The sequence below is a fragment of the Macaca mulatta genome, chromosome 17 (assembly GCF_049350105.2).
Source record: "Macaca mulatta isolate MMU2019108-1 chromosome 17, T2T-MMU8v2.0, whole genome shotgun sequence".
Lineage (NCBI taxonomy): Eukaryota > Metazoa > Chordata > Mammalia > Primates > Cercopithecidae > Macaca > Macaca mulatta.
Window position 1 is genome coordinate 17,675,995 of NC_133422.1, and position 72,089 is coordinate 17,748,083.

At 36.3% G+C, this 72,089-nt stretch overlaps 1 long non-coding RNA gene across 1 annotated transcript; it reads right to left on the reverse strand.

Moving 5' to 3' along the window:
• Positions 1–7,052: 7,052 nt before the first annotated feature.
• On the reverse strand, positions 7,053–38,191 carry LOC106994236 (uncharacterized). Its single transcript, XR_003724115.2, has 4 exons — positions 37,667–38,191; positions 35,088–35,189; positions 25,738–25,852; positions 7,053–7,222 (listed from the first exon to the last, which is right to left on the reverse strand). It is a non-coding gene; the product is annotated as an uncharacterized LOC106994236 (long non-coding RNA).
• Between the last annotated feature and the right edge of the window lie 33,898 nt (positions 38,192–72,089).

Below are 72,089 nucleotides of genomic sequence, written 5' to 3' on the forward strand. Positions count from 1 at the left end.
ACTGATGATGTAAATAGAGAAATAATGAGTGAGTATTGAATAGTTAAGGCCAAGGTAAGTATACTGTATCAGTTTGGGTTTGGTCAGGAGAAGGAACTACCTTAGATAATAGAAGTAGGAAAATAGAGGCTTACATACCACTGAAAGGAATGTTACAACATTCAGGAGAGAAGAAAATGGTAGGAGACAAATGCAGATCATCTCAACTGCCAGCCATTCAGAGAATAATGCCTAGAAGCTATTGGCAATCCTTTCATTGCCAAAGCCCACATATATGCCTGTAGCCTATAACAGGTTCTCTTTGTCTGCCTCTGAAAATTTTCATCACTCACATTGATGGAATTTAAATGGGACCCTGTTGGCAAAGGACAGATAGTAAATATTTAAGATAAAAATATACAACAATAAGTTATGATTTGACACAAAGATAAATGATATCTAGATAAATATTATTAATCCATTTGTTATCAAATGCCTACATCAGGAATTGGATGGCATCCATGATAAACTATCATAATTTCTAAATTCAAAACTTTACTCATATGAAAACTTGAGTGATATTTTATGCCAGACTATAAAATTTATACCGGGAAATATAAAATATGATTAATTAGAATATATATCCAGAAACCTAGAAATAGGAGTGCATTTTTTTTACTTAACTATAGTTACAAATAATTTTAACCAAGACAAAGTTTTATACACAATATACATAATTTTTCTCTAGAACAAACATGGCAACCAGATTCTAGTTGATACATTTACTGATTATTATATATAGTCAACGTTCTCATACATTCCCTGACTTAATAGGTCAATGAGTGACAGAGTGACAGCCATGTGGTACAGTATTTTAAACAGTCTTGTGGAAACTATGTAATTTTTGTCCTTTAGAAGGTGGCTTTTTAGTTCAACTGAATCAGGAACACTATAAACAAAAAAACCTGACAATCTGCTTCACCCCCAAGATAGAGACAGGATGGCACAAACAGCAATGCTACTCCCTGTGGAAGCCCAAAAGCCAGCAAAGGATTCCAAGTAATCACCTTCTCACAGTCCCTGAGATCCCTGAACTCCAGTTGAGAGTGGTTTCTCTCTGCCCCCAAGCGTGCAGATGTGTAACAAAGCTCCTTCAAGGGTAACCACCTGCACACAGAAAGCTCTCATGCAAGACTATTCATTAATACAAAAGCTGGAGTCTCCTGGAGGAAGTCACACAGCACATTGAATGGAAAAGAACTTTCAGTCCAATATAACCTATTTGACATTGCTACTCTTCCACCTTTACACTTTAATACTTGGGATCCTCTTTTGGTCTCTTTTTTTTTTTTTTGATGTGGAGTCTCCCTCTGTTACCCAGGCTGAAGTGCCGTTGTGATTGGCTCACTGCAACCTCCGCCTCCTGGGTTCAAGCAGTTCTCCTGCCTCAGCCTCCTGAGTAGCTGGGACTACAGGCACGCGCCACCACACCAGGCTAAGTATTGTATTTTTAGTAGAGACGGGGTTTCACCATATTGGCCAGGCTGGTCTCGAACTCCTGACCTCTAGTGATTGGCCCACCAAGGCCTCCCAAAGTGTTGGGTTTACAGGCAAGAGCCACCGCATCCAGGTTCTTTTGGTCTTTACATCAAACAGAAATAGACTCCAACAAACTTGCTGGCTCGTCTCTTCACTCTGACATAGCCCATGAAATTGCACCTTTTTCTCTCTACTTTGTAAAACAATGTAGTCCTCCTCTACTCTCATTCCCAAACTTGAAGAATGAACCTGTCCTATCAAGTTCCCCTAGTAGATCAAGAAATTTATTCAGCCTTTTTATAAAAGAATTATCATAATAAATAGTAAAATTCAATTTTCTGCATGATCTACTCTTTTGGCAACCTCATGCAACAACCAAAGGCAGTGTTCCTGAACTAATTACATAATCTAGAGTTTGTGAAAGAAAATTAAATCTTAGGACCCCAAATTCATTAAGTGAAAGGGAAAAGTCAAGCTGGGAACTGGCTCACACAAACCTAACTCCCCCTTTTTTTGTTTCTAAATAAGATGGCTACAAGATGAAAAGCTCCATGCCTCCCGCATGTTTTGTCCACAAGGAAATTTTTAGCGAGCTGCAAGATCTTTACTCTAAAGTATTTCTATTAAAATTTCACCATGGCAATGTAAATTTCTAGTTTATCTTTACGGGAGCAGTCACCCCTCTGCCCACCAGACACAAACGCATATCCGATTGTTTCCCTGCCCCATTTTGTCTATGTTGTCTTACGTAAAATACACATTCCCCACATTTTTCTACTGCCTCATTTGTCTATGTCATCTCTGATGGTTAATACTGAGTTTCAACTTGATTGGATTGAAGGATGCGAAATATTGATCCTAGGTGCGTCTGTGAGGGTGTTGCCAAAGGAGATTAACCTTTCCATCAGCAGGCTGGCGAAGGCAGACCCATCCTTAATCTGGGTGGGCACAATCTAATCAGCTGCCAGGGTGGCCAGAATAGAAAACAGGCAGAAAAACGTGAAAAGGCTAGTCTGTCTTAGCCTCCCAGCCTACATTTTTCTCTCGTGCTGGATGCTTCCTGCCCTTGAACATTGGACTCCCAAGTTCTTCAGCTTTGGGACTCGGACTGGCATCCTTGCTCCTCAGCTTGCAGATGGCCTATGGTGGAACTTTGTGATCTTGTGAGTTAATACTACTTAATAAACTCCCATATATATATAACTTAAACTCCATACATATGTTAATTTATTAAGATTTTATATATGTGTGTGTGTATACATATATATACACATATATATTTGTTCTGTCCCTCTAAAAAACCTTAATACATCATTTTATGTAAAAAGTTTCAGATTTACTGAGCCAGACAAAGGCACGAATGACTATTTTTTTTTCTACCCCCATCTTACATGAAAATTGTGTACTTCTCAATATCTTGCCCTTTCCCCTTTAAATTTGGAGCCCTCAAAATCATCTTCGGAGAAAGGCATAGATCTGTCTAGAGGGAATGCATCCTTAACTTTGGCAAACAAACCTCCTAAAATGATTAAGACTTGTCATTTTTCTCGATTGACAAGTTCCACTTTTAACCCTCAATGGACCCCTCTTAAAATTATATATATTAATTTTTTATAAATCTGGTGCTTTTTAATTTTTTTATGAGAAACTAAGAAAGATATATCAGGTAAAGAATACAAAACACATATCAGTTGCAGAAGAGTTATAGAATATAGAATAGTCATAGAAACATATATCAGTTATAGAATAGTTATAAGGTATATCAGTTCTAGAATAGAAAACCACTCTGGCTTAATAAGATGTGCTTTTGGTGAACTTTCTATGACTTTAAACCTAGGTTAAAATCTTAATGGTCTCACTCGCCAGTTAGAAGACCGTGAAAAAAATCTCTTTATATCTCCAGGATGCTGTTTTTCTTCTCACTTGCAAAATGAGAATAATAGTAGGACCTATTTTATAATGTTATTACATAAATTATAGCATAAATATTTATGAAGGGCCTAGAACAATGACAGACACACAAATGTGTCTATTTTAAAAAATAAAGATAATTTTTATACAATACTATTTAAAAAAATAAAAAATATAAAGATAAGAAAATAAAAAAAAACAGAATTTTTGAGGAATGAAATCAACGCATTAGTTCTTAGAAAACATGAGTGGAGGCAGCCATGGTCAAAAACATGTTGAAAACACTACTGTGGAAATGAGAACTCCTTAGGAAAGCTCCAAGTTCAGAGTCTGTTGTTGACGTAATATTACTCGTATTGTTACTGCTATATTATTAATTGTAGTAGTGGTTGCTGTAGTCTTTATTTATATTTTGGAGGAAGACAGAAACTCCTGTCTCAGTCTGCACTAGGCTGATTTTGTGTTGCTATTAAGAAATACTTGAGACTGAATACTTTTAAAAGAAAGAGGTTTAATTGGTTCTTCAGGCTGTACAGGAAGCATGCTTTTGGTGTCTGCTTCTGCTGAGGTCTCAGGAAGCTTACAATCACGGTGGAAGGCAAAGACGGAGCCAGTACAGTATGTGGTGAAAGCTGGAGCAAGAGAGAGAGCAGGGAGATGCCATGCACTTTTAAACAACCAGAACTTGCCTGAACTAACTGAGCAAGAACTCACTTATCACCATGGGAATGATGCTAAACCATTCACGAGGCATCCATTCCCATGATCTAATCACATCCCCACTTCCAACATTGGTGATTGCATTTCAACATGGGATCTGGAGGGGACAAATACCCAAACCATATCACAGTCTTTCACAGTATTTACCAGTGACAAATATTTAGGTTTGCTGTAAATCTTACTGATTAATCAACTAGGGAGACACATTTGAGGTAAGGCAGATAACTGTGTTAGTTTCCTACCATACCAGCCTTACTACTTGAGCCAAATCTACTCTCCAGTCACATTTATGTCAACTCTCTCCAGTTTGTCCAAACCCAGTGACTTGTCAATGTGGCTTCCTAATTTTGATATTGTCCTCCTTTCCCTTGGTTGAGAAATACGCAAAGCAGTCCAGGAAACCTTTGGTTAAACTTGGCCTCATTGATTCATAATCTATACTCCAGCCTTACAGTGATATCCTCATTGAGGCATGGTTCAGCACCAAAGGTCACAGTAACTTTTACTTTAATTTTATCCTATTTTTACTCATAATTTAAAAACAAAACAAAAAAAAATAGAACATATTAGAACTAAAAATTATACAGATACTTCTATTTTCCTTAATATGCATTATATAATACATATTATATATATTTAATGAAGGAAATACATATAATGAAAAAAGGTCTGATTTTTATTATAGTCCCATCCCTAACAGAAAAATCTTTGTAACTTCAGGCAAATAATACACTTCTCCAGACATTTTCCTCATCTGAAAAAACAGTAGTCACAAAGAAAGGAGGATATTAGATTAGATAATCTCCAATTTCTTTTCAGTAATGAAATGTAACAATCTATTAAAAAGTTATCTAAAGTACTGTCTCAAATTGCCCCAGTGCTCTGTTTAATGAAAACATAAATCACATTGTTCTTAATTCACTTCACTTCATTTACTCCTATAACAATGAAGAGTTTAGATGTGATTACGTTTTATGATTTGTTACAGTTTGACTTGATAGCTAGATCCCAGGTCAGAGACCTTGATTTAATTTATGCTTGTTAACACTGAAGTTTATTTATGGCACTGAATAAATGATAGTGTAACAACACATTTGAAAATATCTTCCTAAGAGACAAGAGTTATTGCATTAATTTGCATTTTTTCTTTCTAGAATTTAGATAAATGTAAGTATTTATGGAAATAACAAATGTTGCCTGTTGGCTCTAAGATCTCTCTTCTGTATGTAATACTCTGGTGTTAATCTTCATGTTATCTTTTTGCTGAGTTCTCTTCAAAAAGTTGTAGTGTAGTTAATGTGGCAGACATAAAAGCAATGTTGATTCAATTTGATTTTCTGTATTTTTTCCTGGTGATTTGCAAAAAGAAGAGCAAAACGAGTGAAAATCAAGCCAGATTCTAAAATTATGACAGTCTGTAAAGAAAATTAGTTATTAATTATGATGCAGGTTTACAGCAATATTTGTTTTGAATGAAATATATTTTCATGAAAATGTAAACCAGGAACGACACAAAAATAAAAATGTTACCAGTGGAAGAATTGGGTATGTGTTTGGTAAAGTTTATATTTTAACAAATCTTTGAGTAGGAAATATAAAGTGAAAAAAAGTCTGAAAGTGGTATTTATAACTACAAACAAACCCCAAAGCTTAATTTTTAATTCTCTCTCTTCCAAAAGTCTCAATTATATTCTCTCAGTTAGAATACAAATTAAAATATTTCTCTTTGTGAGATACACAGTGTTTTGAAAGGAAATGAGCATTTTTAGTCTAACTACATGACAGTGGGTGCAATTCCTGGCTCTGCCAGCTACAAGCAGCCTGACTCTGTCCAAAACACTTGGCCACTTGTACTCACAGCTTCATGTATAAAATGTGAGCAACAGTGTTCACTGAGTGGGATTGTAGCAATGATATAACTGGTATCCTATCTGTAAAACACCTATAATAGAAACTGGCATATCAAATGTATATTCAGTGCTGATTCCTTACACCCTTTGCTTCTTTTTACCATCAGTTCTCCTCTGATTCTAGCCTTTTGGGATATTGACTTGAAGATTCTAGAAACTTGTTATTTCCATTGTTTATTTCCATTGCTTCCATTTTGTGTTGCTATAAAAGAATACCTGAGGCTGGGTAATTTACAAAGAAAAGAGGTTTATTTGGCTCACAGTTCTGTGGACTGTACAAGGAGCATGGTGCCAGTTCTGCTTCTAGTGGGGCCTCAGGAAACTTTTACCCATGGTGGAAGGCAGAGAGGAGCCATTGTATTATATGTTGAGAGAGGGAGCAAGAGAGAGTGACAGAGGTCCCAGACTCTTTTTAACAACCAGATCTTGAGTGAACTCATTACTATGAACTTACTACCACTGAGAGAGCACTAGGCCATTCATGAGGAATTGCCCCCATGATCCAATTACCTCCCACTAGGCTGCACTTTCAACATTGGGGATTACATTTCAATATGAGATCTGGAGGATACAAACATCCAAACTATACTGATGCATCTGTTAAATATCATTTTACAAATTCAGACTATTTAACAGCAGGTCAAAGTACTCAAGTGAGTAAAAGAGAGTGGATAGCTGTATCTCTGATGTTCATATAGATGGCACACAGAATCAGAGAAATGGTAACAGTAGTTGTTTAGGCTGTTAGGGTACTGTGAGTTATTGCTCTTTTCTATTTTAGTATCTCATTATTAAAGGAAACACAAGTTTTAATCCCTATCATACAGTGGGAAAGCCAGAAAAAGAAACCTATATGTAAGTACAAAGTGACTAAGATATATAAAAGTAGACAATTCAGTGCTAAAGTGAAATAAGTTTTGTCATAAAGATGAAAAATCTGAGAGATTATGGAATCATTTATAAAAGCCTTCAGAAAATAAAGAGGTTTGAGACAAATTTTAAAAAAAGGGAAGGATCTTACCATGTGGTCAAGAGTAGTGACAAAGTCATTCATAAGACTTCCTTGTTCTTAGGTTTCGAAATGTCCAGTGTTGTGGCAAGAAAATCCTTAGTGTGTCAGAGAACATTTGGTGCTGGGCTGCTGTCACATAAGCTAAACCTCACTATAAAATGGGAAAATAGGAAAAATTCACAGTATAATCATTTTATCAGATATACTCTGGAGGAAAAAAAAAAAAACCCTCTACTTTCTCTTCATTGATTTTAGTTCACTATTGAGTCATAGTCTTGTTCAAAAATTGTTTCATTTCCTTTTGATTTCACTTATGTCATTTCTCATATTTAACGTTACCTTATATAAATAGCAGTTGCTGGCTATCAAATTAATGTGACAGTGTCCTCAGACATAACTGATTTTTCCGTGGCTATGATTAATATTGAATGATTCACTGATATTGAAAGTGGTAACCATTTATTAGCATTTTTCCTTTGAGATCAACTCCAAGGAGGTAAAAGCAAAGTAGCAGTTATCCTTCAACAGCTTTGCCCCGGAACCAACAGGCTAAATTGTAGTTTAAATTGTGATACAAATGGTATTTTTCTTGGCTACTGTCTATTCCATTCCTGCATTCTTTCAGTGGAGAGTTCCCTGTTCTAGCAGCCAATAGAATCAACACCATCGTTTCACCCTCTCTTCTTCTTCATCAAAATCTATTACTCTACATCCACTTCCTCTGTGGGTCTACTCCATAAACGGCCAAGATTCAAGCTAAGGTGTCAAATCTAGGAATAAGATTCTTTCTTATTTTATTGAAGGACATTTCATTTACTCCAGAACTGCTGTGTGTTTCCTATTTTATTTCCATTTAGGAAACATTGATTGAACATGTAGAATGCATTGGAAACAAAACTGACTCAGGAGACATACAATAAATTTTACATTTTTCCTGGTTTCAAGAAGCATATAATACTGTAGGAGGAAGTATCTACAATAAATTTTACATTTTTCCTGGTTTCAAGAAGCATATAATACTGTAGGAGGAAGTATCTGTAACTTGATAAACTATATTATAAGAAGAATGATAATAGTTATAAACAAAATATCATGGGGAAAGGGCTTTAAAAATGAATACAATATTTAAATATTTACAACATATATTTTCACAATCTGTAATATGTATTTGTAATTTAAAAATATAAAACTAGTATTTGCAATAGTAATGATTTCTAACTATAATTTGCATTGCTAGATTCTATTATTAATTCTGATAGATTAAAAATCTCATTATATTTTTGAGACAATTCTCTAAAGGATGAATTACTCTATTTTGTTCCATCATTATAGTAAATTATATCAAACATTTTAAAAAGTCAAGTCATCTTTACATTTTTGTATTTTGGGAGATAATCATATGTGGTCAGAATGTATCACATATAAACACACACATTTTTACTGAAGTCAACTTACTAGTATTTTTTGTAAGAAATTTGAAGTTGTGTTAATTAAATCTTAGATATGTCTATTTTAGGAGTTCTTAAGGAACTGACTTTGGATTTTCTTAATCTTTATTGTACCTATGTCACCTGTTTACATTTGTGTATTACTACCATTCTTATGCTTCAGGCTTAATCTGCTAGGCTTTTTCTACTTTTTTGAATTGGACATTTTTATAATTTTGCTAGTGCATACATGAGGTCATAGCAGTTGTCAAAATATACATTTATATTCATGTACATCAAAGGCCACTATCGTAAGCTGCTACCCTTCAGTGATCCTGCAAGTCACTAGCCGTCCAGATCTCTTTCCTGGAACTTCTACTTGTCCAAACTTTCAGACACAGCCAGGATTTAGGTGAGACATGTCACATAATCCAACAAAATCAGTGATAAAGAACAAAATAATATTTCATGAAATATTTTTTAAAATAGAAATTAATACTGGGACAAGAGCCAAGATGGCTGACTGCATGCTGCTAAGAATAGCTTCTCCAACCTATTGAGAGACCAGACCATGAAGAAGACTGGCACACTCCAAGCAGATTTTCAGAAGGATGGCATTGGGAATAAATAGAGGAAGGCCACAGATCCTGCCCTGAAAGGGGAGGAGGCTGGGAACTCTGCACAAGATTGCTGAGTGCCAGGATGTGCTTTGTGCCCTGGGCAGCTCCTAGGGAAAGTATGAGTCAAATAGGCGTGAGTGGCCAAATATCACCACAGACCTCTGGAATCCTAGCTGAAGGGGAACTGATGACCCACATGAACATTTGAGTTGGCAGAGAGAGCTGCTTAGAGAGTTGACAGGGACAGGACTCTAAGTGGTGTAGAGCCTACAGGGTTTGGCATGGAAATGGCAGCAGTGGCACATGGTTGGGGACACCCATACCCCAAGGCTCACCATGCTCCTCTAGGTGGCTTGGGCCTTTGTTGCCTATAAGACATGGGTGGAACAGGACTGTCTGCTCATGGGATGGGGACAGTCTGATCTGACAGCCCCCTGTCTGCTGGTCTCTCCCAGTAGTGCAGTCTGAGATCTCCAACTGTGGCATTTCCCAGTGGCCACTGCCATAATATCTTCACCGGCAGATACCACCAAATCATCAGAGAGCTTCTGCAGATGAGCCACTCCCAGCATGCACCTGCTGACAGCACCCCACACTGCTTCACCAGTGTGCTTTTGCTCACAGCCTTCTTGTACCACTTCATTGGTGATTGAAAGCATAGGCCTCACTGCCACTTCCCCAGTGAAGTACTTTTGCCGGCATGACCCATTAAGAGGGTTGTTACCAGTGGACTGGGAATACTTCAGCCCCTCTGGTGAAACAGGATCCCTGAGGAGTCAAAGAACAAAGCTGTGGGCCCGGTCCCAGTCCCCAGGGTTAGAGCATGCAGCCCAAGAGTGCTGATCTGAGCCTTGGCCCCCTGTGAAACTGTCCAGAAATGAATCCAGTCAACTGAATCCAATTTATACCACAATCAAATGCACAAGGGCATCACAGAATATAAAACCAATAAGCCCCATCCAAAGTATAGCAACTAGAAAGATTACAGGATCATTAGCCCACACAGATGATAAAGAACCAATGCAAGAACTCTGGCAACTTGAAAAACCAGAGTGTGTTCTTACCTCCAAATGATTGCACTACTTCCCCAGAAATAGTTCTCAAACACACTGAAATGACAGACAGAACATTCAGAATCTGGATGGAAATGAAAATCATCAAGATTCAAGAGAAACTTAAAACCCAATCCAAGAAATCTAAGGAAGCTAGGAAAACAATATAAGAGCTGAAAGACAAAATAGCCATTTTTAAGAAAGAACCTAAACTGATCTGATAGAGCTGAAAACTCACTACAAGAATTTCATAATACAATCATAAGTATAAAATCATAATAGACCAAGCTGAGGAAAGAATCTCAGAACTCAAACATCAGTTCTTTGAGTAAACTCAGTCAGACCAAAATAAAGAAAAAAGTTAAAAAGCATTAACAAAACCTTCAAGAAATATGAGATTATGTAAAGAAACAAAACCTACAACTCAGTGGCATCCCTGAAAGAGGAAAGAGAGCAATCAACTTGGAAAAAATATTTGAGGATATTGTCCAAGAAAGCTTCCCCAAACTCGCTAGAGAGGTCAACATTCAAATTGAAGAAGATCAGCCAAGCTCTGGGAGATACTACACAAAAATGACCATTCCCAAGACAAATAGTCATCAGATTCTTAAAGGTCAGTGAGTAAGAAAAAATATTTAAGGTAGCTAGAGAGAAGGGGAAAGGTTATCTACAAAGGGAACCCCATCAGGCTAACAGTGGGCCTTTCAGCAGTCTACAAGCCAGAAGAGAATGAGTGCCTATGTTCAACATCCTGAAAGAAAATACATTTCAACCAAGAATTTCATATCCAGCCAAAATAAGCTTCATAAGTGAAAGAGAAATAAAATTGTTTTCAGAGAAGCAAATGCTAACAGAATTTGTTACCACCAGACCTGCTTCAGAAGAGGTCCTTAAGGGAATGGTAAACATGGAAACAAGAGACTGTAGCCAGGCATGACAAAAATGCGATTTAGTACATAGACCATTGACATAGAGATAGTACATAGACCATCTCTTCTACTTTGTAGAATAGATAAAACTGGTGTTAATTTCACACAGCTCTTTATGAAACCATCTGGGCCCAAAGATTATGAAGCAACCACATAAACAAGTCTACATAACAACTGGCTAACAAGATAATGACAAGGTTAAATCTGCACACATCAGTATAAACCTTGAACATAAATGAGACAAATGCCCCATTTGAAAGACACAGACTGACACATTGGATAAAGAAGCAAAACGCAATGGTAAGCTATCTTCAAGACACCCATCTCACATGCAATGATACTCATAGGCTCAAAGCAAAGGCCAAAAAAAGCAGGGTTGCTATCCTTATTTCAGACAAAACATGCTTTAAATCAACAATGCTTTCCTTTTTGAATAAAGGGTTAAATTTAACAAGAAGACTTAACTATTCTAAATGTATGTGTACCCATCACTGGAACACCCATATTCATAAAACAAGTTTCTAGAGACCTATGCATACACTTAGATAACTGCTTAATAATAGTGGAAGACTTAAATACCCTACTAACAGTGTTAGATAGATCAATGAGGCAGATAACTAACCAAGATATTTGGGATCTAAACTCAACATTTGACCAAAATGATTAGACAAACATGTACAGAATTATCCAAACAAAACCAGAATATCCATTATTCTCATCTGCACATGGCACATACTCTAAAACTCACCACATGCTTGACCATAAAGCAATTCTCAGCAAATTCACCAAATCAAAATCTTACCAACCACACTCTCAGATCACAGTGTAATTAAAATAGAAATCAATACAAATAAGATCTCTCAAAACCATACAATTACATATAAATTAAACAATACACCTCTGAATGGCTTTTGGGTAAACAATGAAATTAAGGCAGAAATCAAGAAGTTCTTTAAAACTAATGAAAACAAAGATACAACATACCAGAATCTCTGGAGCATACCTAAAGCAGTATAAGAGGAAAATTTATAGCATTAAAAATTCACATCAAAAAGTTAGAAAGATCACAAATTAACAACTTAACATCACACCTAGGAGAACTATGAAAACAAGAGCAAACCAACCACTAAGGTAGCAGAAGAAAAGAAATAACCAAAATCAGAGCTGAACTGAACAAAATGGAGGCATGAAAAGACTTACAACAGATAAACAAAACCAAAAGTGTGTTCGTCAAAAGAATAAAGAAGATTGCTATACAACTATCTAGACTAATAAAGAAAAAAAGAGAGAAAACTAAAACGAACACAATCAGAAATGACAAAGTGGACATCATCTCTGACTCCTCAGAAAATTAAAAAAAAAAAAACTCTCAGACTATTATAAATACCTCTATGCACACAAAACTAGAAAACCAGGAATAAATAAATGAATTCCTGGAAATATACAATTTCTCAAGATTGGACCAGGAAGAAATTGAATCCCTAAACAGACTCATAATGACTTCCAAAATTCAATCAGTAATAAAAATCTGTCAACCAGAAAATGCCCTGAACCAGACGGATTTGCAGCTGAAATCCACTAGATGTATAAAAAAGAGCTGGTAACAATACTACTAAAACTACTGCCATAAATAGAGGAAGAAGGACTCATCCTTAACTAATTCTATGAGGTCAGCATCACTGTGATACCAAAACCTGGCACAGACACAATAAAGAAAAACTTAGACCAATATTCCTGAAGAACATAGATGTAAAAATCCTCAACAAAATATTAGCAAACTGGATCTGACAGCACATCAAAATGCTATTCCCATGATGAAGTAGGCTTTATTTCTAGTTGGAAAGGTTGGTTCTATATACACAAATCAATCAATGTGGCTCATGACACAAACAGAACTATAACAAAAAACCACATGCTTATCTCAATAGACAGAAAAGTCTTCTGATAAAATTCAATATCCCCTCATATTAGAAACCCTCAACAAACTAAATATCAAAGGCACATACCTCAAAATAAGAAGAGCTATTTATGATGAACCCACAGCAAACCTCATACTGAATGGACAAAAGTGGGAAGCATTCCCCTTGAGAACCAGAATAAGTCTAGAATGCCCATTCTCACGACTCCTGTTAAATATCATTTTGGAAGTCCTAGCCAGAGCAATCAGACAAGAGAAGAAATACAAGGAAACCAAATAGAAAGACAGGAAGTCAACTATCTGCCTTCTCAGAAGATACAATTCTATACCTAAAGAACCTCGTAGTCTCTGCTGAAAGGCTCCTCCACCTAATAAAAATACTTCAGCAACGTTTCAGAACACAAAATAAATGTATTAAAATCAGTAACATTTCTATAAACCAGTAACACTCCAACTGAGAAAAAAAAAATCAAGTACACAGTCTCATTGACAAGAGCCACAAAAAAGAATCAAATACCTGGAAATACAAGTAACTAGGGAGGTAAAAGATCTCTACAATGAGAATTACAAAGCACTACTGAAAGAAATCAGACACAACACAAATAGAAAAACATTTCATGCTCGTGGATTAGAAGAATCAGTATTGTTAAATTGGCCATACTGCCCAAAGCAATTTACAGATTCAATGCTATTTCTATCATACTATCACATTTTCACAGATTTAGAAAACTTTATTCTAAAATTCATGGGGAACCAAAAATGAGCCTGCATAGCCAAAGAATTCCCAAGTAAAAAGAACAAAGCGAGAGGTATGACACTACTTGTATGAATCCATTCTCACATTGCTATAAGGAAATACCTGAGACTGGGTAATTTATAAAGAAAAGAGGTTTAATTGGCTCATGGTTCCACTGGCTGTACAGGACGCGTGATGCTGGCATTTGCTCAGCTTCTGAAGTGGCCTCAGGAAACTTACAATGAAGGCATAAGGCAAAGGGGGAGCAGACACATCACATGGCTGGAGCAGGAGCAAGAGGGTGAGGAAAGAGGTGCTACACACTTTTAAACAACCAGATCTCACAAGAACTTACTCACTGTCATGAGAACAACACCAAAAGGATGATGCTAAACCATTCATGAAAAAAAAAAAATGCCCCCATGATTCAATCACCTCCCACCAGGCTCCACTTTCAACACTGGGGGCTACATTCAGCAAGAGATTTTGGCAGGGACACAGATCTAAATGATATTACTACCTGACTTCAAACTGTACTACAAAGCTTTAGTAATCAAAACAGCACGGTATTGGTAGAAAAAAAAAACAAACACATAGACCATTGGAACTGGTTAGCGAACTTATAAATAAAGGCCACCTATAACCATCTGACCTTCAGCAAAGTTGATAATAACAAGCAATGGTGAAAGGACTCCCTATTCAATACCTGGAATAACTGGCTAGACATATGCAGGAGATTGAAAGTGGACCCCTTCTTTCACCATATACAAAAATCAACTCAAGACAGATTAAAGACTTAAATGTAAAATCTAAAACTATAAACGTTCTAGAAGAAAACCTATGAATACTATGATGGACATAGGCTCTGGCAAATATTTCATGAAAAAGACTCCAAAAGCAACAAAAACAAAAATTTACAAGGGAGACCTAATTGAACTAAAGCGCTTCTGCATAGCAAAAGAAACTATCAACAGAGTAAACAGAAAACCTACAGAATGGAGAAAATATTTGCAAAGTATTTGAATTGAAAATATTTGCATTTAAAAAATGTCTAATATCCATAATCTATAACAAACTTAAACACATTTACAAGCAAAAAAAGAAACCTCGTTAAAAAATGGATAAAGGACATGAGCAGACACTTCTCAAAAGAAGATAGATATACAAGCGACCAACAAACCTATGAAAAAAGTTCAGTATCACTAATCATTACATAAATGCAAATTAAAACCACAATGAAATACCACCTAACAACTGTCAGAATGACTATAAGTAATAAAATAGCAGATGCTGGCAAGATTGTGGAGAAAAGGCAGTGCTTATACATTGTTAGTGGCAATGTAAATTAGTTCAGCCACTGTGGAAGGTTTGGATTTCTCAAACAACTTAACACAGAATTACCATTCAACCCAGCGATTTCATTACTGGGTATATACCCAAAGCAATATAAATCATTCTATCATAAAGACACATGAGCATGTACGTTCATTGCAGCACTATTAACAATACCAAATACATATAATCAACGTAGATGCCCATCATGCTGAACTAGAAAATAAAAAAAAAAAGTAGTACATATACAGCCTGGCATACTACACAGCCATAAAGAAGAACAAGATCATGTTATTTACAATGACATGGATGCAGTTGGAGACTATTATCCTAAGGAAGTCAACACAGGAGCAGAAAACCAAATACCACATGTTCCCACTTACAAGTGGGAGCTAAACACTGAGTACATATGTACACAAAGAACAGGGCAATAGACAGTAGGGCCTACTTGAGGGTGAAGAGTGGGAGAAGGGTGAGGACTGAGAAACTACCTCTTGGGTACTATGCTCATTACCCAACTGATGAAATAACCTGTATATTAAATCTCCACAACACGTTATTTACTCATGTTACAAATCTGCACTTGTACTCCCTTAACCTAAAGTGAAGTTAGAAGGAAAAACATGAATGCAAATAATTCCTATCAACAATGTAACAAAATATTGAATTAAACGTCGACTTTTGCTTTGCTTGTTTTAAGATACTGCAGCAAGAACCGTCATATGCAATCAACCTAAAGTTCTCAGTTCACCAATCACCTGTCAGGTGAGTTTATGAGGTTGGACAATGGCATGCAAAACAGATTATGCAACACAAGGCATAATATATAGTCATCTGTTTTCATTATAGAGCTTTATTTTATTAGCTCTTTTCCACTTGGTTTAAAATATAGAGGATAGTTTGAGAAGAGTCGGTAGCAGCCAGAATTTTTCTTTTGGCTCAGCATTGCACTGCTTTCAGGTCTATTTCCTTCCAAGCCAATTCATTCTGATTGTTCAGTGCCTTTGCAGTCAGCACCTTGAAATTCTTGCTTCTGAGACGTTACCATTTTAATTCCCCAAGCACGGGACACATCTGGTCCCCAAAAGCCAGGGTTATGTCCCAGCACCAGCCACTTCACCAGTGATCCTGCACCTCCCACGTTAATAAGTCTACATAGTCAGAGTGAGCCCAGTCAGGACAAGACAAGGCACAATGGCAGCAGAGCTGGCACCGCTGGGGAACAAACGCCTATCTGGCTCCTCAACTTGTCTGGTTCTGAGAGATTCTGGGAGAGACCAAGAAAGCCCATGGCTGATATTAAAGAGCCACTGCTGTCTCTGGTCAGGCACTATAGTGTCCACTGGCATAGTGAGCATGCCAGCAACAAGAGGAACCACAGGAACCAAAGGACAATTGTGGTGGCTAGGGGCCTCAATCAGGAAAGATGTAGCTTCCTGTTGTATTTTACCTCCATTTAATTGCACTGGTTCATGAAAAACCCTGAAATACTCATCCATCATGAATATTAACCTAATTTCTATTACTACAAATAGAACTAATGTTTGTATGACACTTGTCCTGTGTGAGGCATAATTGTTAATGCGTACTAACTTGTTAGAATGATATAATTTTCATCATCATCTCCATTTTCAAGTGAAAAAACTGAAACAGTTTGGGGTCATTTCACATTTCCATGGTAGAGGTGTAATTAGCAGCCCAGACAATGTGCCCATTTTCTTAATTATCCACCTATACCACGTGTCATCTGGTCTGCAAAACTAAATGGAAACCCAACTCATGATTTTCATGACTTGGTCAAAAATGGAGATATGATTATATAAAGTTATCTGACAGTATTACAAGTGTTATAAAACTGATGAAGACTTCCATCTGTTGAATTGTGTTATAGATAATGTCTTGTTCCTTTCTGAGTTTGTTTAGGACTTTATTTTTCTTTGTAGTTTGCCAAAAGCAGAGAGAGGAGAAAACACCATTAACAATGTCATTGATTTTAAGATAATTTTTTTGCTTAAAACTATTACGTAATAACTACCAATGTAATTGGTGGGAGGTAAGAGGTCACTGTTGTTACTTAAAAGTCATGGCACAAATGGAAGCAATATTCAGCAAGCAAAATATTCTTCAAAGAAGTCATAGCAAAACTTTCTAAGATTTAGCAAATGATTTGGAAATTTTTTGAATTATTAAAAGATTTGCATTATAAATTATATCACTTGGTAAACAGATTTGAATAATGTATTTGTTACAGAATGGAAAGTAATATATATTTTAAATTTCAATTTATATTTTAACTTTAAATTAGTTTAAAATTTCAAGCTCGTTATTAAATAATATGAATATCACACCAGTATTTAATATTAAAAATTATCTTATTATCAATTACGTTATTTTCCTGTACTGGCCAGTTTTCAATGCTCCTCAAATTAGCATGTATATATATAGCAAATATATATACATATATAATATATATATAACATATATAGCATATAACAAATTAGCATATATATAGCATATATACACATATACACACACATATAAAACAATAGTATTCATATATATATAAACTATTGTTTAAACACTAATTTCTATATATGCATGTGTGTATGTATATATGTGTGTGTGTATATATATATATAACATAGATAGAAAATTTTTATTGTATCTTGTTGTTCTCTGAGTTCAACTTTCTTCTCTTCTTCCTGAAGTATATACTTGAAACTTCCTTCACAGAATAACATATACTTTCTTTTTTAATCTTTGATTCATTCATCAAAATTTTCTGTATTTCACTCCCATTCAATGATAGTTTAGTTACTCTCTATCACAACATTGAAAATATTACTTTATGTTTTTCTTGCCTCTTCTGCTACAATTAAGAAGATTTTCATCAGTCTAATTACTGTTGTTTTGTACATAATCTCATTCCTTTCTGGGGGTTTTTAAGGTTACTTCATTTGTCTTTAGTGTTTTACAGTTTTATTTTAATATAATTAATTATGGCATTTTTTGATCTGCTCAAAACATGAAACATGGAATGCTTTTAAATTTTAAGATTCATGGTTCTATTATTTTCTTTTCTGAAAATTCTTTTATAGGTAAGTTGGACATTTCCCTTTAATTATTTGTGTTTTCCCCCATCTCCTCATCTCTCTGTGTTGGATGTTGGGTAATTTTCCAAAGGTTATCCAACTACTCCAAAGAAATTCTGTAGCTTTTGAGTGATTTTTATCTCTTTTTTTTTCATTGCTTTGTTATATATTTAGGGGATTGTATTAGTCCATTCTTGCACTGCTAAGAACTACCTAAAACTGCATAATTTATAAAGAAAAGAGGTTTAATTGCCTCAGGGTTCCATAGGCTGTACAAGAAGCATGGCTGGGGAGGTCTTAGGAAACTTAAAATTTTGGCAGAAGGCAAAGGGGAAGCAGGCACGTCTTACATGGCTGGAACAGGAGGAAGTGGGGATAGATGCTACACATGTTTAAACAACTATATCTTGTGAGAACTGTATCATGAGAACAGCACCAAAGGGAAGGTGCTAAACCATTCATGAAGGATCCACTTCCATGATCCAATCTCCCAACAGGCCCCACCTCCAATATTGAGGATTACAATTGAACATGAGATGTGGGTGGAGACACAGATCCAAACCAAATCAGGGATTTATCTGTTGTGTTTCTCAGTTTTGATTTTCCTACATTGTACAGTTAGTGTAAATCTGATCTCAAATTTAGAATTAGATTGTAGATTAAGAGTTATGTTTTTCTTAGAAAAACATAATTCTTGGCTAGGACTGGAAGGAGGCAAATTTATTGCTATGTCACTGAACAAACAGGTGGAATTTGTTAGTCTCCTCTCCCTGGGGTTGCAGCCTTCGCATTTCCAGGTTTGTGATGATTTCCTCTTCCAGTTCCCCTTCTCACGGTGGCCTGATGATCCTCCAGGCCTGTCATGACCATCATCAGCTCCTGTTCCTACTGCTGTGAATCACAATATTCCTTTTCATTTTTAGACCCTACAGGTTTCCTTTTCTTTATTAGAAGCTTGTATAATTATTGAAAATGATACAATTATTTTTTCCCAGAATCTTTTATTGTTTAGATGGATAAGGATTCTGGCCAACCGAGTCTAACATTTTGCCAGAATTAGACAGATTTCTTTTTATATTGTTATTTCGAAGCAGGTTTTCTTCTATATTTGGGTAGAAGCCATCCGTAATTATGGAATAATTTGCAACGAGGCTTATTTCTGCACATGGGCCTGGAACTCTCTTTACATAAAAAAACACAATAACATACACATACAAAAGAGAGTCAGATGGTGAGATGAGATGCAACGTTGTATATTTGTAACTTGCTCCATACTAATGGGGACAGAATTATGTTAGCGAGGCCTGTGGAGAATACCAAGACTGAAGCTGCTCCAGGAGTTAGCACTCTTACAGGGAAGTCTGCAGTGAAGGCTGTTGTCCTTCAGAAGCTGGTGTGAGGGAAGCGCATTGACAGGATACAGTGCTTCCAGAACAGAAAGTATATTAGAATCACTTAGCCTCTTAAAAATAACCATTTATGGAGCCTGCAATTCTCTTTCATGTGCTTAACTGGGCCTAGGGATCTACACTGTGACACATAGTTTGAGTGATTCCATGTAGGTGGTTTATGGCATATTGAGCTGCTTTGTTGAATGTCTGGGAAAAGGCATAGTTAAGAAATTAACAGTGGGGAAAGTGAAACTGGTTAACCAAGTGCTTTGAAGCCACCAATAAGGGGTCTGTGCTTTATCTAGATGAATAATAGGGAGACTGTGAAAATTTCAAAAAGGCAATGTGATGTGAAAACACTACAATATATGATGTATTTATAAATAGTACAAATGAAATAAATGTTAAATTTGCTTAAAGTCTATGATAAAGCATGAGTTAGGTCAGGGATTTTCAACCTACGACCCAAGGGCTAAATGAATGTTGTTTTCATGTTTCTTGTTTCTGTACAGCCAATGAACTAAGAATGATTTTTGAATGATTTTTAAAGGATTATGGACCCAAAATAATTATATATGTGTGTACCTGTGTCTGTGTATCTATCTATCATCTATCTATCTATCTATCTATCTATCTATCTATCTATCCATCCATCCATCCATTCATCCATCCATCCATTCATCCATCCATCCATCCATCCATCCATCCATCCATCCATCCATCCATCCATCCATCCACCCACCCACTTGACCAATTGACCTTTGAACAACTCAGGTTTTAACTGCATGGGTCCACTTATATGTTCTGCCTCTGCCACCCCTGAGACAGTGAAACCAGCACCTCCTTTCCCACTCCTTTTCAGCCTTGTCAACATGAAGACAACAAGATGAAGACCTTTGTAATAATCCACTTCCACTTAGTGAATAGTAAATATTTTTCTTCCTTATGATTTTTAATAACATTTTATTTTCTCTAGCTTATTTCATTATAAGAATATGGTGCATATATATATATGTATGTATGTGTGTGTGTATATATATATAAAATAAACAAAATACATGTTAGTTGTTACTGTTTATGTTATCAGTAAGCTTCCTGGTAAACAGTAAGCTATTAGTAGTTAAGTGGGGAATCAAAAGTTATACACGAATTTTTGACTGCCTGGGAGATCAGTACCCCTAACCCCCACATTGTTAAGGAGTCAACTGTACACACACATACACATACGCACACACACAACAAAGATGTTTACTGTCCGGCCCTTCAGAGAATAAGTTTGCTGAGTCCCTGGATTTAGGCAGACTGAAGGTTTCCCAGTATTTGTGCAAGTTAGCAGCAAGGCTTCAGCTCTAGTGTGACTGGGTGGGTATCTGGGGAGGTAACTGCGTCAGAATGAGGCAAGAGCAAATAGGACTGGACTAGAAGGTAAACAGTCCAAATAGCTATCAAAACAAGGTCCTTACAGCCTTAGATGGAAAAAGTGAACAAAGTATTTTCCATGGGATGACACACAGACCTTTTTAAAATGCACATTTAATTATGGTTTACATTGAAATTATTCAGTAATTTCAAATCCCCCTTAAGATGATAAGGCCAAAACTCAAGCTCCCACTCATTCTTCAACTTCTCTTGCAACATAACCTTGAGTAACTCACCAGAATTTACTGAGCAGAAACTTCTTGCAATCTCAGGAAAATACAAAATTCTTTCACTTTGTCTTTATTTTATTTACTTATTATTTGTTTTCAAATTAATCATGTATATTGGTTAAAAAGCAAATCGTACATGTTTTATAATGAATATTAACTGTTCTAAACTCCACTCCAGATTCCCCCCAAAAAAGATCTTTCTATGTTTTCATTTTTTGCCCTGAATTTACCTCCCTAAGTGTAAATAATATGCTTATATCCCTGTTTCCCAATTTTCTATCTTAAACATTATCTACTCAGTTCTAACATTGAAATAAAAATTTAGGACTTTATTGCTTCTTGGCCTTATGGCTAAGACCAAGTGTGAAATTTAGCACTTTATGCTACTCAGTCTCATCCACAAAAAGCTTTCCCTTCTCTCCCAATATTATGTCACAATTTTGATACTCTATGTGTGCATATATACATGTATATGTATATGTATATATATGTGTGTGTGTGTGTGTGTGTGTGTGTGTATATATATATATATATATTCCCTTAGTATCCATGGGGAATTTGTTCTACAACCCCAATGGATACCTAAGTCTGTGGATGCTCAAGTCACTTATATAAAATGGTACAGTATTTGCATATAATCTATGCATATCCTCCTGTATACTTTAAATCAGCTCTAGATTATTCATAATACCTAACAAAATGTAAATACTATGTCAACAGTTGTACTGTATTTTTTATTTTTATTTTTTTGGTGTTGTTATTCTTTATTCAAGTAATTTTGGTCTACAGTTGGTTGAATTTGCAGATACAGAGCCTGCGAATACAAAGAGTTGAGTGTACATAGTTTACAGTCAAACGTATAGTCCACATATGCTTCCTTTTACAAAAGTTTTATTATTTTCTGCTGTTTCTAATTGCTCTATTTCTTATTGCTGGATTTTCTGCATTTGTAACAAAAACTATTCCTATGCAAAATTGTAAAATACTGCTAAGATCTCCATATATCAGATAATCTACAAAATTCTTTTCATTTTCTTTGAGATGTACCTCCTGGAGCCTTTTATCATCTTGTGCTAACCTTTGCAAATGTCTAAGTGCCTCCTATACAGCTGATTTCCTGGAACCATTTGCCCCTCACCATTTTTCAAGGAATTTACTCTTGTGTTGGATATTCTGTTTTACAAATATGTCTCTTCATATATATTTTTCTCCTTTTTCACTTATTTTTTTGTGGTGAATGTCATACAGAAGCTGCTGGAGAAAGAGAGCATGGAGGGCATATTTTTAAGAATATGCATCCCAAAATACTTTACTACAAGTCTCATAGTGTGGCTGGATATAGAATTCTACATCTTCCGTCAAGAACTTGAAAGTCTTACTATTTTCTAATGTCCAATGCTGTTCTTGAAAAGTTCACTGGCATTCAAATACCTCTGTATAGGAGTAATTCCTTTGACCCTTCTGAAATTTATAGGATTTGCCATTTATCTTGAACATGTTGACATTTTATAACTTATGGCTTGGTGATTTTTTTTAATTTGCTATGTTGGAAACTGTGTAAGCTTTTCTGTTTGGAAATCTATATTCTGCCTTTTGAAAGATATTCATAAGATTTTAAAAACTGATGTCACCATGTACATTTTGCCTATTCTAGCCTATAAGTGCTGTTTTCTTTTCAGATGTTGGACATCTTAGATTGAACCTTTGATTTTTACAACTCTTACTTTTCATCTCTTTGTCATTTGAATTTGCTTTCCAGGACTTAGATTATATTACCATTTAACCCTTTTGTCCATTTTGCTTGTTGGTTTTTAATGTCAGAATTTCAGATGTATCTTTTAAATCTTTTTTTTTTTTTTTTTTTTTTTTTTTTGAGACAAGGTCTTGCTCTGTCACCCAGGCTGGTGTGCAGTGGTGAGACCATAGCTCACTGTAACCCTGAACTCCAAGACTCAAGTGATCCTCCCCACTCAGCTTCCTAATCAGTTAGGACTTACAAGCACCTGCCACCATGCCTGGCTAATTTTTAACTTTTCTTTATAAAGATGGGGGTCTTGCTATATTGCCCAGGCTGGTCTCAAATTCCAGGCCTCAAGCAATTCTTCTGCCTTTGCCTTCCAAAGCACTGAGATTATAGGAATGAGCCACTGTACCTGAACTCTCTCTTTTTTTCTTTTCTTTTTAATTTAATTTTATATTAAGTTCTGGGATACATGTGCAAGATGTGCAGGTTTGTTACATAGCTAAACTTGTGCCATGGTGGTTGGTTGCACCTATCAATCCATCACCTAGGTATTAAGCCCCATATACTTTAGCTATTTATCCTGATGCTCTCCCTCCCTCAAGAGGCCCCAGTGTGTGATGTTCCCCTCCCTGTGTCCTTATTATTCAGTTCCCACTTATAAATGAGAACATGTGACGTTTGGTTTTCTGTTCCTGTGTTAGTTTGCTGAAGATAATGGCTTCCAGCTCCATCCATGTCCCTGCAAAGGACGTGATCTCATTCCTTTTTTATGACTGCATAGTATTCTGTGGTGTATATGTACCACATTTTTCTTATTCAGCTCTTTTCTTTCTTTTCTTTTCTTTCCCTTTCTTCTCTTTTCTTTTTCTCCTTCCTTTCTTCCTTCCTTTGTTGTTGTCAGTTTGACTTTTAAGTTTTTCATAAATTATAGTTTTATTTTTCCCTCTGTTTCCTCCATTAGCTTTATTTCCTTGCCCTCCTTCTTGGTTTGTTGTTATTTGTTTGTTCTTTATCTTCAATGTTGGAATATTTCCTCATATATCTTTGATTTCTTGGCTACCCATTTATTCTTAAGAGTAAGACCTTAAAAATTTCTGTGTAGATTACCATGTGTGGGTTCCTAGTGGATTGTACCACAGGATAATTAGCCAGGAGCCTCTGAAAAACTATGACTTCTGTCAGTATTTACCCATTATTCTCTTCCTTTGGTCACTATCTAGGGAAGAATCCTCTAATACCATGCCTGAGGGAATATGACATATATCTAGAAGTGATTTGGGGAGGGCATTGTGGGCATGAAGGGGAGTCTCTCATCATTCAGCCTGGACACTCTCACGTACTTCTTCAGCATTAAGTTTTGCCAGTCCTTCTCATCCTCCATTGTACCTGGTGCTCCAGAGCAAGGACTTGATCTATTTTAAATTATACAAAAACAAAAGACAAAACTACTGTCTTTTTCTGAGATGCCTGTTACAAAGTAAGTTTTGATAAAATATAATGGGATACATGATTATGAAAAACAATTAGCAAGAACCAGTATAAGAATGTAGACAGTTGTATTATGATTATGGATATGAATTATGTAAAACAACAGCAACGAACAGGGGCAAGGCTAAGAACAGGATCATAGATCTGATGGAACACTGTGGACTCTGGGCCTTGAGCAAGTGTCAGACTGAGACATGGAAAGTTTGGCTCTGCCGGATTGGTCAATAAAGACTCCTCAGTTCACTAAATTTGTTCCAGTTGGCGGTAGAAAGTGTTGAAATAGGAACCAAGGTGAAACCTGATTTCTCCTACAACACGTGGCCTTTGGGGTTTGTTGTCTCAATCACAACCCACCCGTGGTCATGAGAGTTGCCAAGATCTGTCATGAGCTAATTTTGTAATCAGTAAAATGTCAGCTGAAGTAATGAATTAACACTAGCAGGAGTCGGAACCAGAAATTGGAGAGTAAGACCAGTTTTATATGCTGACAGGTGGGAATTTATTGCTGGATGAGGCAAGGTGATCATCAATTATTCAATTAAATAATCAATCTAGTTCGTGTATCTTATTTCTAAGCTCTTAAGTACACAGCTCTCTCTTAAAACTTAATGGTGGCTACTGTAGGGTGATCTGGAACAACTGCTACAGGGGCTGCCCTTTAAATCTGATATTTGTTCTGAGTGACTTTATTCAACCGAGAATTTTTATTAGCCCTTGACATTCAAGGCCATTTTAAAATCCATCTTTTACTTACTTGAGGTAAACATAATCTATTTTTCAAAATCTGCAAAACCTTGGGTTTCTGGGCTCTCTTCATTCCCTTTCATTTCTTATTTCAACCAGCTGATTCTTTACCAAATCAATTTTCTCTTTCTTGCAATACATTGCCAAACACAGCCAATGGTAAGCAATCCATACTATTATGGTACCATTTTCCCAAATTATTCCCCTAGAGCTATAAATATAATAAGCACATTATCTACATTTCAAGTTACAGGAGATGAAAACTATTCAATGTTTTGCCAGTATATAACCTGGATATTCATCTATCTTTCCTGCTATATCTCTTTGTTGCTGCCTCCAAGTAACTCAGCTATATATTTTATCCTATATATTATCTGTAGCGAGTGCTACATATTTCACTCTTTTTATTTTCCTATAGTAGTGTCACAAGGTAGCAATTACCGCATAGATCATGATAGCACAGTCTATACTATGGCAGCTATTACATACTGAAAATATTGAAATTTCAGCAGTTTATCTCAGTAATGGTTTATATCTGACTCACATTTCAGATTGGAGCAGTTTGAACAGTTCTTTAGGCGAGATATCCAGCTGATAATACAGGAATTTGGAATCCCATCATCATGTGTTCCGAAAATACTGAAATCCTTTACATCCAACTGTATTGATGAAAGAGAAAATGTACCAAAAGTTACTTAGGGGTCTTCAGAGGACAAGTGTACATGTAACATACAATAATTACACACACATTCTATTGACAAGTACTAGTCAAATAACCTCCCTTGACTGCAGCCAGATTAGATATATGATTTAAATGTGTATACAAAAGGAAAGTAAAAACATTTTGGTGAACATACTACATAGGTTACACAGCCAATAAATTGTACTTCAGAGGAATATAATGGACTTGGAAATTTGTAATAGATGTGAGGAGGAATTTAATGGTCTTGGAAGTTTGTAATAGATGTGAAAAATCATTTTTAAAATCTATAATTGGGGACTGGATAAATGGTTTATTGATCATTATGAGTCTCTTGAATTTCCTACTAGTTGAAAGACAGTAATTTCTTATAGATACAATTATTTGACAATTTAATTGCCTTTTCATCTTTAAATAAGTTTTATCTTTTACCTGATGTAACTTTTACAAATAAAGATTTCAATCACTTTTTGAGAAATATTGACATACTGTCAATTATATAACAATAGAGACACAACATTTTTTGATACACGGTTATTCTGATACATGCCGTAGACTTTAGATATTTCTAAAAATAGAATAGTGGTTTTGTTTTAAATCTATAAACAAAAAAATTGTTACTATAGTTAATGAAAGAATTATTTATAAAAAGAACAAGATAAAAATATGTATATACATTATAAATATACCTATGCTATATGTATTACATTAGATGAATATATAATGAAAATGCAAAAAGAAACTGTTCCAAGATTTGAACAATGACTGATTTAACATGGGAGATTAATGTTTTTCTTTATTAATTAGAAAATGTTTTGTAATACAGAAACACCCTGCTTCTAGGAAGAGGGAAATTAGGTCTTGCAGATGTAGTTAAATTATGTTATATTGAGATGGGCCCTAATACAATGACTGCTGTCCTTATAAGAATAGATAATTTGGACACACTTATGGACCCACACAGTGGGGGGAAGGCCTTGTGAAGATACAGGAAGATATTCAAGTGACACATTTTTAAGCCAAAGAGTGCCAGTAGTGCCTACACCCACCAGAACATGTAAGAGACAAGGGAGAATTCTTCCAAAAACCCTTCAGAGGGACCATGACCCTACTGACACCTTGAACTCAGCATTCGACTCCAGCCTCCAGAACTGTGAGAGGATACATGTATGCTTTTGTTTTAAGCCACCCACTTTATTGTGGAACTCTAAGAAACTAATATAATCTGTATCAGAAAATAAAATAACAAAGGCTGACAAAGAAGCAGCTAAGTATCCACCTAAAAAAGAGGAGGAAAAACTTCAAAGTTAGGCATCTGAGAAGATTAATAAAGCTGACAAATCTTTTATTGACTAATGAGGAGGGGGCAGAAAATGCCAAACAAATTATAATAGGAATAACAAGGGAGCACATAAATACAAGTAATATTACGATGAGATAATAAATAGTTTTATATTCCAAAATATTTTAAGAAAAATATTAGAAAATGCCTAGAAAAAAATAGAACTTACTAAAAATGACTCAAGCAATGGAATACTCAAATAATCCTATATTCACAAAAGAAATTAAAGCAGTAGTCAAAGATCTGCCCACAAAGAAATCTCCATACACCAATCAGCTGGAAGAATAATTACAAACATAAACAAATGCAAAGATTAGAAAAACTATTAATGGTTTTCAATTTATTTTTGGAAACTCTTATATCCTCTTTTTTTTCCCCCAACTTTTATTTTAGATGCAGGGGGTACATGTGCAGGCTTGTTACATGGGTAAATTATGTTTTGTGAGGGTTTGCTGTGCAGATTATTTCCTCACCCAGGTAATAAGCATAGGACCTGATGAGTAGTTTTTCCATCCTCACCCTCCTCCCACACTCCACTCTCGAGTAGACTCTGGCATCTATTGTTCTCTACTTTGTGTCCATGTGCATTCAGTTTTTAGCTTTTATTTCTAAGTGAGAATATGCAGTATTTGGTTTCCCGTTTCTGCATTAACTCACATAGGATAATGGCCTCCAGATCCATCAGTGTTGCTATGCTGAATATAGCACCCTACTGCCAATTCCGTCCTGGATTGTAGGGTTTCTGCTGAAAGGTTTCCTATTAGCCTGATGGGGTTCTCTACGTAGGTGATCCACCCTTATTTCTATCTGTCTTTCTTTAATATTTTTTCTTTCACATTGACCTTGGAGAATGTGATGATTATGTGTCTTGGGGATGGTCATCTTGTATTATCTCACTGGGATTCTCTGAATGTCTTGAATTTGAAGGTTGAACTGGCCGGGCGCGGTGGCTCAAGCCTGTAATCCCAGCACTTTGGGAGGCCGAGACGGGCGGATCACGAGGTCAGGAGATCGAGACCATCCTGGCTAACACGGTGAAACCCCGTCTCTATTAAGAAATACAAAAAACTAGCTGGGCGAGGTGGCGGGCGCCTGTAGTCCCAGCTACTCGGGAGGCTGAGGCCGGAGAATGGCGTAAACCCGGGAGGCGGAGCTTGCAGTGAGCTGAGATCCGGCCACTGCACTCCAGCCTGGGTGACAGAGCGAGACTCCGTCTCAAAAAAAAAAAAAAAAAAAAAAAAAGGTTGACCTGTGTAGTGAGGTTGGAGAAGTTTTCCTGGACAATATTCTTAAGTATGTTTTCCAAGTTGCTTGCCCTCTCTCCTCCTCTTTCAGGGATATCAATATATCATATGTTTGGTCTCTTTACATAATCCAGTATTTCTCAGAGGTTTTGTTCATTTTTTAAAATTCTTTTTTTCATTATTTTTGTCTCACTGAGTTGATTCAAAGAGCTGGTATTTGAGCTCTGAGATTCTTTCCTCAGCTTGGTCTATTCTGCTGTTGATACTTCTGATTGTATTATGAAATTCTTACAGTGAGTTTTTCAACTCCATCAAATCAGTTCAGTTCATAAATCATTACAGTGTTTTTTTATATATTTATAGTAACAAATAAAGTTTAGCATTACCAACAATATAGGCAAATATCTAACGAAATGGAATAGCAGGCCCCAAACAAATTGATTCATATTTTGATATTTAATATGAAAAGTTGGGCAACATACACCAAACAAGTGGTATTAAGAAAACTGAAGATCCATATCTGATTCTATATTAAAAAAATTCCTGTGGCTTGAAGACTGAAATCTAGAAGGCAAAACTATAAAGATTTATAAAAATTAAATATAATAAAATAGATTTGTGATTTCAAAATAGGGAAAGTTTTCTTAAGCAACATAGAACAAATGCTAATATAAAAGAAAAATAATAATAAATTCAACTACATCAAAAGGAGAGATTTATGATCATCACTCGTACCCTGAAGAAAGTGAAAAGACAAGATAACTAAACTAACATGACTATTTGGCTTACGAAAGAATATTCAGATGCTCAAACCTCCAAAGAAAACACCATCAACATGCCTAATTTTTTATGGATATGAGAATTTAAAACACATCTGATAGGTTGGTAAAAATTTAAAAGTCCAATTATTAGCAAAATTCGCAAGCATGGGAATAAATACAAGAACACTAATAGTGGGAGTGTAAATTTTTATAAACACTCTGAAGAATAGATTGTCATTATTTAGTAAAGCTAAGGACATACATATACTATAAACTAACAATTTAATTCCTGGATCTATATTGCACCTTCATACATGTATAGAATGCTTATAACAGCATTGTTTTTAGTCACTAAACGAAAACAGAAAAATGACCCACAAATCTATAAATAATAGAATAAATGCATTAGCTTTTACATTTTCATATAATAGAAAATTATATTGCAATAAAATAAATACATCATAATCACCTGTAGCACCTTGTGTCAATCTCACAAATATAACGTTGAATAAACAAAAACAAATAATAAAATCCTACATACGAGCAGTGTTATCCCATTCATATAAAGTTTTAAAATGGGCAAATTAAACTGTATAATTTGGAAATCCATATACATTTGTTAAAATTATGAAGAAAAATGAGAAAATAATTTTTGCAAGTTTTGGATAGCAGTTACATTAAAGATAGAAACATTTGGAGGGAACTTGGGGTACATCATAAATGCTAATCATATTCTCTTTCTTGCCTTGACTAGGGCAAAAATAGATATTAGTTTCATAGTTGTCTGTTTAAACTACATACATAAGTTTTGGTTACATTTTGATAGGTGCAATGTTTAAAAATGTAAAATTTTAAAAACTAAATAAAGATAAAAGTTTTTAAAATACTATGTTAATTAACAATCTAATTGCAAATGAACAAAGCAATCTAATTGCAAATGAGAATGGGAAAAAAGATTGACTTTTTTTTCCTTTGCTTTATTCAACTGTTCTTTGTTTTGCTTGATATTTTGTGTATAGGTGTTTATACTCTTCTTTCAAAGAACGAACTGTTCTAAAACAAATGTCAAGTTGATCTGTTTTTATAGGTTAGTGTTTCTTAAATTTTATTATACATGTGAATCACCTGGGAATCTTGTTAAAATGCAGATTCTGACTCAGTAAATCTGGAGTGAGGCCTGCGATTCTAATGGGCTATCATGGAATGCACAGGGTGTTAGATTAGTCTAAGCACTACTCTTTGAGGAGTGGAGCTCTGAGCTACAGATTGGTTGGTAATAGCTTAATTAAAACCCAACTGGTAATCTGTAAATGGGATGACCATAGATTTTCATTCAGTTGGGACACAGTTGGAAGTGAAATACAGTTGTTATTAATAATTGTGCTTGGATACAAGGTATAAACCACAATTTCCTGACAAACTTGGGATATCTGTTCTCCCTAGCTGTGAGTTACAGTGACTTTTTTTACGCATTTTAAACTTTAGGACCAGACATTCTGGGAAACTGACCACCGTAAATCCTCCTGAGTAACACACCTAACATTGCCCCCAAAAAGAAACAACCTGAAATGCTTATCAAAGCGTTTGAGGTAGCAAATAAAGGTTTATATTTTGCAAAATGCACAGCAGGGAAAAAGTTATGCCCAGGTTGAAGTGGGTGTAAGTCTCCCATCTGCTGCTAGCTAGACAGTCTGGACCCCAGATTCTTCTTGCTCCTGAAATACTTGTAAGGCATGGTCTTATTACATTTCAATGATATCATCTTTACTTTTGGTATGAGATACTGCTTTGTTTTATCTCTTTTGCATTTTTAATTTTTTGAACTTAAAATAATGTTGCTCTTTTCTATCTACTGTTTCTTTTTTCTGATTTTAAAATTACTTACAAATCTACTTTTCAAAGCAAAACAAGAATTGTCTTTTTTTTTTTTTTTACAATTTTGATTTTTATTTTAGATTTGGAGGTACATGTGCAGATTTGTTACATGGGTATGTTGTGTGGGACTGAGGTTTGGGAGACAAATGATCCCATCACCCAGGTAGTGAGCATAATATCCAATAGTTAGTTTTTCAACCTTTGACCCCCTCTAGTACTTCCTAGTGTTTATTGTTGCCATCTTTATGTAATGAGTACCCAATGTTTAGCTCCCACTTACAAGTGAGAACATGTGGTATTTGGTTTTCTGTTCCTGCATTAATTTGCTTAGGATAATGGGCTCCAGCTGCACCCATGTTGCTGCAATGAGCAGCATTTGATTCCCTTTTATGACTGCATAGTATCCCATGGTGTATTATGTACCACATTTTATTTATTGAATCCACTGTTGATGGGAACCTAGGTTAATTCCATGTCTACACTATTTTGAATAGTGCTGCAATGAACATACGTGTGCATGTGTCGTTTGGTAGAACAATTTCTTTTCTTTTGGATCTATACCTAGTAATGACATTGCTAGGTTGAATGGTAGTTTAAATTTCTTTGAGAAATCTCCAACATGCTTTTCACAGTAGCTGAACTAATTTAAATACGCACCAGTAATACATAAGTGTTCCCTTTTCTCCACAGCCTCACCAACATTTGTTCTTTTTTGGCTTTTTAATAATAGCCATTCTAATTGGTGTAATTGGTGAGAGATACTATCTCATTTTTTTAAATATGAATTTATCTGATGATTAGCGATGTTGACCATTTCTTCATATAGTTGTTGGCCACATGAATGTCTTCTTTTGAGAAGTATCTATTTATATCCTTTGCCCATTTCTAATGAGGATATTTGTGTTTTGGTTGTTCAATTGTTTAAGTTCCTTATAGAGTCTAGATATTAGACATTTGTTAGGTGCATAGTTTTGCAAATATTTTCTCCAAATCTGTAGGTTGCTCGCTTATTCTCTTGATAACTTCTTTCACTGTGCAGAAGTGCTTTTGTTTAATTAGGTGTCATTGGTCAATTTTTGTTTTTGTTGCAATTGCTTTTGAGGATTTAGTCATACGTTCTTTCCCAAGGTTGGTATCCAAAATGGTGTTTCCTAGGTTTTCTTCTAGGATTCTTATGGTTTGAAATTTTATGTTTAATTATTTATTCCACCTTGAATTAATTTTTGCATATGGTGAAGGGCATGGGTGCAGTTTCATTTTGCTGCACATGGCTAACCAGCTATCCCAGCACCATTTTATTGAATAGAAGTTCCTTTCTCCATCGCATATTTTTGCCAACTTTGTTGAAGATTAGATAGCTGTAGAGGTGCGGCTTTATTTCTGCATTCTCTATTCTGTTCCATTGTTTTATCAGTATCATACTGTTTTGACTACTGTAACCTTAAGGTATAGTTTGTATTCACGTAATGTTGTGCCTCCAGCTTTGTTCTTTTTGCTTAGGACTCCTTTGGCTATTTGAGCTCTTTTTTGGTTCCATATGAATTTTAGAATGATTGTTTTTTCTAATTCTGTGAAAAATGTTATTGGTACTTTGATAGGAATAGCATTGAATCTGCAGATTACTTTGGGCAGTAAGGCCATTTTAACAACAGTAATTCTTCCAGTCCATAAGCATGGAATGTTTTTTCATTTGTTTTGTCTCTGATTTCTTTCAACAGTGTTTCATAATTCTTCCTGTAGAAATCTTTCACTTCCTTGATTAGCTGTATTCCTAGGTTTATTTTCATGTGTGTGACTATTGTGAATGAGACTGCATTCTTGAATTGGCTCTTGGCTTGAACATTATTGGTATAGAGAAATGCTATTGATTTTTGTACACTGATTTTGTATCCTGAAACTTTACCAAAGTCATTCATCAGCTTTAGGAGTCTTTGGGTGGAGTCTTTAGGCTTTTCTAGGTATAGAATCCTATCATTAGTGACGAGAGATAGTTTCATCCTTCATTTCCTATTTGAATGCCTTTTCTTTCTTTCTCTGGCCTGATTGCTCTGGCTAGGACTTCCAATTGTCTTTGTTTAAAAAATCTCAATATCTTTAGATTCCATAATAAATTCCTTTGCTTTTGTAAGTAAGTCATATTGTATTTTTGAAATGATTTTCATTTGAGGTTTTTTGTTTTACTATGTGGGAACAATTGGTGTTGATGTTATCAATTACTTGAATAATTTATTCATAAGATATCTTTGTTGAAAATGTAAATATTTAAAACAGTGACCCAAACCTCTAAGAGAAAAACACAAACCGTGACAAAAAAAAACAGAAAAGAACACTTAAATAAAATAATAGAAGTAACATGCATGTAATCTGAAATTATACCAATGAAAACTAATGCATAATTTTCAATATATAGAGAATCCATTTATACATTTCAGAAAACTGACATTAGAAAATAAAAGGGGTTAGAATATGCCAGCCAGAATTAAAGTGAAAAAGCTAAAGATTCCTTTTGTCTCTTGAATCACAAGCTCTTATCTGCAAAATGTCACACTGAAAACTTCTGCCAGTATTAAACAGGATCTTGGTGAGCCTCATTGAATATCTCTATTCACACTCAAACAAAATGTTTTTAAGTAATGGAGATGAATATTATGGTTTTAAATCACAAAAAGTTAAAAATAATGAATCATATTCAGTACTGAAAACACCTTAAACTTGAAGTATGATTCTTTTCATTATGACATATGGTTTTCAGAAAAATAGCAGAAACTGACATTCTAGAAAAACAAAATGAGTGATTCACAGCCCAGCAAAATCTAATATCACTTCCAGGATATTAAATACTTCATGTGCCAAATTAGTCATAGATTCTGGCCTTACTTCAAGAGGTACTATGGATATTCTTAGTTGTTTTGCTTTTTGTTTTTGGTGCGTGTGCATTTTTTTTTAATTCTAATGAATCCATAAAAATTTATCCACATATGAAGAATTCATAATGAAACAAATTTATTGCAGCTGATTCATGATTCTTCATGGAATTGAAATAAAGACTTGGCTTTAGAGATCTTCCAGAACTCCCGACTAAAACAGAAATAAATTACTTCTAAATTATCTATATTATTTGCCTTCATAGTTGTGTGATGATTGCAGGATCTCGGGGCAGTCTCCTTGCAAATGCGTCTAGTCATGTTCTTGGATGCCTTTATTTATTAAATAATCTATTATACTCAATTTAACACACATCTCTCAAGTATGTGTACCTGGCTCTGTGATAATTGTGAAGGATTAACAAGACAACAAAATATAGTTGACTCTTCAACATGAGTTTGAACTGTGTGGATACACTTATGGTCAGATTTTGTTCAATAAAAGTTACACCTAGTGTGCCTATCTCTCCTGCCTCTTCTTCTACCTCTTCTTCCCCTGAGACAGCAAGACCAACCCCTCCTCTTTCTCCTCCTCCTCAGCCTACTCAATGTGAAGAGGATAAGAATAAAGAGATTTTGTGATAATCCTTTTCCACTTAATGAATAGTAAATATATTTCCTCTTTCTTATGATTTTCTTAACAACACTTCTTTTCTCTAGCCTACTTCACTGTGAGAATACAGTTATACTACACACAATACACTAAGTAAATATATGTTAATTGATGGTTTATATTATTGATCAGACTTCCAGTCAACAGTAGTCAATTAGTTAAGCCTGGGGGGAGTCAAAAGTTATACACAAATTTTCAACTGTGTGGGGTGTCAGTGCCCCTGACTCCTGAGTTGTTCAAGGTTCAACACTATGGTCTCAAGTAGCTCACACTCAGGTTGACAGATAGTAAAGTCCACATTACAACAGAATTTGGCAAGTGCCCTAAAATCAGAAGAAATGGGATTCTAGGAGAGAAGCAAAAGGAAGTTCAATTTCTGCTACATGTAGCTAAAATCACCTTCCCCCAAACGTACATACTTTAGATAAGTCATACCTTTCAGTCCAGAGGAAATAAGCATCTCTTCCATGCAAGGGGTTCTTAAATTTTGTTATTACTGTTATTTGTTTGCTTTCTTGCTTGCTTTTATCTTTTGGCCTAAAAGATAACACATCAATGTCACCATCTTCTACTAAATATCATCAACTGTTTCTCAACTTAAAGATACCTGCATCTTATTTATTCTCTTTTGAATATACATTTTGTTTCAAGATCCTCCTTTACTGGGTATATACACAAAGGATTATAAATCATGCTGCTATAAAGACACATGCATGCGTATGTTTATTGCGGCACTATTCACAATAGCAAAGACTTGGAATCAACCCAAATGTCCATCAATGATAGACTGGATTAAGAAAATGTGGTACATATGCACCATGGAATACTATGCAGTCATAAAAAAGGATGAATTCTTGTCCTTTGTAGGGACATGGATGAAGCTGGAAACCATCATTCTGAGTAAACTGTCGCAAGGACGGAAAACCAAACACCACATGTTCTCACTCATAGGTGGGAATTGAACAATGAGATCACTTGGACACAGGGTGGGGAACATCACACACCGGAGCCTGTCGTGGGGTTGTGGGAGGGGGGAGGTATAGCATTAGGAGATATACCTAATGTAAATGACGAGTTAACAGGTGCAACACATCAACATGGCACATGTATACATATGTAACAAACCTGCATGTTGTACACATGTACCCTAGAACTTAAAGTATAATTTTAAAAAAATACAAAAAAAAATAAATAAAATAAATAAAATACTTTAAAGTTTTTGGAAAAAAAGATCCTCCTTAAAACATGATTAACAAAAGTAAACACAATACTACGTTAAAATATGAATAATATAATGCTATAAACACAGTTATAGATAATACTTTTTTCTGTAGTTAGGGTTGTAATGCTATACTCAACCAAATTTTTTCTTTGCAATTATTTGTTAGGTGTAGTAAGACCATGTAAGTCCAGTGAATTTTTGTTTGTTTGCTTGCTTTAAAAAATAATTATTTATTTCTATTAGATTATGGTGTATTTTAATCTGTTCAAATATTTTACAACTAAATTCTGACACCAAACATTAACTCTCCTATCAGATTTAGAGATTTCATTAAGGTTACTTCTATTTTCATTCAGACAATAATAAAAATGCCGATTCATATAAAGTTAAGTACAGGATCTTCTGGAATTCTGGGGTAGCATAAAATAAATGTCTCCAGAGAAATACTTACCAACTGTTTGCTGTTGAAGAAACCACTCCAATTTAAGGCAGTGAATACTAAAGGGGTCCCTGAGACTCAAATTGAACTTTTTAAGACTCTCATCTTTTTAATTCTCTTACAGGTATTTTCATTTCATCTTTAGTACAAACCTGCGAGATAGATCTATTATTAAGCTATTTCACCAAAAAGGAAAATGAGATCCGCGTAACTTGGCTAACTTGCATGGTCATGCAGTTGGTTGACGGACTAAGAGACTCAAAGGTGATCCATTGATTTTAATTCCCAGGAAACAATTATTCAGTCATTTATCATCCACCAGATTGTTCTATGACTATATGTCGGTGATGTTTGAAGAAATTTTAATATGGATTTTTCCAATCAATACTAACACTACACAACCTGAATGGCTAAAACTTTAAAAAATTGGAAAAACCAAACACTAGCAAGAACATGGGGTCAGGGAAACTCTAATGCATGGTGTGGTGGAATGTAACATAGAATATTTTCCTTCACTTTGAAGAAGGGGCCTGGGATTTTACATTTGATACATAAAATCATGTATACTGGCTGGGTGCGGTGGCCCAAGCCTGTAATCCCAGCACTTTGGGAGGCCGAGACGGGCGGATCACGAGGTCAGGAAATCGAAACCATCCTGGCTAACACGGTGAAACCCCATCTCTACTAAAAATACAAAAAACTAGCGTGGCGAGGTGGCGGGCGCCTGTAGTCCCAGCTACTCTGGAAGCTGAGGCAGGAGAATGGCGTGAACCCGGGAGGCGGAGCTTGCAGTGAGCTGAGATCCGGCCACTGCACTCCAGCCTGGGCGCCAGAGCGAGACTCCGTCTCAAAAAAAAAAAATAATATTAATAATAAAATCATGTATACCAAATATTTTCACTGTAACCAAGGAGTTTCCTGCCTAGGAATTACTCAAGAAAATTGGAAAACAACGCACAAAAAAAAGTTTGTAATGAGAATATTCGTGAAAGCTTTATTCTTTGTAATGAAAAACTGAAAATTGTCCAAGTGCCTACACAGAGAGCAATAAACTGTGGCGTATTCATACTGAAATATGACTCAGTAATAAAAAGGAAAGAGCTACTGATAAGCGAAAAACAAGGATGAATCTCATAAATATGCAGAGTGAAAGATGCTTTCCCAGAAGGTAATGTATAGTTAAAAAAAAAATTGCATTCCTCTATTTTATTGAGAAAAAGGAAGTTATACTCTATACCATAGTTTGCTATTAATAAATTCATACTGGCACCTAGCATGTGTTTTACTCTTTTCCAAGGACTACTCTGAAACAATCTAAGTAGCTGACATCAAGTTCTCACACATATGTTTTACCTTTTTTTGAAAACTGAATTATTTCCCTGGATCCTAGTCACCTATCTCATTCTTCACGGTTTTCAGCCATTGCCAAACCGGGTTCTAGCCATTCTTTCCTTCTGTGCTCGGGTATTTGGCCTGGAGGTCTCTGAGGTGGAGGTTCTGGCATTGAGATCTCTCTCGTTACTTCCTCAGCTCCATGGGTCTTAAACACCATCTTATCTTCCTTTAACAGTTTCAGTGAGACGAACTCCCTGCATGAACAGGACAAAAGCAAAACAGCAGTTAAGTTGTTCTGTTAACATTATACCATCTGTTGCAAGGAATGGAACTCTCTCTTCCTTGTTCCTCTTCCTGTTTTGAACCTAGTAAAAGTGTTCTTTTTATTGTTCCTAGCATATTTTCCAAGGCTCAGATTATTTTTTATTAGCCTTCTTGGCACTGTTACAGTTTCATGCAACTCTTAAATTTGTATTTATGTGTGAGCGCCTTCTCCTTTTTTTTTCTTCTTTCTAAATGTATATTCATCAAAGAATCCCCCAAAGTCACAGAGCTTTCTTCAGATAATATCCGATTTTCTTCTCTTGAGACTTTTAATACAGACTCTAACAATGCAATTCCTCACTATTTCTCTACATTTTTTTTTCCTGAAAAACAAACAAAGACCAACTGTGATTGGAAACTTGAATGGGTATATGCAGTCAGAATTGGAGTGAACTATGATAAATAGAACACTTTCATAACTATACTTCCCACCACTACTCACCATTCAAACTAATGATGTGACATTTTCTCTCTCAAATGATAACATAGTCTGTTAGTTTTGTGATTTCTTGGTGAATTATTTCTTTCTCTGACAATAACTAGGGAATTTTCCACATAACAAGACAGGAGTTAACTATGTGTTCCTATGAAAATAGTCTATGGAGTGTTCCAAGAAAATAAATGCACACGATGTTAACATAATTTAAACAACAAAAATAGAATAATGATGTTAAATTCCTGTTTTGTGTACCTGAAGGTCATAATTGTTCTAAATACTGTGTACCAGGGTCATGGTATTATTTTCAATGACATGACATGTGTTGGATTATGTTCAGGATTAAATATTAACATTATAGAGATTGTGCAGAATTACATGAAACAGAAAGTTAAATAATGAACAAATAGGCAGTATAGGGCAAGGAGTGGTAAGACTCCTTTTTACTCATGCTAAACAGAGACTCAGGTAAAATCCGTGGGCAGGATTTAAACTTTTCAGTTAATGTGTGACGTGGTTTGGGACATAGCAATTTCATTAAAATTTAGATGAACGAAGTCCCTCCTACCTCCTACCTCCACAGTGACATATCCAGTTGTATGTGTCTCAAATACACCACCACTTCCTCCATGTAGGTGATTGCAATTGCTACCATAGCCTGCTGCTAACTGGCATCTCAAGCATCAGTGTCTCCATGTTCTGTCTCTCCACAGTACTTGAGAGAATAAATATGAACAGAATTCCCAAGTGGGCATCTTTTCACAACCTTTAAGCAATTTCTTATCCTCTATCAACAATTACATTCCATGTAGCCTGCTCCGTAGACACTCTGAGCTTTTTCCTTTAACACAGTTAAACATACACATAGTTAAACATATACATAGTCAAACATTGCTATCGTTTGACATTACAGGGGTAGTCTCGCAATAAGAAAAGACAAATTCATGTTGTTCTTAGAAAAGGGTGAAACACCTATCACAAATGCTTCTGAAATTTCCATTATTTTGAGCAGTACCATTATTGTCATCAATATAAAGGCACTGAGTTTTCTTCAGCATTTCTTCTCCCCTAGAGATGGACTGAGAACTTATAAGGAGAAACTTATATGCGTAGACGTTTGGGTCTGATCGCTCATGGGAGCTGGGGTGTACTGAAAAGAGTACACTCTCTGCCCTGCTCCTTTTAAGCCATTTGTAAAGACAGGTTGTCATATAGTGGTCCAGTTCTACCAATGATTTGGAGAATAGGTCCATACGCTTTTCGGTTTCTATATTAGGAAATCTATTTGCCTGCAAATAAAAGAACTGCCTTAATTTGGCACTTCCTCTATAATGAAAATGTAATTATATTTCCATATATCTTCTATTTTATTTATATTCATTAATTGGCTCAGAAATTAAATGAATAACATGGTTATTTAATGGATTCTCTTTCAATCCCCATTTCTCACTTGTTTTCCATAAATGTTGCAGATAGTGCAGATAGTATATATTCCCTCATATATTATTATATGTTCTTTACAGTTTTCCTGCAATTTTGGTCTTTCTAAATCTCTCTCTGTCTCTCTGTCTCTCTGATCTCCCTCCCTCCCTGCCTCCTCTCCCTCTTTCTCTCTCTCCCTCTTTCTCTCTCTCTCCCTCTCTCCTTTCTCTTTCCTTTTCTCATGATTATTTAACAATTTGTACTGGATGCACCACCGTGGCAAAGTCTGACACTGTAAAATAATGTATCTTGGTTCTTCCTGTGTGAAACTCACACTATTTTTGGATTTATAATTATATAAAAGTCTGAAAGAAGTGAATATTATCTCTTTTTTATTTCTAAAATGTTTGTTTCTGAAAGTGTAAAAGAGGATTGATGCTATTTAACTTATCTCAAGTTAATATCAATTTTAAAAATGTGCAAAAATTGAGGTCAAAATAAAAGGTTGTATGCCTGTAAAGAAATTGACAAACAGATTGCTCCTTCAGCATTGAAAGTATCTCAAAACAAATAGATGGGATTTCCATTACGACCTGTGAAAGGTTACATGAGAGTTCACTCCCACTATAAACATCAAAAACATGGACAAGATATATGTGAAAAGAAATATTTTCAGATGTTGGAAAACATACCATGCAGTGCTGTAAACTCTGAAGGAAGAAAAACAAGAAAAATGAGTTCTGCGAGTTCAGTTTTTAGGTTTCAATATAGGAAAGCAGAACGCAAACAAAGACTGGTTGCACTGAGTTGAAGGGACAACAATGGCAGTCCAGGTAGAATGTGGCAGCTAGAATTTGTGACAGTGCCACCCAAGAGGAGAGAGCCATTCCACAGGAAGATAGAGCTCTAGCTTTCTGCAGTTATTCATTCCAAAAATTCTTTGGTTGAATGCTGAGATGCACATATGTGGGATAAAATTTCACAGGATATAGGAAATAATCAATAAAAAGCAGAAAACTGGATAATTAATTAGAGCTCAAATAAGACTGAAGTAAGCTGAACTCCTACCAGCCAGAGTAGACAGACCACATTATGCAAGGAGCCCTGGCTAGAATGCTCAGAAAAGCATTGCTTTAATGGAAAATTCATAGACTGAGGGGAAAATATGCATATATCTGATAAAGAACATGTATCAAAAATATACAAAGAACTCCTGAAACTCAACAGTAAACAAGCAAGCAACACAATTAAAAGATAGACAAAAGATCTGAACAGACACCTCACCAAAGAAGATACACTGGTGACAAATAAACATATTAAAAAGATACTCAATATTATATATCATTAGGGAATTACAAATTAAAACAACAATGAGATACCAGTAAACACCTATTAAAATGGCTAAAACTCAAAACCCTGTGTGTTAGTTTGCTAGGGCTGCCATAACCAAGTATGGATGGCTCAAAAACCAGAAATCTATTTTCTCATACTTCTGAAGACTAGACGTCCAAGATAAGGTGTCAGCAGGGTTAGTTTCTTTTGAGGCTTCTCTCTTTGGCTTATAGATGTTCACCTTCTCCCTGTGCCTTCTCACAGTATTCCTTCTGTGTATTTGGATCTTCTCTCCTTATAAGGATACCTCATTGAATTAGAGCCCACTCTAATTACCTCATTTTGTTCTAACTACCTTTTTAAAGACCCTATCTCCAAAAACAGTCAGATTCTGATATACTGGTTGGTAGAACTTCAACACATGAATTTTAGGGGAGCACAATTCAGTCAACAGCACCCAGACAACACCAAATGCTGGTAAAGATGTGGGGCAACGGGAACTCTCACTCATTGCTGGTGGGAATGCAAAATGGTACAGCTGCTGTGGAAGACAGTTTGGCAGTTTATGACAAAACAAAACATATTTTTATGTGATCTAGCAATCATGCTTCTTGGTATTTATCAAAATGTGTTGGAAATTTATGTACACATGAAAATCTGCACACGGATGTTTATAGCAACTTTATTCATAGTTACCAAACTTGGAAGCAACCAAGAAGTCCTTGGTGAATAGATGAATAAACTGTAGTACATCCAGACAGGGATGTACACAGCACTAAAAGGAAATGAGCTATAAAGGCATGAAAAGATGTAAGAAACCTTAAATGCATACTGCTAAGTGAAAGAAACCAATCTGAAAAGGCTACACACCATATCATTCCAACTATATGACATTTTGGAAAAGGCAAAACCATAGAGTAAAAAGATTAGTGATTGCCAGTGGTTGATGAGAGAGAAGGAGGAATGAATAGGGGAGCAGGGAAATTTTAGGAAAGTGAAACTATTCTGCATGATAATATTGTCATGCGTGAAAAACCCATAGAACTACATAACACAAAGAAACTGTGCCATAAACTGTGGAATTGAGTTAATGATAATGTTTCAGTATTGGTTCAACAATGGAAATGAAAGTACTGCAGCAATGCAAGATTGAAATACTAGAAGAAATTGTGTGTATGTGTTAAGGGAAAAGGGATAAATGGGGACTGTACTTTCTCTACAATTTTTCAGTAAACCTGAAAGTGCTTTAAAAAATAAAGTCTAGGCCGGGCGCGGTGGCTCAAGCCTGTAATCCCAGCACTTTGGGAGGCCGAGACGGGTGGATCATGAGGTCAGGAGATCGAGACCATCCTGGCTAACACGGTGAAACCCCGTCTCTACTAAAAAATACAAAAAACTAGCTGGGCGAGGTGGCAGGCGCCTGTAGTCCCAGCTACTAGGGAGGCTGAGGCAAGAGAATGGCATAAACCTGGGAGGCGGAGCTTGCAGTGAGCTGAGATCCGGCCACTGCACTCCAGCCTGGGTGACAGAGCGAGACTCCGTCTCAAAAAAATAAATAAATAAAATAAAAAATAAAAATAAATAAATAAATAAAGTCTATTTTTAAAATACTAAAACATTAAAATGAAAACAAACTGCTAATTTTGATATATGAACTTAGAAAAGTGGTAGGATACAATGGATTTTTTAAATTACTGTATTCCTATATACCAGCAATCAATATTTTGAAACTGAAGTTTTTTCATCAGTGTGACCTGGATGTGAGACATGGAGTCAAAGGATATCATTTTGGAGCTTTAAAATTTGATTGCCCTGTTGGATTTTGGACTTGCATGGGGCCTGTAGCCACATTATTAAAATCATAACACAGGAATAAAGATCATAACACAGGAAAATTTTCATTAAAATCATAACACAGGAATAATTGTCAAACAGTATATTCAAGATCTGTACAGAAAAAAAAAATAACTATAAAATTTCACTTAGACAACGTATTATCTGTCTTCATGTTACTGATAAAGACATACCCAAGGCCACGTGTGGTGGCTCATGCCTATAATCCCAGCACTTTGGGAGGCCAAGGTGGGTCTATCTCCTGAAGTCAGGAGTTCAAGACCACCCTGACCAACATGGTGAAATCTCATCTCTACTAAAAATACAAAAATTAGCCAGGTGTGGTGGTGGGCACCTGTGGTCCCAGCTACTTGGGAGGCAGAGGCAGAATTGCTTGAAGCTGGGAGGCTGCAATGAGCCAAGATCAGGCCATTGCTCTCCAGCCCAGGCTACAAGAGTAAAGCTCTGTCTCAAAATAAATAAATAAAAATAAATAAAAAATAAAGACATACCTGAGACTGGGATATTTATACAGGAAAAAGGATTTAGTGGACTTACAGTTCCACATGTCTGGGGAGACCTCACAATCATGGTGGAAGGCAAGGAGGAGCAAAGGCACGTCTTACATGGATGGCAGCAGACAAATAGAGAACTTATGCAGGGAAACTCCCCCTTATAAAACCATTAGATCCCATGAGACTTATTCACTATCATGAGAACAGCATTGGAAAGACCAACCCCCATGATTCAATTACCTCCCATCAGGTTCCTCCCACAACACATGGGAATTCAAGATGAGATATGGGTGGAGACATAGCCAAACCATATCATTCTGCCCCAGCCCCTCCCAAATCTCATGTTCTCACATTTCAAAACCAATCATGCCTTCCCAACAGTCCCCCAAATTCTTAGCTCATTTAAGCATTAACTAAAAAGTCCCCCGTCCCAAATCTGAGACAAGGCAAGTCCCTTCTGCCTATGAGCCTGTAAAATGAAAAGGAAGTTAGTTACTTCCTAGATACAATGGGGGTACTTGCATTGGGTAAATATAGACTTTCCAAATGGGAGAAATTGGCCCAAACAAAGTGGCTACAGGCCCCATGCAAGTCCAAAATCGAGCAGGGCAGTTAAAGCTTAAAGCTCCAAAATGATAGCCTTTGACTCCATGTCTCACATCCAGGTAATGCTGATGCAAGAGGTGGGTTCCCGTGGTCTTGAGCAGCTCCCACCCTGTGGCTTTGTAGGGCACAGCCTCCCTCCTGGCTGCTTTTATGGGCTGGCATTGAATGTCTGCGGCTTTTCCAGGTACATGGTGCAAACTGTCATTGGATCTACCATCTGGGGTCTGGAGGACGGTGGCCTTCTTCTCACATCTCCTCTTGGTGGTGCCCCAGTAGGGATTCTGTGTGGGGGCTTCCATCCCACATTTCCCTTCTACACTGCCCTAGCAGATATTTTCCATGGAGGACCCCACCCCTATGGCAAACTTCTGCCTGGACATCAAGGCATTTCCACACATCCTCTGAAATCTAGGCAGGGGTTCCCAAACTTCAATTCTTGACTTCTGTGCACTCACAGGTTCAACACCATGTGGAAGCTGCCAAGGCTTGAGGCTTGCATCCTCTGAAGGAACAGCCTGATCTGTACCATCCCCTACTTTTAGTCATGGGTGGAGTAGCTGGGATGCAGGGCACTAAGTCCCTAAACTACACACAGCAGAGGGACCCTGGGCCCAGCACATGAAATCATTTTTTCCTCCTAAACCTCCAGGCCTGTGATGGGAGGGCTGCTATAAAAGTCTCTGACATTCCCTGGAGATATTTTCCTCAATGTTTTTGTGATTAACGTTTGGCTCCTCATTACATATGCAAATTTCTGCAGCCAGCTTGAATTTCTCCTCAGAAAATGGGATTTCCCTTTCTATCACATTGTCACGCTGCACATTTTCCAAACTTTTATGCTCTGTTTTTCTTTTAAAACTGAATGCCTTTAATGACACTCAAGTCACCTCTTGAATGCTTTGCTGCTTAGAAATTTCTTCCACCAGATATCCTAAATCATCTCTCTCAAGTTCAATGTTCCACAAATCTTTAGGTCAGGGGAAAAATGCTTCCAGTTTATTTGCTAAAATGTAACAAGAGTCAATTTTGCTCCAATTCCCAACAAGTTTCTCATTTCTATCTGAGACCACCTCAACCTGAATGTTATCTATATCACTATCAAGATTTTGTGCAAAGCCATTCAACAAGTGTCTAGGAAGTTACAAACTTTTCCACATTTTCATGTCTTCTGAGCCCTCCAAACTGTTCTAACCTCTACGTGTTACCCAGTTCCAAAGTCGCTTCCACATTTTTGGGTATCTTTTCAGCAGTGCCCCACTCTTCTGGTACCAATTTATTGTATTAGTCTGTTTTCATGCTGCTGATAAAGACATACCCCAGACTGGGTAATTTATATAGAAAAAGGGTTTAATGGATTACAGTTCCACACAGCTCAGGAGGCCTCACAATCATGGCAGAAGGCAAGGAGGAGCAAGTCATGTCTTACATGGATGGAAGCAGGCAAAGAGAAAGCTTGCACAGGGAAGCTCCCATTTTTAACATCATCGGATCTTGTAAGACTTATCCACTATCATGAGAACAGCCTGTGAAATACCTGCCCCCATGATTCAATTACCTCCCACCAGGTTCCTCACACAATATGTGGGAATTCAAGATGAGATTTGGGTGGGGACACAGACTATATGAGACAAATAAAATATAAACTAAATATATGCTATGTTCATTGGTAGAAGACTCAATACTATCAACATGTCAATTTGTCCAGAGTAATCTGTGGATTTATGAAATTTAAATAAAAACTGCAGAGATACTTTTGAAGAAATTAACAATCTTGCTTTAAAACTTATGTAAAAATGGGAATGACATAGAGTTGCCAAAATAAAATAAAATAAAAAGGTAAAAACAAAAATTGAAGCATTAATTGTACTTTAGATGAAGTTTTGCTGTGTCGCCCAGTACAGTGGTGTGATGTCAGTTCACTGCATGTCTGCCTCCTGTGTTCAAGTGATTCTTGTGCCTCACCCTCCCAAGTGTCTGGGACTACAGGCATGTGCCACCACACCTAGAAAATTTTTGTATTTTGCCATGCATGGTGGCTCATGCCTGTAATCCCCACACTTTGTGAGGCTGAGGCGGGTGGATCACAAGGTCAGGAGATCGAGACCATCCTGGCTAACACGGTGAAACCCTGTCTCTACGAAAAATACAGAACATTAGCTGGGCAGGTGGAGCATGCCTGTGATCCCAGCTACTCAGGAGGCTGAGGCAGAAGAATGGCATGAACCCAGGACATGGAGCTTGTAGTGAGCAGAGATTGTGCCACTGCACTCCAGCCTGGAGCGAGACTCTGTCCCCCACCAAAAAAAAAAAAAAAAAAAAAAAAATTTATTTTTAGTAGAGATGGGGTTTCACCTTGTTGGCCAGGCTGATCTTGAACTCCTGACCTCCTGACCTCAAGTGATCCACCCACCTTGGCCTCCCTAAGTGCTGGGATTACAGAAACAAGCCACCACGCCTGGCCAGTTTACTGTACCTTTAAGACTAATTATGAAACTATATTAAGCAACATGATGTGGTATTGGCATACAGATTAACTTTAGGTAAATAGAATAAAACAGAGTTTGGAAAGAGATTTTTTACTTACATAGTCAACTGATTTTCACTAAGTTGTCCAGGTAATTAAATGAAGACAGAATAGTCTTTCACAAATTCTGTGGGAAAATTTTTGCATACGAAAAAATAAATACTGTCACTTATTTCACAACATAAACAAAAATCTGTGCTAAAAGAATCATAGATCTACAACTAAAAATTAAAACTATGAATTAGTTTTAGGCTCCTACCTACATGGAGTGGGAGACCTGGGTCTGCAGCTGCAGTTTGGGTAGCTGCAACTGCTCCTGGGGAGCTTCTACCCCAACACGATAGGGGTGGGGCTCCCACTGGCTCCACGGAGTATGCAGCCCCAACTGTGCCTCCCTGCTGCATGCAGCCAGCATGATGGCTGCGACGATCTCTCTGGAGCAGCCACTTCCGTCTTAAGGATGGTTGCAGCAGATTGACCACAAATGGACATAAGGGAGCTTTTCAGGGTGATGGAAATATTCGATGATTTATTTGTGGTTATGTTTACACTGTCACAATATATTTGTCAAAACTCACCAAATTGGACTCTTCAATTAAGTGAATTTTATTGTACAAAATGTATAACTGCCAATATAATTAAATAATATAGATTATAAAAAACAATAAAAAGTTCTGGTACTACCTGTGAGCCAGCTGTGTTTTGAAATTATTCATTCTCCTATATTTCATCTATAAAATGGCAATAAGATTGCCTTCTTCATCTGCTCTATCTTTAAAAATTTTGTTTCAATTTTTACATAATGAACCTTTCATGAATGTGCCTTATAAACTAAAATACTCCTTTAAACGTGTTTTGATTATTGTGTAATACGAGTAGTCAGATGTTACATGAGTAGTTGAATAAGATACTTTGGGCTATGTTTGTGCTAATGGGAAAAGATGGCTATGTGGCAATCATTCATTTTCCATTTATTTCTCACATTCATAAAACTGTTCTATTACAGCCACAGTCATTATTTTCAAACACCTTCATCTCTGAATGCCTGTCATCATTTCCTTTCCAATTGATTTGAGTTAGGTCCTTGTTTTAAAAAGTTATTCCATTCGTGATCCCATTGGTTGAGAGTATCTGCTGCTTTTCCTAGGTCACCAATAACTCATCCACGGATTTCCTTTCGTTTAGTGAGCAAATGTTGAACCCCTACAGACAGGTAGGCACTGTGCTAGATTCAGGGGATACATAGGAGGATAAAACTTTTTCATGCAGTTTTTTTCCACAGAATTGCTTTTACTACACTCCAATTACTTTCCTATTTCACTGCTATAAGCTTTGTTCAAACTTCTGTAGAGAGAGAGGTGGCAGCTACAAGCAGCAATACCAAACACAATTTAAGAAAAATGAGTTGTGAAATCATTATCTTCCTATCTTGAAGTTTTTTATGATTTTGCTCATGGTGGATTAATTCAATTCACATTTAAATTAAAATTTGATTTTGTGAAGTAGCAGAACACTTTAGTTTTACATTTATGTTGTCACATTACCACATCATTTTGGAGTATGAATCCAGTATTTTTTAGGGTTAAAATTTTTATTTTATTCATTAAATTTTAGACTCAGGTGTACATGTGCAGGTTTGTCAAATGGATGTAATGTATAATGCTGAAATTTGGGATTTCATCAAACCCATCACCCAAGTAGCAAACACAGTACCCAACGGATAGTTTTTCAACCCTTGCTTCCAGTTTCCCCTTCCTTGGAGTCCTCAGTGTCTACTGTTTCCATCCTTATGTATGTGTACTCATTGTTTAGCTTCCACTAATAAGTGAGAACATGTGGTATTTGATTTTCTGTTTCTGTGTTAATTCACTTAGGATAATGACCTGCAGCTGTATCAATGTTGCTGCAAAGACATAATTTCACTTATTTTTCAGGGCTGTGTAATATTCCCTTGTTTATATGTACCATATTTTCTTTATCCAGGCCACATTGATGGTCATCCAGGTTGATTCCATAATTTTGGTATTGTTAATGGTGCTGTGATATACAAATGAGTACAGGTATCTTTTTGGTAGAACAATTTTTTTTTTCTTTTTGGTAGATCAGTAGTGGGATTGCTGGGTCAAATGGCAGTCTTATTTTTGTTGCTCTTTGAGGAACCTCCAAGCTGCTTTCCATAGGGGCTGAACTAATTTACATTTTCACCAACAGTGTATAAGTGTTTCCATTTCTCTGAATCCTCACCAACATGTTATTTTATGACTTTTTAATAGTCATTCTGACTGGTGTGAGATGGTATCTCATTGTGGCTTTAGTCTGCATTTCTCCAACAATTAGTGATGTTGAGCATTTTTCTTTTCATATGTTTGTTGGCCTCATGTATGTCTTCTTTTGAAAAGTCTGTTCATGTCCTTTGTCCACTTTTCAATAGAGTCATTTGTTTTTTTTTTGTTGATGTGTTTATGTTGCTTATAGATTCTGGATATTAGTCTTCTGTTGGATGCATAGTTTGCAAATATTTTCTTCCATTCTGTAGGCTGTTTACAATTTTGATGGTTTATTACGGCTGTGCAAAATTTCTATAGTTTAATTAGGTACCAATTGTAAATTTTTGTTTTCATTGCTTTTGCTTTTGAGGTCTTAGTCATACATTCTTTGCCTAGGCAATGTCCAGAAGAATGTTTCCTAGGTTTACTTCTAGGATTTTTATAGTTTGAGGTCTTATATTTAAGTCTTTAATCCATCTTGAGTTACTTTTTGTGTATGCGAGACACACTTTTTGTGTATGCTGGAACACTGTATCTTTATTGGAAAGTGGTGTGTGGCAGATGAATAGACAGAAAAGACAGGGAATAAGAAATGGGGACTGCAACAATGGGAGCTGCAGAAAACATCACACAAATGTAAATTCATCTTCCACTAGAGGAGAGAGAGTTTTAAAGAATAAAAATTTCATTGTATATTCACCTCGTTTTAAGATGCATCCTTATATAAGTATCACTTAATCAGAATGGAAAGAAGATTCACCTTCTTTGTGGTAATTGTGTCGCTGGGACATTGGGTAGAAAATGGAGTCTATCCTGGGAAGTGGATATCTTCTCCATCAATCACACGGTGAAGAGGCTGTTCCTAAGGGAGGCAATGCTTAAGGAAAAGGTGATAATTAGACGTAAAGAAAGAAGATAGTTATCTCACTCTGGACCTTTTAAGAGTGACTTCCATATTCTAAGGTAGAAACAGGGCAGAAGGCATTCCTGTTTGTGGCAGACACTCCTGTTTCTAATAAGAAAGAAAGTGCTAATCATCAACCTTATAAAACAGATGTGGATTCACTATCTGTGTTATCTTTTTTCATTATCTCCCAACATTCACTATAACTATGTTAAATTACAAAGTCGTCTCAACTATCACTGACCCAGTTCTCCCAGCTTTTACATTTCCCTTCTCTCCAGCAACTCCTCTCTCACTTTTAATGTAATGTGATTTTTCCTTTATTATTTAAGATGATTCAATTCTGATATAGGAAATAGGAAAAAGAGACAAATGATGATAAATTAGATGTGGAAACAAGTAGCTTGTGAGGTATAGACAGAATTCATGAAAATATTAAGTAAATCAGTAAACTATATTATGGGTTAGGAATAGGTAACATAAGTAAAACAGGTATGCACCAGACGTAGAGACAGAAAGTGGTACTTAATATTCATAATACACTGCATATACCTGAGACACATAATACTCCTGATACATAACAAATTCATGAGGCTTATGAAGGCACACAATATTTATGAGTTCTTAAATTGACCAACCATTTGTGACACCTATCTGACCCTACCTGCAGTCTCCCAAGAGACATAAATAAAATCTGCAGCTGCTCATCAGGTTAAAAGATGAACTAAGAATGATGGATTCCAGCTGCATCCAAGTCCCTACAAAGGACACCGCATGTTCTCACTCATAGGTGGGAACTGAACAATGAGATCACTCGGACTCAGGAAGGGGAACATCACACACTGGGGCCTATCATGGGGAGGGGGAAGGGGGGAGGGATTGCACTGGGAGTTATACCTGATGTAAATGACGAGTTGATGGGTGCAGCACAGCAACATGGCACAAGTATACATATGTAACAAACCTGCACATTATGCACATGTACCCTACAACTTAAAGTATAATAATAATAAATAAATTTAAAAAAAAAAAAAAAAAAAAGATGAACTACATCTTGGCCGGGCGTACTTCTGTGTCTCTCTGATAGAACATATCTCAGGACTCAGATAGTACGTCCTTTCTATCTTCCTTGTACTCTATCCTAAGTGGATTATTTTACCTTTTTTCTTTTCCCTTGACCCTCCCCTGTGTTTTTAATTGAGTTACTAGTCTATGTTATTTGAAAATCTCTACTTGGTCAGTGTATCTTTCTATTCCTTGAACTCTGGGATGTATTTCCTGGGGGTATCATCAGAGGATGACAATGCAGTGAGGTAAATCTTCACACAAGAGCCAACATTCTCCTTATAACACTGCACACAACATTGGGCTCCCTAGAAATAGCAACTGAAATTTACAATGATATCTGTGAGTGCCTGTATTTATCCACAGAGTGAGAAAAATATAAAGAAGAACTTGCCAGAGACTTCCATCTGTCTGTACCCAGAGCCTGCCACATCCTTGCTCCGGTTGGATGGTGCTCATTGAGCATTCTTCTTTGGCTGGCACGTTGTCACCTTCCATACACCTGTGTGGACCCAAATATAACAAAATCTCCAATATACCACATGCAATTATTCAGCTTAGCTTTACCACTCAGTTTTACTTTGTCCTTAATCTTATTTTTTTCCCTCTTTGCAACATATAACTGCCTAAATGTTCTTCAACATAAATTGCTTTGTGAATACTTTTCTGTACTTCATTATCTGTCATGATCTTGCCTAGTGAAGTTAGGCTTCAGTGAGTAACTACTGAAGTTTTACCATCACTGTGTAAAAGACCAAAAAAAAAAAAAAAAATACCAGCTGCGGAATAATGCAAAAGCCAAACTTACACAAATAAGCTTTTATTTTATTTTATTTTAGTTGAGTTGAGTTTATTTATTTTTGAGAAGGAGTCCCATTCTGTTGCCCAGGCTGGAATGCAATGGCACAATCTCGGCTTACTGCAACCTCTGCCTCCCAGGTTCAAGTGATTCTCCTGTCTCATCCTCCTGAGTAGCTGGGATTATAGACATGTGCCACAACCCCCAACTAATTTTTGTATTTTAGTAGAGATGAGGTTTCACCATGTTGGTCAGGCTGGTTTCAATCTCTTGTCCTCCTGATCTGCCCACCTCGGCCTCCCAAAGTGCTGGGATTACAGGAGAAGCTTTTCTTTTATCAATTTATTTTGTTTACTCAGATGTGTCTCATTTGCCACTACAGCAACTTGAACATTTCCAAGTGCTTTAGTGCTACTAAGTGACATTTGAAGCAATTGGTGGCTGAATTTCACAGCCATCTCTTAGACTAATTATTTTTTTATCCGTTTACTTACAATTTTCAATATGATCCTTTTCTCCTCCTCCATCCTTGCCTCTCATCACTTCTAATCACTTCTAAATTTTTTCTTTCTTTTTTATTCAAAACCCCTACTTCTTTTATTCTTACATCCCTGCCCACTCTTTTTTGCCTTTCAAAATATTGATGTATTTCTTTTCAAATGGGGTTGTGATGGTGAATACTGTCAGCTTGATTGGACTGAAGGATGCAAAGTATTGTTCCTGGGTGTGTCTGTGAGGGTGTTGCCAAAGGAGATTAACATTTGAGTCCATGGGCTGGAGAAGGCAGACCCACCCTCAGTCTGGGTGGGCACCATCTAATCAGCTGCCAGCATGGTCAGTATATAAAACAGGCAGAAAAACATGAAAAGGCGAGACTGGCCTAGCCTCCCAGCCTACATCTTTCTCCCACACTGGATGCTTCCTGACCTTGAACATAGGACTCCAGGTTCTTCAGCTTTGGGACTCAGACTGGCTTTCTGGCTCCTCAGCTTGTAGACAGCCTATTGTGGGACCTTGTGATCACGTGAGTTAATACTACTTAAACTCCATATATATGTAATATAGGATATATATCCTATTAGTTCTGTCACTCTAGAGGACCCTAATACATGAGTGCTTCTAGTACCAAGTGAGTCCTTTTTATAGACTTCCTTATGTTAATCCTAAAAATGACAAAGAACTAGGCATACAAAAAGGGTGAAAATATGTAGCATTTTAAAACAACACTTATACACACCTTAGAGAAAGTTTGATGACAAAATGGAAAAGCTTTGCCTTGGTGCTTTTTCTGTGAGCTTACACTTAGAGTTGAAGTGTGACACCTCCTTACCGATTGTGCATTTGGATAGGTAGAATTGGCTACCCAAGAACAGGGAGAAACTTTAGTATTATGACCATTGTTTTCAATTCTAAACACCTCATTGATAGACCCCCATATAGATAAGAACAATAATTGGCAAATTTATTATTTTAATAGCATCCCTTCTATCTGTAGTGGGGGGTAAAACTCAATATCCTTAGTATTCCACATGTTAAAAATTACTGGCCGTAATGATTGTAATTTACTCCTAAATACAAAGTTATTGATTACTGTGTTTCAGCATGTGTTTTTCCAAAGAAGTTTATTTTGCAGAGATGATGACCAGCTGCTAGCTGTATTTTAAGTCTAGTCTTTAGCCAATTTTTTAATCAGGTTCTATTGGAAATGTGGAAATGAGGCCAAGTTTCTCTGTGATGTCTTTGGTTCTTCATCCTTTCTCTTCCTGTAAGGGGCTTCAATATCACAACCATTACCCTTCTGCAACTCTTTCTTATCTCTACCTTTAGGAAAGGGTCAGATAGGCATTATTGATTAGTTGGTCATTTAAGTCTATATGCTACCTTTTGCATATTTGCATATAAAGCATTTTCAAGAAGTAGTTGTTTCAGCATACATTATTTAACCAACTATGAGGCAGCAGATGCTGTTTCTTATGATTTTGTAATAATATCAGGTTATAGCACATAAATGCTACCTTCAACAGGTTAAAAATCTAATCAGGCTGGGGAACATAGCGAGGCCCGTATCTTTAAAAAAAATATGATTTCTCTGATAAAGGAATTTCAGACATCAATTACCAGCTAACTTGGGAGTGAGAACAATGTTCGTTCTCTCTGCAAATTACTTGGCATGGATAGTTGGCTTTTAGAGTGAATGAGACTATTGTTCAGAGAATATAACACAACGGAAGATAAGGGGTTTTTGGAACAACATGTCAGAATTTGATATTAGTTTGCTATTTACTAGCTGCATGACTTGAAAAAAATAGTTAATTACTCCAAATATCAAATTTTTAATCTAGAAAATGAAGATGAAAATTACATCTCATAAAAATGTTTAGAGGATAATAAATTCAATAATTAATATGAGTTTAAAAATAAGAGGAAGAAATGACATGGGGTCAATTATTATACAAAGATTACGAATATACAGTTTGACAGAAGAAATAAAATCCACAGCTTAATAGATCAGTATGATGGCTATAGGTTATAAAAATCTACAGCATATTTCAAAATAGTTAGAAGAGAACAATTCTGATGTTTCTAGCATAAAGAAAATATAAACATTTAAGGTGATGCATATCCCAATTACACTGATTTGATCTTGGCAAATTGTGTGATTGATGTATTAAATTATCATCTTACCCCAAATATATACATCTGTTATATATCAACATAAACGAAAAGTGAAAAAATAAGAAAGTTCCAACATATTACAACAATTATAATTCTTCTTCTCTAAGAATCTTCCTGAGAATAATATTAGTGAAAATGTGGTACGAGAAGTATATAAATACCTTCAGTGTATTGCTATTAAATACACTGTGTTGAAATTTTAAGACTGAAAATTACCATAGAAAAGCTCACATCTAATTAAATTTATATCAATGTCACTAGCTATTCTCTGAATTGCATTAAATCCTTTCAGTGATTATGCTTTACTGATTAACTTCTCTTTCTCCCATATTTCTTTCTTTTCTCTTAACCTTCTTAACAATATATTTAAAATATTTAGACGGTTTAAGTCTTCCCCATCTTATATCTTAAAAAATTCTTTTACACAACTCTGACCTTTAGGTTTCGTTTTTTCTGTCTCCTTCTCCTTATAGGCAAACTTCTTAAAATAATTACCCATATTTATTGCTTAAGTTTTTCACCACCTGTTCTTCCTCTGCCATTGATCAAAAATTTGATGTCAATCTTAGCTATTCCCACGGCCTCCAAAACCTTCTACATAATGATGGTGACCAAATCTCCAAATCAATTTTGTTTCACCACCAGGCTGAGAGCTCATGGCAACTGAAAAAAAAAATGCATTAACTCCCTTCTCTGCTACACCATACTATTCTTCCATACTATTCTTTCTCTTTATTTTAGTTAATAGGTACACCTGATGACCAAAGAGTTTCTCAATCCAAAGAGTCTCATTCTTCACTTCTCCTTCTTCTTCACCCTGTATTCAAATTTCACTCATATTGTTCAAAGTCTCTCTCTCTCTCTCTCTCTCTCTCTCTGACTCTCTGTGTTTTCCCTTGCATACTCTACCCTGCTTAACACCCTTCTCACTTAGTTTCCCCTCACCACCTGCCCTGCTCCCTGGGTCTTCATAAAGAGCAGATTTGTTTCCTGCTTTACCATCACTAGAGTTCAGTCTTGCCATTATCTATCTGTAACTCTCCACCTTGCACCCAAACTGTTCCTTGTCTCATTAAATGATATTCTATTTCAGCCAAATGCCCTAACATCATTGATCTCACACATCTACTCTATTAGCAAGTCCTTTCAGTTCCACATTTGAAGAATTTATTGAGACTAGGTACTGATCCCTAAGCCCACTACTATCATTTCAGTCTATTTCTTGTCAGGACACCTATAAGAGCTCCTCACAGGGCTCCCTGCTTCCATTGTTGTCTCTCCAGCAGTTCAAAGGCCAATCTTCTAAAAACCATAAGTCAGGTTATTTCACATCCTTAGGGGAAAAGATGCCAATGGCTTTCCTAGTTGTTTATAGTGTTCTGTGGAACTTCCCAATGTGCCCTTCCATACATCATTTACAAACTTTCCAATCATACTCCCCATGGCTTACTCTGTTGTAACCACACCAGCTACCTTCTGTTTCTTGAACAAATCAAGATTGTTCCTGCCTCAGGCAGTTCCCTGTGTGTAGAATTTTCTTGCCTAACATCATCTCCTCACTCTTTCCAGTAATTCATAGTTAAAAATCACCTTTTATACAGGTCTTCTTGTACTATCTTATAGAATGGACTTCCCATACCAACCTAACCATCTCTTTCAACTTTCTGTCCCCTTACCATGCTGTACCTCCCTCACAGCACTTTAGCTCTTGAAACTTGACATTCATTTTGTACATGCTTATTTTATTGTCTCTCTGAGTGTGAGCTCCACGGAGCGATGAGTGTGTCCATCTTAAGTAGCACTCTATCGATTCTCAGTACAGAGCCAATGTGTTGGCACATGGTATTTAATCAGCAAACATGGTATTACACATGGTATTTAATCCATAAAATTTTCAAAGAATAGATGTTGATTTATTTAATCTGTGAGACTCTAAGCAAGTAATTTATTCTCTATTTATCTTGGATCCATCTCCTGTAAAATAACAACACTGGAACCAAGGATCTTGGGGCAGCCTTCCAGCTCTAAATCTCCATCTTCCAGGACTCTGTGGCAATCTTTTTTCCAAATAGGTACCACTGTTATGGTCAAAGGCAGATAGCACAGATTCTTTAGAGGAGGTCATGTATACAGCCCCTGAAGCAAGAGGTTCCTGGAAGTCATGCTATCTCTCCATTGAACTCATCAACATAGAAAAGGTTTTTACTGTTGCTGTTTGGTATAGAACAGATTCTTTTACTGAAAGAGCAGAGGTCCTCAGGGGTTCCTCCTCTTTGCCACACTCTCATACCCCAGTGCAACCCCAAAAACATCTCTTACAGATCTTTCTGACTCTGAGGAGCACAGCTTGAAAATTAATGGTCTAGAGAAACATTAACATTGTGTTGGAAGTCTTACTCTAATAAACCTGGTTCACAATCTTTCAAGGGCAGAGTAGAGTAACTGATCAGATGGGCTCCCGGGAATCGGGAAAAAGAGTTGGACTGACTGTTTTGGAGTTATCTGTATGGTGTGTGGGGTGTGTGTGTGTGTGTGTGTGTGTGTTGGTGATGGTAAACATTAATTCTTATTAGTTAAAAAAATACAAAGTAGCAAAAGATTAACTACCTTAGATAGCACATATAGCTCCATTTGGAGTAATTATCTGCTTTATTGATTAAACATTTTAGACAACACAATTAAAGTGCTTATGTACTAGGCCTTTGCTTCCTAAAATTCACCAATTATTCTAACTTGTATTTCACATTTTAGTTTTAAAATACATTTTACCTCTGCTTTTTTCCTATAACTTATGGAATTAATAACAAAAAAATAACAGCAAATTCAATATGCATTTTTTATTAATTAAAACTAAAGAGGTTTTGACATCTAGAATTTTACAAAGGGTGGGCTTAGAGACTTATGCAAATAAAAACGAACTAAAACAATGGCAAATTTTGTCAAAACAATAAAAAGAAGGTTATTAAGGCAAAACTCATAGTTGTTGTAACAGAATATATATCACTTCTGCAATAATTTTACAGAAAATTTTCACAAGAACTAAATAATGGTGCCATATGTCTTTAAATCTATGATCTAGTGCTTTTAATTTTGAAATACTAGTGAGCCCCATTTTTGTCTATATGTCAAACCTGTGAATATTTCTTTTTTATTTCTGTTTATATTTATAAACTGCATCCTAAGAGATTCAAAGGTTAATGTTTTACTCAGTATGAAAGTGTGGAATGTATTTTTAGTGATACTTGATGCACAAACATGAAGAATTCTGCCAATAATATAGATTACACTACAGCAGATTGCACCATTATTTATAGGACAACTGTCTGAGAAGCAAAATAAACTCTTAAAGTTGCCACCAGCATAATTTGAGATATGCTAAAGTGCACAATTCTATAGATAGATAGATAGATAGATAGATAGATAGATAGATAGATAGATAGATACATGGATACATAGATAGATAGATATAGATGAGTTGTAATTATATTTACAGCAAGCACCTTAAGTGACAATGACCACATAGATTATTGAACTTGCAAGCATGTGTTAGCTTTTCTTGGGGATACAAGATCAATGAGTTATACTGGCTGGCCTCTATTATGCATGTTTTCTAATATACCTTGATAATGAAGTGAAAAAGGATATCTTCATGGTATTCGTCACTGATTAAAATCTCTTAAGCAATTTTGTAGCTTTAAATAATGTCTTCTTAATATGTGTGTGCACACACACGCATGTATGTATACAATGACTGACCAGCCTCTTATATCTGAGATTTTTAACTTAGTATTTTCTCATAAAGCATTTCGCTACACATATATATTTAATAGTCATGTATATCAAATACAATGCAAATTCAGTTGTGAAATGTATGTTTATTGCCTATGATCTAAAGCTTTTTTTAGTAGCAATAGGTAAAATAAAAGCAAAAAAGAAAATCCGAGGACTGGAAAGTGGGGAGGTGCTATGGTAAAGAAGTGTGAATACTCACAGCATAGATTCTCCATGGCTATTGCTGAAGGCACAATCTCTCTTGCTGAGAAATCAATGAATCTTCCAAAAACTGGAAGTGTGTCCTCCTCCCACTGTTACAGGATATGCTCATCTGGTTGGTATACAATTTCAGAACAAGAGTCCCATGATCCACTCTATGAAGAAACATGTGGCAACACAAATTTCTTACAAAAACCAGTCGTGACATTATCATAAACTCCCAGTGCATAGCTCTGGGCCCATTTGGTGAGTTATTGGAAAAGAATAACTGCTCCAAGTAGTTAGTGTCACAAGATGCCCTTGCAAGACTTTTAATTTTATCAAAGAAGAGCAATCAGTTTCTTTTCAATTCACTTAAGTCTGGATACTATTTGAAACACTAAAGCAATGCTGCTATATAATTTTCCAAGATACGTGCTCCTTTTAGTGCTATATGATTTTCCAAGTTATATCTTCGCGGTGCTTGATTTAAGCAATCCCTATTGTTGGACTGCTACATTGCTTTTCTTTGTGTGTATTAATTTTTGCTTATGTGGCAGAGATTTATTAAACATATTTGTATAAACTTTCAGTACAAATATCTATTTACCTGTGAGAATTCTAGGATTAAAGAGTATGAACTCTTAAAATATGTATATGTTCATTATTTTCTTTCTTTCCTACAGGATGGACCAATTTTCATTTAACCATCAGTAGATAAGAGTGCTTGTCTCAATGTCTCAAGAATTTATCTAATAAATCTTAGCCAACTTGATATGTCCAAAAGGGTATCTCAGTATTGTTTGATTTTAATTACTTCACTTAATAACCAGGTAGTGCATTTTCCATATATTGAATTATTTATAGTAATCTTTTAAATTATTAGTATATCCGGTTTTCTATTTTCCTTCTAATCTTTAGGATGTCTTTAGATGTGTGTTACTTTAAGTGTAGAAATTTAATCTATTTACATTAAGAGAAATTGGACATCTTATTTTATCAATAAAGTTTAGAGATCTAATTTTAAAATGGACAACAGCAAAAAATCAGGAGAGTGCTCTCACAGGTTTGTGCTTAATGGTGGTAACGTAATGGGACAGCCCAATCAATCCTGTGTGCAAGGATGCCCATACTTGGTTCATCTGTCCGATTAATCACTGATGCTTTCATCAGCTTAAAAAAAAAAGGGAAGGAAAAATTCGAAGCTTTCCCCATGAGGCCATCTCCCCGTTTTCTTTAGTTGTGTAAATACCACAGGCACTTGCTCACTTAAAACTTATTTGAAGGACTTCAGTCGTGTGTGTGGTAGTAAAGTGGAGCAAGTGAACTAGACTGTCCTATCAGCCCACTGGCATTTTAAAATCAATTATTGCCACGGTGAGTCATATCAAACGTCAGCCCCACATAATATAATATAATATAATATTACCTGAGCTGTGCTCAGGTAATAATCAGATGATTTCCAATTACTGCTAAGCGCCAAGATTTGTCTAATTTACCTCACACTTACCTGATGGGTCCCAAAGCACCACCACATGCCAGGGAGATGGGTCTGCAAAAGGCTGCAAATCTGGTTGTATGCCAGGTTAGGACAATCCCTCTTGGTGGTCTTTCTATTAGATCCAGATCCTAAAGCTAGGGGTTCTCTCCTAACATGGTGAATTAATTCCTCTTTGTTGCCTTTTATGCTAGAAAAGTTTGTTTATGAAGATAGCAGTTCACTCCCACAGTTTTACTTAACTTTCAGACTTGGGAGGAAAGGCATTGGATATCTGGGACCCTTCCTTCCCAGAATGCACATGGCTCCTTATACTCCCCCAGATTCTTCTTTTTCAGGGGCTAGAGAAACTTTCCATAAGCCAAACTCACATTACTACACAATTTCTCCAACACAAGAAGTTTCTGCTTGTCTTAAAATTTTATAACCAAGAAACACAACCGAAGTAACACTTTCTAGAACATAGAAAATTTCTTTCTTGTTGATTTTTGGCAGCTTATTTTATTAAAAGTAAAACAGCCACAAGATTTACCTTACTGATTATTCTGATTAGAATGTCTTAAATTTGAAAGACAATTTTAAGATTATTTTACAATGTATTATATGTTTTGACAACATTAATGTTATATAATTTATTAGATGGAAAATATTATAGGAAACATAATTGTATATTCAGAACACCTTATCTACTTCCTTCTTTCATTCTCTTCAGTTACGGTAATTCTTCTGAGCATCATTTGAGATGGTTCTATTTGTTCTGTTCTTACAGAGTCAGTTCATTGTCAGAGCGTGAATGCAAACTCCTTTCCTCTCTCTTGTAATGGCTTGACTTGAGGAGTTTCAGATGGCTGAAATCCGGTCTGATTTAAGCTGGGTCATTATTTCTTCTGTTCTTGAGCCACAATGTTACCAAACCAGCAAAAAAGCCCAAAATAACCAAATGGTGATTTCTAAATTAATTCCAGGAAAGTTTATGAAAAATTTACTGAATACCAGGTGCTGTGCAAAGTTCTAAACTGGCAGCGATGAAAAATGCAGGTAAAATGCCGTGTCCTCCAAAAACTGACAGTGCTTAAGGAGTAACAGTCGGCTAAATGAAAATAGGAAGAAAATTGCAAAAGAAACTCTAATTGTGGTTTGGTCTCTAATGTGTATGTGGTTTTAAACATAGTTTTTACCTCTCTGGGTTTCAGTTTCTATATGTAAAAACTGTGGAATACATTTTCAAATTTTAAAATTCTATGAATTTTTTACAGGGTAGCTGACAATTTTTACATTTTGGTGAATGGAACTTTCAAATGAAAATTATAGTTAAGATTTAAAAATTTGAAAGCTTTGGTTTGACTGTCTCTTTTAATTACTGTTACTGCTTCACTTATTCACAACCACGTAAGTTCTCATTGTTTGGTTTTTTAATATTGTGGTAAAAATATGTATGACACCAAATTTGTCATTTGCACCATATCTAAGTGTACAATTTAGTATAATTATATTCACAATGTTGTGCAAACATCACCTCTATTTCCAAAACGTTTTCATCACTCCAAATAGAAACTCTGGGGTCATTAAGCAATAACTCCCCGTTATTTCCTCCCCTGATCCTTGGTAACCTCTAATCTAACTTCTATCTCTATACATTTGCTTATTCTTAATATCTAATATAAATGAAATCACACAATATTTTTTCTTTTGCAGCTGATTAAATCACTAGGCATGTTTTCAAGTTTCATCCATGTTGAAACATGTATTAGAAATTTCATTATATGACTGAATAATATTTCACTATATGGATATGTATACACATGCCTGCACACACCCACACTTTTTTAAATCCATTTAACTGTTGATGGACACCTACAATATTTCCATCTCTTGGCTATTTATTGTGGATAACGCTGAAAGGGATATTGCTGTACAAGTATCTGTTTGAGTCCCTGCTTCCAATCGCTTTGGGTATATGCCTTGTAGAATTCTGGACCATTCAGTAATTCTATATTTAGCCCACTGAGAAGCCATTAAACTCCTTTCAATAGTGGCTACACCATTTTATATTCCCACCAGCGGTTCACATGGGTTTCCATTCCTGCACATCTTGGATATTTGTTATTTTCCATTTTTTGGATAATAGCCATCCTAATGAGTGTAGAGGAGTATCTCATTATGGTTTTGATTTGCATTTTCCTCATTATTAGTGATGTTAATAAACTTTTCATGTGCTTGTTAGCAAGCAATTGGTACATCTTCTTCAGAGAAATGTCTAAGTATTTTGCCCATTTTTAAAGCTGGGTTTTTTGTTGTTGTTGTTGTTGTTGAGTTAGGAGTTCTTTGTATGTTCTGGGTATCAAACTCCTGTTAGATATGTGATTCGCCAGTACTTTCTACCATTCTGTGGATTTGCTTCTCACTTTCTTGATCATATCCTATGATGCATAAAACTTTGTAATTTTAATGAGGTCTAATTTTTCTATTTTTTGCTCACTTGTTTCATTTTATTGCTTATGATTTTGATGCCGTATACAGGAATCCATTGTGAACTCACAGTTATGAAGATTTATACCTATGTTTCCTTGTAGAGTTTTAGGATTTTAGCTATTATATTGAGGTCATTGATTCATATTCGATTAATTTTAGTATATGGCATGAGGCAGGGGCCCAAATCCACACTTTTGCATATGAAAATCCAGTTGTTGCAAAATCATTTCTCCCTTTCTTTGCAGATTAGCCCTAAGCTTGAGTACTTCTTCAACACTTGTTTGTACTGAGCTGTACTAAGCCAAGAAATATGCCATAGGTGAAAGCACAGGGTCTTCTCAAGTCTGTTATGGGAATAAGTATGGCTTCTAAATTCCCTACACTACATATGTATTTTTGAATGTCCTGATTTCCCAAAAAATTTGCCCCCAGCATTATTCCCTGGCATGGACAATTTATTGTGTATCTCAGCCATAATCTTTTGCCCCAGGTGACTGTGGTCTGTTCATTAGCTTTATAATACTTTTCTACACTGAGTTCAGTGTTAAATGAAATGAAGATAAGGACCTTGCATCAGTAGTTCTGGTAGCCCCTAGGCAAGTGATAAAGATATAACCAATTATTTGTGAATAATATCCACTTTACTCCCTCCAGAACCTGGGACCAGGATCCCACCTTGGAAACACAGGCCACTAAGTCAATAAAGGAGTGGGACAAGGCCAATACAAAGTTTTCCTATATGTAAGTTGCTTTATTTTTGACTTTTAACTGAGCTTAAAATCTCAGCTGAAGTTTGAGTAAAGATTATTAACCCAAATGGAGGGCTGATTAAAAAAAATTTTTTTCATTTTATAACCTCATCTTAGTTCCTATTTTTATTTTTTCAAGGGCTTTTAAAATACTTACATATCTTTATCTAATTTATTTTCTATCTACTGGAAAGTGTCTGTAGCCCTGAATTCTTGAAATAGACATTTTTCAGAGCCAAGAACTTTCTGGATGATTTTTGGGTCTGCAGTTACTTAAATAATAAGTTGCTACTCATTTATATATTTTTCTCCGATGTATTTCTCTCCTTGTCAGACCAAATTAAAGAGAGTAAAACAATAACTAAGCTAATAGATGAATAATTAACAATGATATTTCATGTCCAATGTCTGCTAACCTGTGATCATTCTAAGTAGTCGGCAGAAGGTTTGCCAGTTACAGTGGTTTATTTTAAAAAGCGTCAGTTTTGTCATATTTGTTATATTTTGTGGCAAATAGGCAGTCAGAACATTGGTGTTTGTGGATTATGGATGAATTCTATAAGTAATACCATTCATTTTCACATTTCTAGCCTACACCTATTCCTATATGTTATATATATATACACACACATATATATACTACTTTAATTAATCTTAACTAAAAATTAGCCTGTATTCTATTTGCTATTGTTAAGTGAAGTGTTTCTTTCTTGTTTTCTCCAAAAAGTTCTAATTTGCATAGATTTCCAGGACAACACTGTTCTTTACTTACAAATGCCTGTATTTCTATTATTTCTGATATGCCCTCAAGGGTTTTAATTGATGAAATAAGTATTTTTCTTAATGTCATTTACTATGTTGATTTTTTTTCAATATTTCTGCCATTCATTAGAATTTTATTCTACTTATTCCCAGAAAAAATTTTACACTTCACAGGCTAAAATGATATACATGGATGGGCTCTATAATGCTTTGGAATGCTCTGGTTAGCTACATTTTTTGAAGTTTTGCTCACTAAAAAATGGCATGAGAATTTAAAAGTTATATTCTTAGCTTTAAAAAGTCAGTCAAAATTCTTTCAGACACATGGTCCATTTCTAATACTCAGGACATATCAGGAGGGGGTGGTAGGCAGAAACTGGAAGGAGATTATTCATTGGTACAGAACAGTTGATGAGATCCTGATTTACCCACAGAAGACGACAGACTGAAAGGTAGCTAATAACATCACTGGAGCTGGAAACTGAGACATGATTTAACAAATGATTGACACATCAGGGCTAGGAAAGAGTCTACCTTTTAACTGGGGTTCTAACCAGGGTTCTCATCCTAAAGCTTAAATAAATTAGATATAAGAGAAACCTCCTTTACTAAACAAAACCCGGAGATCCAACATTTCAGCATCGTAAGAAGAAGCTGGAGGAGGATGAGGTCAGTTCACTAATCTGCTCTGACCCTGTTTCTCCTTGATATTTTTCCCATTTGGTTCCCTCACTCGGATTAACACTGTTACCTTCACACTGAGTTATTCCATTTTCATGCTCTGGTACAGTACAGAAAGAAATGCTGTCGCATGGGTTTTCAAAGCACAACGAAAATGGCTTTAATATTAACAAATAAGACTATAAAGAAAACAAATATATGGGCTCCTACTTGCCATGTGTAGGTTTATTAATACCTCGCTATAATGAAGGCTATTCCAATGTGTACACGTTTTATCCATCTCTGCCTCCAGTGTCAGAGCTGGGATACAGCTTCACCATCACCTTGTCTGCATTTCCTGCTTTCCCATTCCCAGGTTGCGTTCATGTCAAAGTTGCCAACATACCTCCAGCGAAAAAGAATTTAATGCAACTGGTAATGCTAACCCTTCTACTCACTATTAACCCAAATGTTTACATTGCATATTTTAGCCTTCCATAATTTTCACTTTGTGTATTTAAATGAGCATGTACAAATGTTTAGCTCTCAATTGTGAATTTTCTCACTTAAAAATCACGAGGCTATGCAGAAAGATGCAATTCCTTCTTCTTTTCCCCTCTCTTTATTTTATATTCTTTAAGTCTGATTTAATCTGTAAGTTTGATTTAACTCCTGAAGTCTGATGCAGACATTGCCATACCCAGTCTTCCCATTATTTATGGCTTCTTGCTGAGGACACTGTCTCTTTACATTTTGTTCATTTTCTTTCAGAGAGTCTATGAGATTACTTTGAAAATATTTTTCTTGGAAGCATTTTTGAAGTTTTTTTTCTCTAGTTGTGAATGAATCATCTGATTTCTGCTCTTTATTTAAACATCATTTCAAAACTTAATCTCCATAAGACTAAAGAACATTCTGTGTGATAGCAGACATTTTCTGCACAGAATTACAAAAGGGAAACAAAGTATTGTTATAGTAACTAGGACTTTTAATCATGTTTATTTGTATGTTTGTGAACTTCCTATTTCACTGCAAACCACAGTCCAACATTCTGTGTAAACTTCTTATTCATTAGTTTAACATTTAATTATTTTAATGTGAATTAAATTATTCAAAAATGTTTATTAGATGCCCACAGTCGGCCAGGCCCTTTTCACACACTTGGCATTTGTTACACAACAGACAGAAGCCTTGTTTTTATTTTTGTGGCAGGTGGTGAAGGAGAACAAAAAATTTAAGATATACATTATATTATGCCAGAGTATATCTGTATATTAACGTTATATGTAATAAGAGTCTATGTGGAAAATAAAATGGGCCAGTAAAGCAGGGCAGTAGACAAATCAAGTGCTAGGGTGGAATGGGCAAATTAAAATATTAAATAATGTTACCACCATAGACCTCTCAAGGAGAAAACATTTGAGTCAAGATTTCAAGGAGCAAGAAAATTAGCCAAACAGATGTCAAGAAGAAATCCTTCCAGCTATCCAGCTATAAAAAGCAGGCCAAGCAAGTATTCTGTTATTTCAAAATAAATCACCACAAACAGTAAGTTAAAACAATACCCATTTCTTATCTCACACTTGCATAGCTCAGAGGTCTGGGTTCTCTGTTTAGAGTTTCACCAGGCCAAAAGCAAGGTTTTCGGCAGAGTAGGCTATCTGGAGGACCTGGGGAAGAATCTACTTCCCAGCTAATTCAGGTCACTGGTAAAATTCAGTTTCTCATGGTTACAGGTAGAAGTCAACATTGGAGGCCAGCAGGGGATCACAATCAGCTCCCAGAAATCACTCTTAGTTCTTCCAGGCAGCCCACGCCATTCCAGTGGCAGAGAACCTTCCCTGTGACAAACCTCTCTCATGTTTTAGATCTCCCTGGCTTCCTCTTCTGCTACCATCCAGAAAAGACTCTCTACCTTTAAAGAGCTCATGCAATAAGGTTAGATCCACTTATATAGTCTTCTTTTTAATTAATTCAAAGTCAACTGATGATTAGCCTCAATTACATTGCCAAGATCCATTTATTCCAGGTAATGACACATATTCATGGATGTGATCTCTCATCATAATCAGTCCTGGGATCAGGGTGAGATATTTTGGGAAGGCATTTTATAAGTCTGCCTACCACAGGCCCTAAGGCAATGATATTCCAGGAACATCAAGAAGACACAGGTAGCTGGAGAGGAGAGTACGAGGGGGTTCCGAGAGGTAATAAGCGACCCTTATGCAGGGTCTGCAAGGTGTGGGGAAGAGTTCATGGAGGTAATGGAAGATGCTCACATGCGGTGCTGTAGGTTATCTTAAGAACTTTGAATGTTATATGGAGTGAAATATGGAGCCACAACAGGATTTAGGATAGAGATTTTAAATACTTTTCTTACTTGAGGACAAACCATTGCACCGAAGAACAAAGTATATATATTTTTCTTCTAAACGTTGCTGAATATTTTATAATAATAAGTAGCTTTTAATTCTTTTAATTTATTTTTATATTAGCATTAGAAATAAACATTTAAACATTTCTTTCCTGAAATGGAGCCATCAGAGAATTTTTTTAAAAAATTATGTTCCAATGGAAGAAGATGATCATTTATAAAGCAAATACATTTGACACATTTGGTACTCAAGAGAAATCTTTTCAGACTTCATGATCAAATTCTGTCAAATTTTCTAGTCATTTCCTTTATAATTTGTTTTTATAGTTGCTTTTTATTTGATTAAATGTTAGTAACAATTCTGATGAAAATTGCAATGATCATGACAGCATTGATGAGTGCTTACTAAATTCCTGCACTCGGCAGACATTTTTCTCAGTGCTTTACTTCTTTAATTCATCAGTCATCACAAAAATCCCTAGAGGTAGCAACTATAATTTTTTCCATTTTATACATGAGGATAGTGGGGCATGGAGAGCTTAAGAAATCTGATCTGGAAATGCTAATTTGTTTCACTGTTGTAACTATTTTACTATATACATGTACCACATAACATCATGTTGTATACCTTAAATACACACAACAAAATTTTATTTTTAATATAATAATAATAATAATAATAATAAATCTATTCTGGGTCTCACAGCTACCATGACACACTAAGTGCAATGAACATGCAACATCACATTTAAACCTTACAACTCTTCACACATACTATATGAGAAAGGTACTATGATCATTACTATTTTTCAACAACAACAAAAACACACTAAGCTATATGGTTGTTAGGTAGCTTTTTCACACTCATATGGTTAAGTGGCAGAGTCTGACTTGAGTTTATGCCCTCTGGCTCTAAGGCCTGGGATCAATAACCCCTGTTAACATTTCTTGTCTTGAGAACACAGAAGTCTGGGCTGAGCCCACCTTGAACTAAGGGGCGGGTCAGCAAACTTTTCATAAAAAGGACCAGATGGAAAAAAGACATATGGAAAAACTATAGGGGCGGAGCAAGATGGCCGAATAGGAACAGCTCCAGTCTCCAGCTCCCAGCACGAGCGACACAGAAGACAGGTGATTTCTGCATTTTCAACTGAGGTACTGGGTTCTTCTCATTAGGGAGTGCCGGACAATCAGTGCTGGTCAGCTGCTGCAGCCTGACCAGCGAGAGGTGAAGCACGGCGAGGCATCACCTCACCTGGGAAGTGCAAGGGGGAAGGGAATCCCTTTTCCTAGCCAGGAGAACTGAGATACACAACACCTGGAAAATCGGGTAACTCTCACCCCAATACTGTGCTTTACCAAGGGTCTTAGCAAACGGGCACACCATTATATCCCACACCTGGCCGGAAGGGTCCCACACCCACGGAGCCTCCCTCATTGCTAGTACAGCAGTCTGCGATCTAACAGCAAGGCAGCAGAGAGGCTGGGGGAGGGGCGCCCACCATTGCTGAGACTTAAGTATGTAAACAAAGCCCCTGGGAAGCTCAAACTGGGTGGAGCTCACAGCAGCTCAAGGAGGCCTGCCTGTTTCTGTAGACTCCACCTCTGGGGACAGGGCACAGCTAAACAACAACAACAACAACAAAAAAAAAAGCAGCAGAAACCTCTACAGATGCAAACGACTCTTTCTGACAGCTTTGAAGAGAGCAGTGGATCTCCCAACACGGAGGTTGAGATCTGAGAATGGAGAGACTCCCTGCTCAAGTGGGTCCCTGACCCCTGAGTAGCCTAACTGGGAGACATCCCCCACTAGGGGCAGACCGACACCTGACACCTCACACGGTGGAGTACACCCCTGAGAGGAAGCTTCCAAAGCAAGAATCAGACAGGTGCACTCGCTGTTCAGCAATATTCTATCTTCTGCAGCCTCTGCTGCTGATACCCAGGCAAACAGGGTCTGGAGTGGACCTCAAGCAACCTCCCACAGACCTACAGCTGAGGGTCCTGACTGTTAGAAGGAAAACTAACAAACGACACCCACACGAAAACCCCATCAGTACGTCACCATCATTAAAGACCAGAGGCAGATGAAACCACAAAGATGGGGAAAAAGCAGGGCAGAAAAGCTGGAAATTCAAAAAATAAGAGTGCATCGCCCCCTGCAAAGGAACACAGCTCATCACCAACAATGGATCAAAGCTGGACGGAGAATGACTTTGACGAGATGAGAGAAGAAGGCTTCAGTCCATCAAACTTCTCAGAGCTAAAGGAGGAATTACGTACCCAGTGCAAAGAAACTAAAAATCTTGAAAAAAGAGTGGAAGAATTGATAACTAGAATAATTAATGCAGAGAAGGCCATAAACAAACTGACAGAGATGAAAACCATGACACAGGAAATATGTGACAAATGCACAAGCTTCAGTAACCGACTCGATCAACTGGTAGAAAGAGTATCAGCGATTGAGGATCAAATGAATGAAATGAAGCGAGAAGAGAAATCTAAAGAAAAAAGAAGAAAAAGAAATGAACAAAGCCTGCAAGAAGTATGGGATTATGTAAAAAGACCAAATCTACGTCTGATTGGGGTCCCTGAAAGTGAGGGGGAAAATGGAGCCAAGTTGGAAAACACTCTTCAGGATATCATCCAGGAGAACTTCCCCAACCTAGTAGGGCAGGCCAATATTCAAATTCAGGAAATACAGAGAACGTCACAAAGATACTCCTCGAGAAGAGCAACTCCAAGACACATAATTGCCAGATTCACCAAAGTTGAAATGAAGGAAAAAATCTTAAGGGCAGCCAGAGAGAAAGGTCAGGGTACCCACAAAGGGAAGCCCATCAGACTAACAGCAGATCTCTCGGCAGAAACTCTACAAACCAGAAGAGAGTGGGGGCCAATATTCAACATTCTTAAAGAAAAGAATTTTAAACCCAGAATTTCATATCCAGCCAAACTAAGTCTCATAAGTGAAGGAGAAGTAAAATCCTTTACAGATAAGCAAATGCTTAGGGATTCTGTCACCACCAGGCCTGCCTTACAGGAGACCCTGAAGGAAGCACTAAACATGGAAAGGAACAACCGGTACCAGCCATTGCAAAAACATGCCAAAATGTAAAGACCATCTAGGCTAGGAAGAAACTGCATCAACTAACGAGCAAAATAAACAGTTAATATCATAATGGCAGGATCAAGTTCACACATAACAATCTTAACCTTAAATGTAAATGGACTAAATGCTCCAATTAAAAGACACAGACTGGCAAACTGGATAAAGAGTCAAGACCCATCAGTTTGCTATATTCAGGAGACCCATCTCATGTGCAGAGACATACATAGGCTCAAAATAAAGGGATGGAGGAAGATCTACCAAGCAAATGGAGAACAAAAAAAAGCAGGGGTTGCAAATTAGTCTCTGATAAAACAGACTTTAAACCATCAAAGATCAAAAGAGACAAAGAAGGCCATCACATAATGGTAAAGGGATCAATTCAACAGGAAGAGCTAACTATCCTAAATATATGTGCACCCAACACAGGAGCACCCAGATTCATAAAGCAAGTCCTTAGAGACTTACAAAGAGACTTAGACTCCCATACAATAATAATGGGAGACTTCAACACCCCACTGTCAACATTAGACAGATCAATGAGACAGAAAGTTAACAAGGATATCCAGGAATTGAACTCATCTCTGCAGCAAGCAGACCTAATAGACATCTACAGAACTCTCCACCCCAAATCAACAGAATATACATTCTTCTCAGCACCACATCACACTTATTTCAAAATTGACCACATAATTGGAAGTAAAGCACTCCTCAGCAAATGTACAAGAACAGAAATTATAACAAACTGTCTCTCAGACCACAGTGCAATCAAACTAGAACTCAGGTCTAAGAAACTCAATCAAAACTGCTCAACTACATGGAAACTGAATAACCTGCTCCTGAATGACTACTGGGTACATAACGAAATGAAGGCAGACATAAAGATGTTCTTTGAAACCAATGAGAACAAAGATACAATATACCAGAATCTCTGGGACACATTTAAAGCAGTGTGTAGAGGGAAATTTATAGCACTAAATGCCCACAAGAAAAAGCTGGAAAGATCTAAAATTGACACTCTAACATCACAATTAAAAGAACTAGAGAAGTAAGAGCAAACACATCCAAAAGCTAGCAGAAGGCAAGAAATAACTAAGATCAGAGCAGAACTGAAGGAGATAGAGACACAAAAATCCCTCCAAAAAATCAATGAATCCAGGAGTTGGTTTTTTGAAAAGATCAACAAAATTGATAGACTGCTAGCAAGACTAATAAAGAAGAAAAGAGAGAAGAATCAAATAGATGCAATAAAAAATGATAAAGGGGATATCACCACCAACCCCACAGAAATACAAACTACCATCAGAGAATACTATAAACACCTCTACACAAATAAACTAGAAAATCTAGAAGAAATGGATAATTTCCTAGACACTTACACTCTCCCAAGACTAAACCAGGAAGAAGCTGAATCCCTGAGTAGACCAATAGCAGGCTCTGAAATTGAGGCAATAATTAATAGCCTACAAACCAAAAAAAGTCCAGGACCAGATGGATTCACAGCTGAATTCTATCAGAGGTACAAGGAGGAGCTGGTACCATTCCTTCTGAAACTATTCCAATCAATAGAAAAAGAGGGAATCCTCCCTAACTCATTTTATGAGGCCAACATCATCCTGATACCAAAGCCTGGCAGAGACACAACAAAAAAAGAGAATTTTAGACCAATATCCCTGATGAACATCGATGCAAAAATCCTCAATAAAATACTGGCAAACCAGATTCAGCAACACATCAAAAAGCTTATCCACCATGATCAAGTGGGCTTCATCCCTGGGATGCAAGGTTGGTTCAACATACGCAAATCAATAAATGTAATCCAGCATATAAACAGAACCAAAGACAAAAACCACATGATTATCTCAATAGATGCAGAAAAGGCCTTTGACAAAATTCAAAAGCCCTTCATGCTAAAAACGCTCAATAAATTCAGTATTGATGGAACGTACCTCAAAATAATAAGAGCTATTTATGACAAACCCACAGCCAATATCATACTGAATGGGCAAAAACTGGAAAAATTCCCTTTGAAAACTGGCACAAGACAGGGATGCCCTCTCTCACCACTCCTATTCAACATAGTGTTGGAAGTTCTGGCTAGGGCAATCAGGCAAGAGAAAGAAATCAAGAGTATTCAGTTAG